Here is a 72089-nt window from a genome sequence, read left to right as displayed (position 1 = left end):
CAGCGTGAACTTTGGACAATAATTCTCTTCTAGAAACTTGCAGGCGTGTGCGGAAAACCGAGAAAGATACTGAATAGTTACTGTTGTAGATGAGGAAGAAGATCGAAAATAGTACAAACTGTAAAACACCTCTTTAAACTTATCAAGTTCCTTGTTCAAGACTTGACTGAATTGTGATTCACTGACACCATCCCTGAATAGACCAGACACAAAAAGAGGCATCAACCAACGAATTTGATGAATGTAGAGTATCGACAACAAAATTGAGCAAACATTCTCACTGCAAACGTCTAGTATTTCTATTAATCGAACAAACTAATTTACTGCTATTCCAATCAAACTAATTCAACATTACATCAATTTAATTCAACCCTAATTTACTGCTATTCCAATCAAACTAATTCAACATTACATCAATTTAGGTTAAAATCGAATCAATCAAAGAAATTTTACATAAAATCATTGTGCTATATATTGATATAACACGGAAATAATATCTTCTAATTACGAAATTAAATAAATTTAAACATGATCGAAACTTACCTTCGTCAATCGCAGTGAAAGAGGAGTATGACGATGCTCGATGAAACCGAAGAAGGAGAAGCGCAGTAGTCGATGACAGTGAAGAAGGAGAAACGCGGTGGTCGGCAATGGAGACGATGAAGAAGCGCGGTGATCGAATGGGGAGAAAGAGAGAGAGAGAAGAGAGACGATTGTGTGGTTTGTAAATTGTAACGATGAAGAGCGTCTAAAATATTATATGACCCCGACAAATCTCTGTCGTTGAAATTATGCCTGATCCAGCGGTCCTTGGATGCTTTAGAGGTTCTCATGGTTCTCATTATACTAGTGGTTCTCACCGGATCCTGACTATATATATATATATATATATATATATATATATATATATATATATATATATATATATATATATATATATATAGAGAGAGAGAGAGAGAGAGAGAGAGAGAGAGAGATCCTCAGGTGAGTCCAACATTTTAGGTGAGTCTCGTCCCGTGAATAAGGACCATTAGATCAACAAGATCCAACAAATCCTCATTAATCCACGTCACCCCGAAAAGTCTCAAAGATTATAAAAACTAAACGCTGCCTATAATATGTTTCATTATTGTGTTAAATTTTCTCTCTCTAAAAACTTTTTTTTTCTCTCTCTAAAATAACTCCATTCAATAATTATTCATCAAGAAAAACAAGAAAAACAAGCGCGTCAAATCCATCGTACTGAATGAAACCCTTCCTCAAGTTTCAAAATCAACCAAAGTTTTCACTAAATTCAAGCGAATATCTTCAAAAAAATGTAATCAAGATTTTATTACATCTGATTCTCAAATAATGAAGCGGTATGAATCGATCTCCCTTTTCGCTATTTTTTTTTTTATTTTTGTTGTGATAGATGTTATCACATGTTGTTGTTGTTGTTGTTGTTGTTGTTGTTGTTGTTGTTGTTGTTGTTGTTGTTGTTGTTGTTGTTATATCTTGATTGATATGAAGAAATTGTTAATTGATTTCTGATTAGTTTAGGTTTTCGTTTGTCAGTAAAACAATTAGGGTTAATGTTTTGATTAAACTGAACAATTGAATTTTTCGCCAAAAAATTATGTCTAATTTGTATGTGTTAATATTGTTAGTGTTTTTATTGATTGTTCATACTATTAATGTTGATTTTATGTGATCTAACTGTTTGTGCGAGAAAAATTTAGGATTAGATCTAAGTGAAATTTAGTAATAATGTTCGTCTTATTTTGTGCTTTATGAAATTGCATCGATTTTTGTAATAATTTGCGATTTTATGTCGATTATATGTGTTCATAGTGTTCATAACAAAGCCAGGGTTATGACATTGTGAAATGTATAATTGGAGTTGATTTCAAGAAAATTGGGGTAAATTTGGGGATTAAATTAACTTTCGTAAGATATATGTCGCATATATGTTACTGTAATGTTGTTACTATAATATTGTCACTGTAACATTATTACTGTAACATTATTACTACACAAGATAATGTAGTTATTATTGAGCAAAGGTCATTTTTTTAATCGAACTTACAATATGATTATAACATTGTATATTGGATGTTGTAACATCACAAAAACTAGGGTTAATGTTGTGCTTAAACTGAGTAATTAATTTTTCTCCAAAATATTATGTTAATTTGGATGTGTTCATATTGTTGTTGTCCATTATTCATTCTATTAATGTCGATTGTAGTATTCATAGTGTTTGTGCGAAAAGTTAGGGTTATGACATGGTGAAATTGAGCAATAGTTTTAATTTGTGCTTTGTTAATTTGCGATTGAATTATGTAATAAAGTCCGATTTTATGAATTGTTAAATCATGTTATAATATCATTTTTATATTGTTTGCTGTCGATTCTAATTATTCATAGTGTTTGTCAAAAGATTAGTCGTGACATTGTGAAATTCATAACTGGATTTGTTTTCATGAAAATTGGGGGAAAACTGCAACGGTTAAATTAACTTTTGCCAAATACTCGACACATGTTACTGTAACATTATTACTGTAATATTATTACTGTAATATTGTTATTGTGACATTATTGCTGCATGGCATAATGTATCTATTATTGGGGAATGATCAGTTATTGTTGAACTGATCATTCCTAATGATGGAGCACCGACTTTCATATATGTTTTAGTTATTAAAGGACCAATGTTTTGTTTTGAATGTCAGGAAAGTTTAAGAAGAAGCTAAGGTTTGGGAAATGAGCCCAAATAAAACAAGTCGCGCACAGATACAATGTATATAAAGAAGATCAGAGTAAGACATTGACAAATCAGTCTTGAATATAGGGGTGAAGACGGAAACACTATTGAAGTTGAAATCTAGTAGAGACTTTTAACATTATGGGTGATTATGATGTATATTTGTTGTAAACTTTTCACATTACTCTAATGTGGTCTTACAAATCATTTTTGCATATCAGGATCCGATGGACTGGTCTGCATTCACTTGCCTTTTATTGTTGAAATAATTAAAGTTGGAACTTTTAACATTGTTTTTGTGTTACTTTGATGAATCAATGATGTTACAGTAACATAATTACTGTATCATTGTTACTTTTTGATTAAGTGATGTTACAGTAATATCATAACTTTAAAATGAAAAACGAAATAATCTTTACCTTTACATTTTAGAACTACTTTATACACCGTCTTAAATTTTAGACGAACTAAATTAGTACAGTTACATTATTGACATGTTACTTCAATGAATCAATGTTGTTATAGTAATATTGTTACATTAAATATTGATCCACCTTTGATGAATTAAATAATGAAACGAAGGTGTTACAGTAACATTATATTACAGTAACATTATATTACAGTAACACTGTATTACTCTGATGAATGACTGATACAGTGACATTATTACTATAACGAGGCATAATAAGGATTGGTTGTATCATATATTGGAGAAACGCATAAAGTTATCTAATAAACTACAACAACATAGTGATATTCACCATACAATAAACAACATTAATTAGACTATATGGTCTGTTTAAAAAGTTGACAATACAATCTTAAAATAAATAAATAGGCTATATGGGATTCTAACCCATACCTTTGTACAAGCTTTGCACATTGCTCTCCCATTTGAGCTAATAGCCTTTAAACTAACTACTCAAACTTTCAAATGAAATGAATAAAAAATAAATGGATCCTCCTCCTCCAAGCTTAAACTCTACAATGATATGATAATACCCATTATTCATACGGGGCTACTCTTTTTTATATGGCATAGATGCAAGCACTGAAACAACAAATCACTTTTCTAATGTTTGTCGATAATAAATGATAACATTATAATGAAACAACTTCATCAAAAGAAGGTGCTAAATATAACATTATACAATTATAAAGATATTAGAACACAGTTTCACTGTTACTGTAACACACTCACACAATAACACTGTATTACAATTATTTCAAGTTCAGCTTTGTTATGCAATTTTAATGTTATAGTAACGCTGTTACAGTAACATGCGTCGATTATTTTACGAAACCTAATATAATTCCTACAGTTATCACGATTTTCATGAAAACAAATCCAGTTATAAATTTTACTATGTCATAATCCTAATTTTTTGACAAACATTAAAAACACATATAGTAGACCGTAAACAATGTGAAGATGGTGTTATAACACGAAACATCAATTAAAAGTCAACAAAAATGGAATTAGAATCATGCTCTAGTTAACCACGAGATCTAGAAAATTAAATATTCAATTTAATCAACCACAAAAATTCTATTATCAATCTTAAATTTCTTTTTTAGTTTGCATTCTAATTAAAGATCCAACACACATCAATTAAAAGTCAACAAATCTGGAATTAAAATCGAATCATAATAGTGGCGTAAAATACTATGTTCATGAACTCTAAAACACACGAAAACTAGGGTTTAACATCCAGGTGTTTACTTGAGATGAAAAATCGTTGAGAAAATAAAAAATACATAGGAAAATCAAGAGGAAACTAAACATGAAGAAATAGTGAAAATGATTCACCTGAAGGATAAGCTAAATGTTTGAGATCCGAAAATCAATTGATGAATGAAATCGAAAATTAATGTCGTTGCTTGAATTAAATTAGTGATAACGAAAATTTAAATAGGAGGAAAAAATCATCGTTAAAAAACGTAAATCGACATCAATTTAATCGAAAGACAAAGGATCAATGAAATTACTGCGCGCATGTTGGTGTCTCGTAGAATCTGCATCTATAGTAGCAACGATAAATCGAAAAACACATGGAAAAAAGGAATCGAATAAGCGGAGGAAATTGGAAATCAAATTGAAAATCAAAATTAAGTTGAATAAATTGAATCGTATGACAGGAGTTGATTGAATTGTTGAATTAATTGATTCCAGAATTGAAAATTAAAATTAGGTTTGTATATTTGGGATATTTGTTTTACGGGAGAACGAAGATAGGGAAAAGAGGGGAATTCGTAGAGAGAGAATAAATAAAGAGAGAAAAGTGATATTGAATTATGAGGATAGAAGCGTGAAACGAGGTTTATGTAGGTTAGTTTTAATTTCGAGATTTAATCTCACTAGTTGATTAGGAGTAGATCTAATGGATGAGATTAAAATGCTAGACTCACCTAAGATACCTAGACTCACTTGATGCAATTTATATATATATATATATATATATATATATATATATATATATATATATATATATATATATATATATATATATATATATATATATATATATATATATATATATATAGTTAGGTTCAAGTGAGTCCACAAATTTGGTTGAGTCTCTAAGTCCTTATCTAAGTCACTAGATTTTACAAGATTAATGGTTGAGATTAAAAGCAAAAACACACTTACCCACCAAGTAATTAATGCTTTCTCTTTCATAATTTCAATTTCCAATTCCCCTAATCATTTAGTTTATCTTTCTCATCAACTAACTAGTTTTGTGACCCGTGAAATTCACGGGTTGTTCTGTTTCTAATGTAATACTTTAGTGATTTAATACAATAACATACTACGATCAATTCAATTTACGGTTTTCATGTTTTAAGGGTTGTATAAATTCAATTAGTCTTTTATACAACAGTTTATCAGAAATTAAAATGTCATACATTAGATATACTAAGATACCCCTATCAAAACTAAAGTGTAATACCCCGAGTAAAATTAATTTTAAGATATATATTAATAGGACCATTAGAGACTTTATAGACTAAACTCGTATATTTTTTGTATATACGAAGACGGCTTCATTTTAGTATTTTTTGTCTAGGAGTATTTTGTCGGACCTCGTTACGACATTCGGTTTTACTACGTTATTAGATAATTATGAAAAAGAAAAAGAAAAAAAATAGCAAAAAATCTACACAAATACACGTTGCTTAGCTAGTGGGTATGACTCATCAAGTCATCAATTATGTGTTTGGTATGAGTTGCAAAAGCTCAACGGAAACCAAAATCAAGAATTGTAGAGCAGAGAACCGCATAAAGCCTTAGGATTATTTCTTTAGCAAAGACGATTGGGAAATAATAATAGGTAATATTAAGGGATGAAACAAGGTCTTTGTGTATCAAATAAGGTATGATTTCGGAACCCTTTATCGATATAAGTAATTATTTATCTTTATTTACCTTGAAATAAGAGATTAGAAATAATCCGTTATGTTAGTTTTATTGTTAGTTTCATCTTATGATTGTTATACTGCTCACATGTTATATTAGTTACCGTCTTATAGATATATGATTGTGATAGGGTGGTTGTTGTCATATTGCATAATTGGCCAATTGTAGCATTCGGGATACGATTATTGGTTTGAGATGACATTACAGGGAATAAAAACTGTGTACACAGTAGGAGCGTTGGCTCCATACAAGGGAGCAACATTGGTATTATAGACGTTGGCTCCAGGGCGTTGGCCCATAGTAAAAAGGGAGCATTAGCTCCAGGGCGTTGGCCCATTTTAAAAAGGGAGCGTTGGCTCCATACAAGGGAGCAACGTTGGTACTATAGACGTTGGCTCCAGGGCGTTGGCCCATGAGAAAAAAAGTAATGTCTATATCTCTTCAGTAATGGTATACCGGTAATAGTGTCATATGAATATATATCCTGTTGGTATGATAGTCATATAATGTTTTTGGGATACCGGGTTGGTTCTGGCATGGAATGCCGTATTTTGGTAAGTTAATTGGATAATACTCGTATATGGTAATAAGGAGAATTCTATTGAATAATGGATATGACATAAGGCCGGGGGAGGGAACTGGAGTCATACTCAGCCTGTGGTTGGCTGATTCCGTTACTTTCACTCTTTTTCAGGTACAAGTATCGGGGAAGGTCAAGTGTGAGGAATTGACATTATAGAGGATAATAAGTATAAGTTGTAAATAGTTTTAAGCTTTAATAGTTTATTTATTATTATTGTTTAGCCTTGTATTCTCCGAAGGGGGAATACGGCGGTGACGCCCTTGTAATTCCGCTGCTGTTTATTATTTATAAAAAGAACTACTTTGAGCTACCTGCTTGTTTTTCGGAGCGTTACATAAAGTAATTCAATGCAAGCTAAAATGAATTAATAATATAAGTATTCATATAATCAAATTAAACAAAACTATATTATCAAACAAAGATCCCCAAAGATAGAGCACCCTCACAAATTAGATATCAAAATTTCATCAACAATTCTGAAAATAACATAAAACACACAATTAGAAATGTTATGACAAAACTAACATTTCATACCCCTATAAAATTGAAGCTAATACAATAATAAATTGCGGAACTAAAAATTTTAAAGCAGCAACAACTTGAACAACAATTGGATCATTATTGCCGAATACTTCACCTATTAAATAATATTATACAAAAAATGTTATGTCATCCCCTCAAATTTTCCACCTTTTTGCCCTATATTTCAACAGTAGGTCTCATGAGAGACCGTCTCCCACTAATTTAGTGGGAGACATAATGGGGAAAAAAGAAATTCAGTGGGTCCCTCACCCCATCATGTGAGAAGTCTCTCAATAACGCTATTGAGATACCGTCTCTCCGGAGTTTTTGTACGTGATATTTCAAAATATATATAATAAATGCTCAAAAAATTATTAATCATCCACGATTCCACGTTGATGTCACCAATCTTTAGTCAGTATGTAAAATATTGTTGTTTAAGCAATCTTAGTATTTCACTTCTCCTTATAATCTTCTTTCTTCAATAAATCATACCTATTAAAAAAAAGTAACACAATAATAGTAGAATTTGTTTTATGCAATATTATCGTTATTAACTCTGTTTCACCTTAAGTAATGAAAAAAAGAGGGAATGATAATCAAATCGTAGAGATGTAAGTATATTTACCTTGGAAGAGCTTAACACAATAAATAATCTTGATAGCACCTAAATGAGAACAAAACAAACACGTACGCGAAATTGAAAATGTGATGAACACTTCATAACCCAATGAAACTTCCATAAAAAAAATAAAAAAAATTAGTTGATAATATCGGTGACACATACCATTCTACTAACGATAGAGATAAAAATTTTTTTGCTTACAAATTTGCCTTCCATAAAAAATATATAAACAATTGAGGATGCGTTTTATGGCTATTAAATATTATTTTTTCATTATTATCAAATTTAATATAGGTATAAATAAATATCAAGTTCATGACTTTTGAGCATCCATTTTTCATTATTATGAAGTTTAATATAAACATAAATATGGGAAAATGAGAAATGTGTTATAAAATATGTATAGTGGATGACCATTATATCCTTACATCCCCAACCATTGTATCTATTCCCAACCATTGTAACATTTCATCTCCTTATCCTTTAGGAACCATCGTTACCTTTCATCAAAAGGTCTCTTTGTATTCTCTATATATATGCACATGTACATGGAATAATATAATATAACAATGCTCATTTTCTCTTATATTGTTCTCTCTCTTTATATTATCTTCTCTTATCAAATTAGAATTATAACACGTTATCAGTACGATTCTCTAATCAAGATTGATAACAAATTTGGGAGAACCATCAAATTTAGGTTTGTTGCAAACTTATATTTATTCAACTTTGATTTCGATTCATACTTAACAATTCTACCAAATTAATTTGTAAGTATTTCTATCTATACTAAATTTATATTATTATGATTATGATACATTTTTTTGGTATGCATTCACTTGTATATTTGAATTCATTTGTTCACATAATCATTTCATGCACATATCATAATGTTTAAACGTAGTTAAACATTTTATATTCCATAGTAAATGTGGGAGGTATATATATTTTTCTTATGCATGGGTCAATATTTTATTGCCCCAAGATTGTTGATGATTGAATGCTTAGGAGCACTATGTGATTGTTTATTTGTTTGGAGAATATTAGAACCTCTATATATACTTGGCATGTGTGAATTATAACGTATACGATTATTTAAGATCATGTCTCAGTGATATTATTCATTTGCATCTTTGAATCTATATTCAAAAATGTTAGTAATTAGGCAATATTTGATTTTTTTTTTTTTGGATTTCGGTATAATTATTAATGATATTTATAAATTTGCAAGTTAATTCATATACGGGATCGTGTTAGCATGTTTTTCGCATTAACATTGTTAATTCATTGAGGGGTTTTTATTTGTCCAACGACAATTTGGGTTTTGATAATAAATATTGGTCATTATTTCCCAATCTTTAATTATTTTATAAATTCCTCCGATTTTTATTGGTACATTATTATTATATATCTTTATTAATGACTTGTTATATTGACCAAATCATTTTGTCCATTTGGTTCATACGTTAAATTATAATCAGTTTGTGTAAGTAAATTAGCATCTGCTTTCACATGATTCCATCGCTGCGACATATTTATCCTCTTCTTTGCTCATTGTGTTCATGGAACATATTGCATTTGTTTGATAAAGGGCTTTAATCATTAATCATGAGAATTAATTATGTGACTTGCAGTATGTTATATTAGTAACAACATGATTTCATTCGTAAAATTTTATTTGAGGCGCCTCCTTGGTATCCGTGATATATTGTGCATTAAAGTTTATATCTAGTTGATTTCTATGCAACTTACTTTGGAAATTATGACTACACATTTTGATTATGTTATATGAATTTTGTTTAAATTGTAAGTGGCCAGAAGTTCACATGTAAATGATAGTGGCCATAAGTTCACAACTGTGATTGTATGAACTATATTTGAGTTTAAAATGGCTAAAGCGGTCTTTATTAAAGAAAATTTATTTCGAAATTGATTTCATGTTCGCATTTAGTTGAACAAATTAATGAAATCTGATTGAAAAGTCATAAATCCTGTCCAACTAAATCTGATCCATTCCCAATAGTAAATGTGATATCTCATAAATACTCTACCTGAAGTAGAGATAGAAGGTGTGGTTTAAGAATGAGCCTAATTAAAGATGCGGCCTTAATTGAGCCGAATATTGTGGCATTTGATGAGCAATATAAGAAATCCTTAATGAGCCTAATGATGCGACATTTATTGAGCTAATTTCGTCCATCGTTGAAAGAAAATATCTCATGAAAGTAAATATCTCATGAAAAGTCATGTGAGACTCATATACGCTAAACGTTTGGTATGAGGAATACTATATACGAGTTAAAATTTGAAATTCATACGATGACCTGAAATTCATGGTATTTAGAAATATTCAAACTATGACCAGAAGTTCATTGTGTTTATAGATATATATTGAAATTGCGACCGGAAGTTCATAGTGTGTACAAATTTTTCACTTTTCATTAATATTTTTTGAGCAATATTAACTCGGGATTATACATGGATATTTGCAAAATATGAGATACTCTTAAATCTTGAAAATCATATCAAACGGATTCAAAATCTTTCCTTGTAACGAATGAGATATCATGTTATGAGGATGGAATTATTTTATCTTTCATGAAAATAATGTAGTCTTATCGACGCATTATATATGGTGTAAGTGGCTTAAAACAGTTTATTGTGAAATCTTGTTTCACATGTGGCTCGTCAAACTAATGAGATAATATAGTCGTGGGTCTTGTCCTATTGGTTACCATTATTATTCCTTGAAGTGAATATGGAATTGCCCGCATAATAGATTTGATTGGACGAAATATACCAACGATAGTGGTTAAGTATGAGCATGTAGATATTTTCATGAGTTATGTGTTCATTTGAAAACACTGCTTTTTCGCACCAGAAGTGGATATTATTTCACTCTTGGAACAAAAGTGATAATTTGATCAACTTATGATATATTATGAAGTAATTGGCTGAATAATACAAATAATTTGAAAGTTGTTGAATATTGCATCACCCCTGAAGGGAATAATTGATCCGTAAGTTGGATTATAATTAATTTACATGAATGTGTATGTCATCATTATATGTTGATGATTATAATTGTTGATCTTATGATAAAATTATATATAAAAAAATACTCAAAGAGTAATATAGTCATGTTTCCTGAAGAAATATTGATGAGTCTTGCCTACATATATGAGACACTTGTTGTGTCCTATGTCACATCATTTATTTGGCCAGATATGAAATTTTTAATTTGAGTTTATATGATACGAATATTGCTAACTTGATGATTAGCATGAGAAATTATAGCAACTTAAAATGCGGCGTGTGATAAGTGAAGTTTTCGAAACACGACCAATGCTTATGAAAGATTGACACGGATTCTGGGCAAACTGATAAAGTCGACATGAAATGGTTAAATGTGACAATTGAGGCCATCCGGGTTCATATTATACCCATTTTCATAAACCTGGAGTTTATCATAAAGAAAAGATAAGTGCTGAAATTCTCTCGTGTAAAAATTTTATTAAAGACAAGCCACTGCACTAAGATTGAGTATATGTGATGTTGGAGATCTAAACACTACTCGGAGTTGAATAAAGAACTTAAATGTTCATGTATGGATTGATGTTATATTCAAGTGGCTTATAGCTACATATTGAATTTTCTGAGTAGTTTTCGTGATTAAAAATCACATTTTGATTATTATATGTAATCGGCGATCTCCTGAGTTGGGCATTGTGATTCAGCATATATAAAATCCAACCAACTGCATTATATGTTACTCCCCGAAATATTTTGTTATTGTACAAAAATTCTCATGTAAAATCTCATCGGTGATATGAGAAATTGATGTCTAAGGTGGTTATGATAAATTTTTGACTATATATTGGTTATAGTTTTTACCATCTTAGGGGGAGAAAAGTGAGTTAAAAGCTGGTAAAAACAAATATGGAATGATCCCTTACAAAAAAAATATTTTTTACCAGATTGATACATATACACCTGAAGTGTAATTCAATAAAAGTCAAGATGAATTGACGGTTCCACTATGAAAATGAAATAGATGATAAATAGCAAGATGAAGCAGTTGGTATGAAATAAGAATGCTATATTTGGAGTGTTCCCGAAGTGACACGAGATATCCGAATGATAATAGATGGCCTAGATAAATATAATGGTACCAAATATATATTGATTCGTATATCATTGAACAAAGATCTTGATATTATCAAAAGATGATAAATTATATCGATATATTTATGGAACCTATGTATATTTGCGCGCGATATCTTATGGACTCGTAATGGGGATCTTCTACTTAAGTTCATTTTAATTGTCGACATATAATCATTTATTAAATGAGCTCATGGACATGAAGTCCATACATTGACCTGAAGTCAATATATGTTATGAATCTTGGAAAATAAATCGTATGCTTGCATTATTGAGTCATCACCATGTGCATTTAGAGATAAGTACATTATTTGTATATTAGATTTTATATATATCCATCATTGCATTATTTTATAAATATTATTTAAAAAATAGGTTTCATGTCATATGAATGCATGTACATATTTCATAATATTGTTTTAACTTATTATATTATTAAAAGGAGAAATGTTATCTTATAAGACACTCAACGAGGATAACTCCCTGTAGGAACCTCTTATAAACGATCATCAAATGACGATGCTTGATCAATTGAGTTTTGAAAACTCTTGGTTATAAATATAAACCTCTACCATACGATTGAAAGATTATCGTGAGTAGTTCAAAAACGGAATATTCAAAATACTAAAGAGTTTATTTGAATAAATTGTGTTGTCTCAACCTGTAGTTGAGCATATGGAAATTCATATATGAATGAATTTCAGTAGTGAAAATCTATAATAAGGATGTCAATCCATACAGTAATAATATTTGGCAAGAGAGATCGATGATTTTTCAAAGATGAATTGTTAATCAGATTGATTCTCATGAAGAGAATGAATTCAGAAATGATAGCTGCACTCTTTTTCCCTTCGACTAGGTTTTTTTATCCCAATGGGTTTTTCCTAGCAAGCTTTTTAACGAGGTAGCACTATAAGCGCATTAATACGCTATAGTCATGATGATCATCATGACTGTTAAGATGACAATTCGTACGTTTAGACATGCATATAATGTTATGTCATCCATTGAGAAGAATTAAAATTATTTTCTCTCAAAATTGCGGTGGTATTTTTTGAAATGAAAATCAAAGAGTTATCATGAAATGATGACCATATCCAGATTATGAGTTTCGAAGAAATATGATACTGAAACTATCAAGGATTTCTATTGATTGAAGATAACAAGTTTATTATCAACCACGATGGGTTCTATTTCAACGATCGAGAAATTACGTCAAATCATGGATTATTTCAAGATATATCAAGTTGTTTAATCATCAGGGGGAGTTAATACGCGTTGCACTCTTTTTCCTTATCCATGGTTTTGTCCCACTGGGTTTTCCAAGGAAAGGTTTTAATGAGGCAGCTTGTTATGCGTGTTAGGAGAATATTGTCATCGTGAGACATTGTATTTTTTTAGGTAATGGTCATCCAAGGGGGAGTGTTATAAAATATGTATAGTGGATGACCATTATATCCTTACATCCCCAACCATTGTATCTATTCCTAACCATTGTAACATTTCATCTCCTTATTCTTTAGGAACCATCGTTACCTTTCATCAAAAGGTCTCTTTGTATTCTCTATATATATGCACATGTACATGGAATAATATAATATAACAATGCTCATTTTCTCTTATATTGTTCTCTCTCTTTATATTATCTTCTCTTATCAAATTAGAATTATAACAAAATGGTATGTAAAAGGTTTGCATTATTATTATTATTATTATTATTATTATTATTATTATTATTATTATTATTATTATTATTATTATTATTATTATTATTATTATTATTATTATTATTATTATTATTATTATTATTATTATTAATTTTTTTTTCTTACAAACTCCACTTTGCATGAAAGTCGTTTAAAAAGTTATCTTGTATATGTAATTAAAATATGACATATTGATGATGATAGATATTTTGGTTTTCCTTTTAATTATATTTATAAATTTGTAGATATTAGTAGCTTTATAATCCAAATTATTAGATTTTTTATTTACTACATATCAGACCTTTTAGCTACTATCCTTATGGTTAAGGAGGAGTTATATGAACAAATTGAATGATTTAAATGATGAGAGTAAATTCTTAATTTATTTTTATAATTTAAATAATGATCTTATGGTTTCCACACAAAAATAAATATTACTAAACCTTATAATGAGTTTTAATAAATTTATTAAAGTAGCCTTAATATTAACAATATAAATTAATACTCCCTCCTATTCTAAATAACTCTCCCTATTTCCTTTTTCGTCTATTCACAATACTCTCCCTATTTTCTTATTTGACAAACTTTTATACTTATTTTAATCACCCCACTCCACAACAATACCCGACTATTTTAATCAACTTACCCCACAAAAATACTTATTTTAATCACCTTACCCCACAACAATACTTATTTTAATCACACAATACCTTCCCTATCTCCAATCTCCTACCCCACTACAATACTTTAACATTTAATACTCCCCCTCCCTTAATGCCCGTGCTCTCCATGAAAGGGGAGAGTTATATAGAATAGGAGGGAGTAGAATTTAATTATGATAATCCTACATGGCAAAAAATTAAATGTATTAAGTTGCCTTTTAACTATATAGTTAAAATATGACATATTGATGATGATAGATATTTTGGTTTTCCTTTTAATTATATTTATAAATTTGTAGATATTAGTAGCTTTATAATCCAAATTATTAGATTTTTTTATTACTATATAAGACATTTTAGCTACTATATTTATGGTTAAGGAGGAGTTAGATGAACAAATTGAATGATTTAAATGATGAGACTAAATTCTTAATTTATTTTTATAATTTAAATCATGATCTTATGGTTTCCACACAAAAAAAAAAAATATTACTAAACCTTATAATGAGTTTTAATAAATTTATTAAAGTAGCCTTAATATTAACAGTCTAAATTAATAGAATTTAATTATGATAATCCTACATGGCAAAAAATTAAAAGTATTTAAAGCAAGTGGGTTGGCAAGTGGGAGGGAAAATGGAGCACCCATGCATATTTCCACTTGCATCTTGTGAGAGGGGCACTATCCGTCTTCAGCTTGTGACGGATAGTGCCCGTTTTCAATGAGATTTTGTGTTTAACTATATAGTATAGATTATATACATTTATAGATGTGGCATTCGTAATGCACGCGTGGCTTTTTCTTCGCCTATGTGGCTTTGTCTACGTGGCCTTTTAAGGTTACCCGTGAAAATCACGGGTTATCTCTAGGAAAATAAAAAATTTAGATAGTTGATTTTTTTGGTGAATATCAAATAAAATCGGAATTTATTTCATCATTGATCATATGCCTATTCTTTAATTTTGATCATCAAATAATAAAGATTCATAAATTTTAGAATTTGATTATGTACGAATTAGAAAACTTTAAAACCAAATTGAAATATTGAAATTGTTAGTTGTATGAAAAGTAAATTTACCTGTGGAGTATGCATGGCATCAAGAGTTAGCCGCTAACCATACGACTTCACCACAAGGTCTTCCTTTCGTATCGCCTACAAAACAAAAGTACAATAAAAAATAATACACAAATTAGTATTTCGTCATTCCAAATTCAAGTTAAAGAAAATACTGCAAATTATTACCACCCACAAATGATTGTTTTGGAGGAAAACAAATGCGACGTTCTTAAATAGGAGAGGCTAAATAATGCTAATTTGGAAGTTAAATAATGTACACTAAAATTAGTGTTCACAAACTTTAAATGACATAAATATTAATTAGGAAAAATACAAAAGCATTCAAAGGGTTGTATATAGTGGGTTGCTTTATACAATCTTTATGGTGGTAGGAATTATTGCAAAATTAGTATGAGAGTTAAATGGAGTAACGGTTAGGCTAGGGTAGGGAATTAGAAGAGACTTGTGAGAAAATTCGACGACGCCTTTAAGAAAATCATTGGACTTATGTGAAAATTATCGTGGGTTGCACTTAAATAATGGTTGAATATAAAATGCCATAATTTTTATTATTTGCCCTTATTATTTACAAATTCTTTATTATTTCATAAACGGCGTAAAATTAGAATCATGTGATATTTATTTGTTACTTAAAATATTCTAAGAATAAACGTAGAATTTAAAATTTAGTATGAATTTTAATTTTTAATTGTTTTTTAATTTATCTAGAAATTAAAAAGGGCAAAATTTAATGTTTGTTATGCTAAATTATTCCTCTTTGTATTGAAATCATAAGAGTAAGGTTGCGTATATCAAACTCCCTTATCTAGTATTTTACGGGAGTCATTAAGATATTAGGGTAATGTTTTTGTAATAAAAACGAGTTATAAGAACGGTATAATTTTATAGAAATGCGAAGAACATACAATTCTATCATAATTATAATCGATTTTCTAATATTAAGCCAAAACGTTGTCGATTGAAGCCTCATAATGTGATTGCTTAGTTAACTTTACAAAGATCATATCTTAATTTGTGCACAAAAAATTCTTCTCTTCTCTCTAATCAACATCTTATAAAAATCATGACAATGTATTATAAGATTGATCTGATACAACCAAAATTCCATCTTAATAATAAGGATTATGAGATTGTGTCATATGAAAATTCAAACCTCGTTTAACTATTATTACCGTTCGAGTCTACTAACCTTTAATTTGGTCCTATTTTGTGTTTTTATCTACTACACTAGGTGGTAATAAATCTAAATAGTATAAAAGATGGGTTTTTTTACAACTTTCCCATTGGTTGCTACTTTTTAGGGAATGGAAAATTGTTTTTTGGTGTACCATCCCCACCTTTTTTTGTGATTTAATTACTCTCTTTCCTGTGCATTTCATCTCATTGAGAAAATATTACAATATACGTTTCATAACAATATACATTAAAACTATACATTATACAATTCTTAACATTAGATATTACACATTTCTATATGATTGAAATTTGTATTCTGTTAAAAAAAAAGAGCATTTTATTAGATGTTTGTGAGAATGGTTTTGAAAGTGTTTGGTAAAAATGTTTGTGAGAATGGTTTTGAAAAACTATTGTTTATTTATATTTTTGGATAACTTTGGAATTTAATGGATATGTGAAATGATTTAAGTTTGGAAATCGAATTTTATTCTTTTGATGGATTTCATGAGGTAGAGGGGTAGGATGTTTCCATGGACAGGAACTCCTATACAGGTGTCCATTAGGGTTAGTTGATCGAGACCCCGCCTTGTGATCCTCCTCTTTGAGGTAAGCTCTTTGAGGGGCGTGCACGCTCGGGACTTTGGCCAGGTAATTACATAGTTGGGGAGGTCATCCTTGGTTCGAAACTTGGTTGACTAAACCTTCTATTTTCCTCTACCCGGATATCATGATAAAGGATTGGTGGAATATTTATTTTTAAAAGTGATTTAGAAATGGTAAAGTGGTTTAAAATTTTAAGTTGTTGGTATTAAACATTTTAGTTACATGTATACTAGTTTGCTATATATACAAAATATTTGTAACGAGACTTGGTTTTCCTTGCTCAACCACGGTTGGTTGATATTTTTCGGTTTTTGTGTGTCCACCCAACTATTTATAAATTTGGTGGGTCTGTTATGAACCATATGGTATTTTCCCGCCATACTGGGGAGCAGTGTTAAATTTTGGTGTACAGGTTGAATGATTTTGCTTGGATAATGGCTTGGCTGGACGGGGATGGAGAGTGACGTTTCTATGTCTATTAGCTTGCTACAAAATTTTTGGTTCACGTTACTAAACTTTTGTTATAGTTTACGCTTCCGCGAGTTTCAAATGAACTTTTGTTGTTTAAATAATGTAATTTCGAGTTTTTAAGTACGGAAATATGTAATTATCGTCTTAAATTATTTTTGTTAATTTTAGTTATAATTTTACCTTTAGTGTACAAATTTTGAGCTGTAATCACTAGCACGATTCATCTCGTGCTCGTAACACTCCCGATTTGCCCGTTAATGGTTAAATCATTAAATTGGAAATCAAAGAAAAAAAAGGACGGATAAATTGGGGGTGTTACAAAAGGTGACACTAACTGTAAAGATTTATGTCTGTGGCAAATTATGGAGTCTGGTCATATAATTAAAAGCCTCCCCTAAAATGAGTAATAAACTCCACATAGACAAAGCCACGTAGGCTTGCAAAAAGCCACGTAGGACAGTCTATGTAAACGTCAGCCTCTAACTGTTGACACGCAGACATGTTTTCCACTCACACCGTCCTCTATCATCTATAAATATTATTAAAAGGGTAACCATTAAAGGCCACGTAGACCTGGACTAAATGCGACCTTGGATTACGAAAATCCCACGTCACCACCTTAAAAGCCACGTAGACATGGACTAAATGTCACCTTGCATTACAAAAATCCCACGTCACCATTTTCACATACCGTGGACCTAGCTATAGTTGCCTACCCACAATCGACATATACCATGTTTGCCCGTCATTTCTTAACACCCCTTTCTTACCTTCTTAATCCCCTCTAATCTAGCTTCTTTTAGCCAACCCACATGAATTTACTACCTACACAACCTCCAAAATATCATCTTCCCCCAATTTGACCTTCACACAGTTGCCGAAGATTGCCAGTTCGGAGAGTCCCTTCGACGCAGCCGTTGGTTTAGGATTCTATTTAGCCACAATGTGACATGAAAATAATTTATTGTGACACAACATTAATTTAATTCACTCATCTATATATACAATAATATAAAAAAAAGGTATGTAGAGCATCTAAGTAAAGGACATGTGACATTATCTCATGCTAGCACTAAACTCTTTTTACTTATGTCTACAAAAACTTCCATCTTCCATCTTTACCTATTGTTTAATTATGTATTTACATTAGTAGAAGTTCAAGAGAATAAAAAACTAATTAAGAACTCATTAATCACATAGTTAAAGAATCTTTATATTAATTTTACAAATTTTAATCTCATAAATTCATATAGTTAATTTACTCATTTTTATGTTTTAATATTGGGGAAGGGGAAGAGGCGTATCAAAATCTTTAATGTCTTAAAAAATGTATAAATATACAAGTTTTCTCCCTCTTTCAATATCATATTCTCTTTGCCAATATTTTCGTTTATTAGTTTTTTTTAAATTAATATGTTTATATTTCCATATGCTAATTTAGGTTGACAAAGTTATATTTATCATTTAAAATATTTTAATATTCAATATAGTATTATTTTACAGTTCAATATATAATTTTTTTTGTATTAATTAGTTTTTTTTAATTGGTGTATTGTCGATATGAGATTTTAAGTTACTAATAAAAGTGTTTGGATTTGCAGGTTTACTTGCGTCAAGAGTTTCGACACTTGCAACTAAGCATTTGATCCATTTGGCCCTCATTTAGGTTAATATTTTTGGTTTGATTGCCACTAACAAATGCTAAATTTTATGAGTTTCGTTTAAGCAGAAACATGTGTATAAATTCATGTTGAGGTTCTACTTAAAATTCCATTGTAACAATGCGAAAGTGTAACAATTCTCAAACTATGATAACAAATGACTACATCAACTAAGGGTATTTTCTTATTATATATGTGAGTAATTAATTTAGGTGATGGTTTATGCTCTTGTAACTTTCATTCCCTTATTCATGACTTCCAATCTAACACATTTGGTTTATTATAGCTTTATGGTTTCCTATTCTTTTCACTTGGTTTTTAATTTTCTAATACATTTCATGTAAAATATTCAATTTTATAAACAATGTCTTGCCATTTAAGTCAAAGTATTTGTATTTTTAATGAAGTTTTGAAACATAAATTGGTGATTAAATTTTCATCAAGGTGAAAATTTGTTGTAAACTTGACTTTGTGATATTAATTGATATTTATATGTTTATCATTCATATATATATATATATATATATATATATATATATATATATATATATATATATATATATATATATATATATATATATATATATATATATATATATATATATATATATATAAGTGACTCTTACTCTACAAATATGGTGGATATTAGTGCTTATTGTTGTTTGTTTCTATTAGTTTTTCATATTCTATCAATGGACAAATATTTATAATGCATATATGAGCACTAAATTAGGCCAATTCCGTATCTTATGAATTTTGGAAATTTTAACCCTCTCACGATTAATTTTTCTCTATTATCCCAACTTAAATTTTCAAATCACAACTAGTTCGGTGACCCGTGAAACTCACGGGTTCTTGTATATGGTTTCTTTCGAATCATTTTTCTATTTATAGTGTGATTTTTTTTTGTCAGATTAATAATTATAACAATCATGAAAACAATATGACTGAATGATGATTCTCTTAGTCTATTAAAAAAATGAATTTTCCATTACTTCTCAATGATCTAGATTTGCTTAGTTATATCTAAGGGTTGAAATCATTGCCTTTAGATTATGTAAACTAAACTTTTCATTTTAGGCCTTTTAACTTCAGACATAATGAACCATCCATTTCTTTACATATACAGAGTAAATGAGAAGGACCAATGGCATTTCTTCTACTAAGTTTGTTGTCCGTGCATAAGGGAAACCAATTTACATAGCAAATGTTGCTCGTACAAAAGGGAAACCGTTGTCATTGAGAATGCTGTCAGCCACGTCCACAATAATAATTCAAAATCGACTCATGTGTTCACTGTATTGCATTCCCTTGTTTAGCCATCAATAGTTTTGAGCTCATAATCCCTACAATCGCAAGTAAAAGCAAAGTCATCTACTTAATATTTACAGGATGAGAATTTTCTAGGTAAGCAACATCAAGGAAATCGCTTTTTCATCTCCCATCTAATACCTTGTGGATATTTGAAAATGGTAAAAAAGGCTTTATTCCCTCTATTCCACTTTTATTGCCCTACTTATCATTTTAGTATAAATTAAAAAATATGGATAAATTTACAACTTTATCCCTTTAATCATGAAGAATGAGAGACAATGTTTTTGGACAAGGGGGGTGGTAGTTAACATATTAGGCGCAATATTGGTAGTTCAGAACTTTAGAAATAGGACAACTAATTTGGAATGAAATTGGGGGAAAAGTGGATGATAAAAGTGGAATGGAGCGAGTATTGTACTTCAAACGAACTACTCTGTAAGACATTAACTTGTGAGAACAAATAGCAAAGGGTCATAATGAGATTTATATAGAACTTCAACAGCTTAAGTCTCGTAAAACTATATCACTTGATAATTTTTATATACTCTTATCAACAACATAATGATTATGGGGTACTTTTCACTTCTTACGGATACCAAAAATATCCTACCACATGTATAAATTGATGCCTCCCTCAATTTTATGTATGGGTAGGTAGTGGTTTATAGGGTTTACCTTGTCCTCCAATTATTATATGTAAACACGAAAAAATGACATTGACTTCATATGACTTAGATAGGAATGACTAATGAGAAAGAATAGAACACGAGAAAAAATAAAATTGGCGGACACGAAACAAATAAAGATTGAGAATGTATTCTAAGACCAACCATTGTACTGTAGCATTTTTATCATCTATAATAAGTTAGAAGAGAAAGCCCACAGACAAATGAGGCTTTAAAAGACATGTTAACATATTGAAAACCTGACGGATCAGATTAACTAAATACTCGCAACTTTCTTTGTAATGGCAGGAATGACAAAGTAGTTTGTGTAGTTAGCTAGGTGGTTTTTGCCTATAGATAGTGTAAATGATAATGAGCATCATATAATCAATTTTGATCTATTTCACTTGTATGAAATTTTGAATCCAACAATTTATTGTTTTGTGTATCAACATTTCCCTTCTAGTGAAGTTTTCAGTGGGTTGTTAATTTGGAAGGCTATATAACACTTGTGGATGTACCGGTCCGGATTCTCTCCATTACCTAAAAAGAAATGGACCTCCATTACTTTTAAACGGTCCGGATTAAATCTTGGGACGATCTAATGGTTGTAATTATTTCATAAAAGTAATGTTTAAATGAGTGGAAAGAGAAAATGTATTAGAATAAGAGTATATTAGAGAGTTAATGGAGAGAAAGTAATGGAGAGGATCCAAATGTTGGATGTACATAAGAAGTATTTACTTTCGATTATCTTTCTAATTTCTCACAACCGAACAAATAGTCTCCTTTTTTTCCGCATACCAAGCCAAGTGAATAAATAGACAATTTAAACATGTACAGTCTAGAAAGGCTAATTGGGCCTCCAGGGCTAGATTGTCGACCAAAAATTGCTTCATTTAAACCAACACTGTTAAAGACTCTCATATGCCATTACCCATTGGAGTAGCATGGATATGGTACGCACACAAATTCAGGTACTCAGGGGCGATGCTCCGAGTATAAAGCTTGTTAGCATGGAAATTGTTTACCGCTTCAAGCTGACAAAAAGATCAAAAAATAAAAGGGAAAACAACACTAACCTTTGTCTCCAACTTCCTCAATTATCCAAGTCTTATGATATTCCAAGCCGCTCTACTTCTTTCCCACGAACAGTGTACCCATGTATGTGATCATGATCCTTTTCCAAATCTCTAAACATCATTAGCAGAATATAACAATATGATGAGGGAACCACTGTGCTACACAAGAATTGATTAGAACAAACTCATACGGGTGAGTGTCCAAGGTCGAAATTGGCTATCTTATGAAACATACTCGTGTTTTTTAGTTTAACATGAAGTGTTCGAGCACCATACCATGTTCGAGTATACAGTCTCGAACACGGGTGCACACGGTAATATGAAAGGCAGATTAACATTGACAAACTATGTTCGAGCTATTCATGTGATCAAGGCGATATAGATCCACACTTTAAACAAACTGCTATTGTAAAATTAGCAAAAAGCATATGACACTGAGTATTACCTAGATGAACCATTTTCATTCAAACTCTGCCAAGAAAAACAATACACTGTCATCATTGTTGTCCCATGAAACACTCAAATTCAACAAACAGCCTGAGCAGCGGTAACCCATCAATAGGCAACATAGACCTACTCAGTTGACATAACAACCTCACGACATAACTCCTAATCAAGCAGATCAAGCTTAAAACATATGCATTTTTATCCAACTTGAGTGTAAGCATAAGGCGGATTGTACCGTCTTAAGGGGAATTTACCGGTTTTTTAATTGGTAGAGAAAATGGAAGGTCTTTGTCCTGCAAAAGGGAGCACACAAGAGCATCAATTGGAGTGGTGGGGAAACCAAAAACCCAAAGAAAAATAGAACTATAACTAATCAAGTGCATCCAAAATACAAAAATATGTAAAGTGTAATTCAACAATATACTAACAGTCCTAACAAATTATGTGCATCCAGAATTCATTCATGTGTCGTTAGTATTTTGACAATGCAAATGAGTGAAAAAATGAGCAGTTACCACAATAATAAGCGTTGTGTAGAGCGATTAGAGGAAGGCGTCAATCATCAAGTATGTAAAATCAATCAAACAATAGCTATTGAATTATGCAAAAACATGAGATGAATCAAATCAAATGAAAAGAATCATACATGTTTGTTAATCTGGACCGTAGCACAATATCAGGGTCATAAGTCGGATTCCGTCAAAATATTGTAGATGATCAATAGGTGTAGATATTGAGGGGATAGATAAAGAGTAATAATATACAACTATAAAGAGTAATAATATACAAATGATGTGAGTCAACTGAATTGCCAATTAATGTTGGGAGCGTTTTTTTTTAGAGATGAAGATGATGAGTACTCCATTAATGGTAACAACGGTTTTGGGAAATGGAAATCAGAAGTTCTGCCGCTTGGAACTTGGAAGTCCCAAACCCAAAATCTATACGTGATGTCTAAGGAGTAGAATGTTGGGTTATTTTAGACGTTGACACGTAGCATTCAATTTTACCCTTTTTATATTATTTTATAGATTGGTGATGTGTTGGCCGTTTAGTGCAACCGTGTCATTCATAAAACAAATGTGGCAATCCATTAATCAGACGTGGCATTTTTCAATCACACGTGGCTTTGATGACGTGGACTTTATGAGCCATTTTAGTTTAGGCTTTTAATAGTATTTTATAGATTGTTGTAAATCATCGATATTAAGATTGTTGATTGTAAATAGAAAAAAATAAGAGAAAATAATTTCCATGAACATACAAAAAAAAAAGAATTAATTTTGTTGCCAAGTTAGATGAGTTACAAATGCGTATTTTACTACATTTCTCTTTGTTTATTACAATTTAAACTTTGGAGCAAATTAAATAACACTATTAAACCAATTTTATAATATAGAAGTCTCACGAATTATTGGTAGTTATAAATTGGTATTCATAAATTTTGACATAATTGCATACAAAATTATTAATGTATTCACCTTTTAATTAATTATTCATGCATCTCAACAAATACCATGATCTAAACTGGGGATGGCGGGGAAGAGCATAAAACGGTTGACCAAAGGATCCGAATGACGACAATTTAACCTTGGCGAGATCTACAGCTCAGGCAAAAAACGGGACTAGCAATAGAGAGAGCAAAAATGAAGAACGACTGTTGTTTTGTGTTGGTTTCACCGACAGAGATACAACCAAATTTTAAAATGAAAGCGGAAATTCAAAACCGGGTTAGTTCTCATAAGTCATAACCAACCAAAAAGCAGAAAAGGAGAAAATAACGACAAAAAAATAATACCAATTGGGCCTCCAAAATGGACAAAAAGGGGAAAAAATGAAAAATCGAAACAAAGGCTTACGGAAGGAAACCCAACAAAGAAACTTAAAACAAAAAAAACCCGTGATTCTCACGGGTCCCAAAACTAGTTACAACTTTATAGTGCATACCTGATATTCCATTAAAATCATGTCGATTGTGAATAATGCATATTTCTTTCTGTACTCATTTGCGGACTACTTTTGCTCGAGTTGACGTATTGGGAGTTGACATTGATGTCGTTTATTTTGGTGATGAGCATACATTAAGCCCTAATAATGAAAGTCAAAGTCAAAGTTTGGAGGAATGGCGATGGTGATAAAGACTTTAAGTTATTTATATGGAAATTTTGAATTTTAGGTTTAGAAAATTTGCAACAATTATCTCATCTTATTGCATTTTGTAATATATTTTATATTATACAGAGTATATTTGATTGCATTTTGTATTCATATATTTGATTTGATTTGATTGCTGTATTTATATATCGGTATTACTCTTTTACATACGGGTTTTACTCTTTCACATACATTTTTTTCATAATGTTTCCAAACACTACCCAACCTCAAATAAAAACCTTGATTTTATTTTTCTATTCCTCATAAAATCTAATTAAATTTCACTCAAATTCTTCAAATTATGGATCTTAATTCGTGTATCGAACAAGTATTACTTCGATTTGTTGAAAAATTACATTAATTTGTTATACACGAAATTGCATTGTGCATAAAAAACGAATTTGCCAAAGCTATAGTGCAGTGCAGCATTACACAAAGTTGTTTTTTACATATTCCTTGTCAATTTTATATTTCAATCAAGTTGTCTTTCAAGACTAAATTGTCTCGTCATTTTTTTCTAATTAATTAATGAATTATTTCATACATAGGAAAACATGAATTGACTGGGGCTCCGGGCTATAGTCGTTGGTTGGGGTAAGTAGCTGGTGTCTGTGGTCGGTCTTTGGTGGGTGGGTCGCCGGTGATAGGGATTGTTAGTTGGTGGTGATCGGGGGATGGAGATGGTGGTAGACTGGTAGTGGTGGCAGTGGTGGGAAAGGGACGATTGTTTTTTTTTATTACTCCTTATTATTGATAGTATGGCATGGGAGGTGAGGGATGAGAGAAAATTGAAAATGAAGGGGTACAAAGGTAATTTGTGTAGGTAAAAGAGTAAAATACGTATGTGAAAAGCAATACCCATTATATATTTGATTATCTCAAAACAGGAGACGGAATACATTTTATTGTCTTAGAAGAGGAAAGGAAATTTTCTGGAATATTTTTTTTATATTCGTAGTAACGTTTTTTCTGGAATTAATCAGTAATCATTAGTAAAAATCAGCAGTAGAATATAATAGGGAAATATCTTGGTATAAAAATCTTGGTATTAAAAAGATGAGGTAAGATTGTTTCTTAATTCATATACTCTAATACTCTAATTAATTTAGGCAAAGATATTGAAGAATAATCTCGCTCAAAAATGAATGAGGTGCGTAAATGTAGGCAAGATTGTTTACTGACCTTAATTAGACCATGTCAACCGTGGATTCTTGACTTAATTAATTTGATTTCTTTGCCTTTTTAAAATCAATCAAAGAGTGTTAAGATCACATTATCTTTCCAAGTCAAACTTGGTTCCGATGAGAATTTTACATTTTACAACGAATCATATATCATATATTATGTGGGCATTTAAGTATGTGGATGACACGTGTCAAGAAATTGGGGTGTGACATATGGCGATTAAAGGGATAGCCGGTTGTTGCTTTAATATAATATATATGATGATATGATATGATATGGTGGGTGTAGATTTTCGTAGTACATATTTTACTCAATGCACTACACATTTGACCAAAATACCCCTCCCATTTTTTCCCACTCAAAAAACCACAAGTGTATGTTAGAAAAAAGTGTACGAGTTTGCACAACATTTCCCTCTCTCCCCCTCCCCTTCCCAACATAAATTATCACAAAAAAAATCAACTAAAATTAGGCCCTGTTCTTTTGGACTGAAATTGTCTGAATCGAATCAATTTAATGGAGTGAATCGAATCGAATCAACTTAATAGAGTTAATCGAACCGAATTTATCTCGAATCGAATCAAATAATAATAAAAAGATTATACTACTACTACTACTACTACTACTACTACTACTACTACTACTACTAATAATAATAATAATAATATGTTAATATAATATAATAATAATCTAATAATAATAATCTAATAAGCTATATAAAAAATAAAATGGTAATATAATAATAAATACAGTAATAATAATAATATATTAGTAATATAAATGATAACATTATCAATAATAATATAATATATTAATAATAAAAGCTAAAAAATAAATAATATAATAATAATATAATAATAAATGAATAACAATATGAATAATAATAATAATGGATATATTAATAAAATAATGAATATAATATAATAACTCATTAATATGATAATATTAAATATAATAATAATAATAAATATGTTATGAATAATATTAGTAATAATGAATATATTAATAAAATAATAAATATATAATAATAATAATAATAATAATAATAATAATAATAAATATAATTCTAATAATAATAAGAAGAATAAGAATAAGAATAACAATAACAATAAGAATAATAAATATCAATACTACTAATATTCTCATTAATCATAATAATATAATAATAAATAAATAAATAAATTAAATATAAATATAATAATATAAACAATACGAATTAATTAGTAATAAATATAATAGTAATATAATAAATATTATAATAATAAAAATAATAAAAATAGTAAATAAATTAACATAATAATAATAATAATAATAATAATAATAATAATAATAATAATAATAATAATAATAATAATAATGAAATCTATATCTATATAATAATATAAAAAAGCATGTTGAGCACATAACTTTGCGACACGTGTTACTTTCTAGAGCTCTTAACATTATTAAACCGCAATCCTACGAGTATTGAATACAATATAAGAGTTGAGGAGTTTCATCGTCAATTGTTATGCAATCTGTTCATTTGCTCTTATTCATATATGGTTGTTTTAATTAATTACTATAGTACTAACACTTAAACCTCTTAAATTTTATTAAGTAGGGATAATTGAAGAGTCACATACCTATTACACTTTATCCATTCAGTTTCCAACGTCGTTACTATATATATATATATATATATATATATATATATATATATATATATATATATATATGTTTCTACAAGATTTTCAATTCGTTTACAATTATTCCGCTCATCTAGCCAAGCAGAGGTGAGTATTTTTTAACCCCCGGTTGCTTATTTTCCGCCATTATTTATTAGGGTTATGATAAGTGGGTTGTATTTATCATTTCCCTATTTATTATCGATTGTATTATTTACAAAATACCCACATAATTATATTGAAAATATGAGTGTATTAATCCTGTTTATTTGTTCATGTAACTCTGATTTTGGTTTAGGACTTCGATTATTGTTTGCTTTCAAACTCTAAGTTTTAATCTCTTAAGGATAACTTTGTGTATAATTGAATTTTTATAATTAGTCATGTATTCGAATTCAATGTGTATTTATTGATATTTTGCCTTCTTTCTTAAAGGTAGTATGAAGCAAATTTGGTCGGAGCTCTGCCCCAATTTTCATCCATGTCTGTAATGTCAATTTTGTTGCTGTTGGTTGTTGATCACTTGAAGAAACAAAGTATGCAATAGTGTTGAAGATACAAATGACAATGAAGCACTCATCTGAAATGAATGCATAATATTGGGAATACGTTGGTTTGTATGTACAAGCATAAGTGCATGAACATGAACAACCCTTTAATTGGAAGTCGACAGAGATTAGTTGTGTTAGTAGTTTTAGTTGTATTTCTTAGTTAGTTTTTATTTGTTTTGGTTTTAATTTGACCTTATAATGAGTTTATACGGATCATTGGTCACTTAGTTCGACTTATCGCGTTGTTTAACGCCAATACTTTATATTACTTTGTTCGTTTTTTACTTTAATGTTTTATCAAAAAAAAAAAATATGAGATCATTGTATGAATTCGTGATAATTTATTTATGTAGCTTATGCCTTGGATTTTACTTCAAGTGTTACAGTCCGCATTAGAAATGTATTATGGTAACTCTTTTTAATAATGGGCTCATCCTTGTGTAGGCAAAACAAAAGCCATAACTTAATACTCCCTCCTATTCACCATTTTCTTCCCATTTCCTTTTTGCACAATAAATAAGAAAGTGAATTTGGACCACACAAAACACACTACCCCACATGCAAATGAATTTCGACCACACAAATCAACCCAAAAAAGGAAATATGGAAGAAAACCCGAATAATCCGAATAAGGAAATAGGGAAGAAAATAGTGAAAAGGAGGGAGTAGTATTTATACCACAATAAACAACCATGGATTTTGGAGCGGCCAGCTTAATGTTATGTTTCCTGGACAATCCCGTGATTTTCACGGGAATAAAAACTAGTTAATAAGAATATAAAATAAGAATAATAATATTAATGTTGAAATAAACTAATCTGAACTTTAATGGAGCTGAACTGAACTAAAATGAACTTATGAGAACTGAAATTAAGTCCAAAAGAACATGACCTTACTCATCAAAATAGCTAAAATATTCCCATAAATTTTACTTTAATAAAACTTAGCAATTTTTTTTGGATAAAAAAAAGTTTAACAAGGTCAAGCCTCAAAGCCCAAAGGCAGACCTTACTCAATCACCGGTCTCTTAAGAAATTGACGGGTATTTACCATTTGCAAATTGCTAAAGATGTCTAAAGTGGCTAAGTTAAATGCATGGGAGTGAAACTCATGAGTGATGACCTCATTATTTACTCCAATTATACCGAAAATATCTTAATCTAGGGATTAAACGGAGCCACGAAAGTATTGTGGACAATAAGTTTCAGGTTTGATTCCCCGTAATGCGCTTCCTTGAATTTATTTACTCCAATTATTCAAAAGTAAAAAAAAAAAAAAAAAAAAAAAAAAAAATTAATAATCCAAGGTTAAACTTGGGAGAAACATAGGCAACGAGCCAACGATGATGATCTAAATTTCTCAAGACCGTTAGAGATGACAACCTCTACACCAAGGCACAGAAAACGCCCAAAATCACACTCTCAAAACCCTAATTTTTCCAATTCAAATTACAATTCCCCAAAATCTTCTTCAACTCTCACTTCATTACTCTCACAAATTGAACCTTCCCCAAATTTTCTCCCTTCTAAATCCGACGTTTTCAAGCTCGTAATTGTCATCGTCATCGCCACCGCTGTCGCCGCTTTCTGCCACTTCCTCGACGCCGCTCTCAGCCGCCCAGTATTACCTTTTTGTGATTCCGACGTTGCTGACTTTGATCCTTTTGTTTCCGGTGAGTTTATTGTACTGCCCGTCCCATTTATTTGTTTTCCTTTAATTAAAATAACCGGAATAAAAAAACATAAACAAATGATTGTAGTTGTTACTGTCTCATTTTACTAATTGCCCCCTTTGTCCGATCACTTGTTTAGCTTTGATTAAAATACCGCTCACAAAAATAAATAAAAAAGTAAACAAATGATTGAGACGGAGGGAGTACTTCAAGATTATCTCACCTATGTTGAGATGAACCTATAGATAACATTTCCGTCTCATACGAGGATTCCTGTTTTTTCAATGTTTTGGTTGTTATGTTGGTGGTAGTATTGTTTCGGAGTAATATACTACCTCCATCCAATCTTATTGCGTCCCCTTCTCCCTAACAATGACCATCCAATATTGCCCCTAGGGGTAATAACGAGCCAAGCTGAGTGCGAGCCTAGGGCTGCCCAGCTCGAGCTCGACAAGCTCGTATGCATGCTTGGCTCGAGCTCGAGAATCATAGGCTCAAGCTTGGCTTGCTGCGAGTTGAGCTCTACTCCATCAAATTAAATATTCAAGTAGGGCCAAAAATGCTTATAGTAGGGTTTGAACTATGGTCATTTGCTTGGAATAAGAAGTTGAAACCAATTCTCCGACTTTACCATGTTGATAATTCTATTGTAAAATGTTACTCCCTCTCTTTTTTTTATATATGTCGTTCTCCCTTTTCGAGACACTCTTTTCTCTTCAATATTTCTTAAAATATAGGGACAAATATCGTGAAATGTATACCCATATGAAAGCTCTTTTCGTAAGGAATTTAATGGTATAATTTTTATAATTTTTAAACTACTATATTTTTGTAAAAATTAAAGTCAAGTGGTCACCTCGAAAACAAAAACGTCATATATACAAAAACGGAGGGAGTATTTAGCACATTAATTGGGTCATAAGATCCCATTATAAAATGTGGTTATGCCACTAGACCCGAGACTCAAGTTTTTTTGTTATTGTTTTTACGTGAACTAAATGTAAAGTAAACTCATTTTAAAAAAAATTGTGGAAAAGCTAATTAAATTATAGTATTAAAAAAATATCAAGCTTCTCGTAAGCTTTTCGAGCCGGACTTGGCCGTGCTCAGCTTGAATTGCAATGTGCAATGTGCAAAGGACCCGAGTTCGAGTCGAGCTCACTTTGACCAAGCTTTGACTGAACCGGTCTCGAGCAACTCGTGAGCTGTCTCATCTCATCATCAGCCCTAAATATGCCCCTACTTAGGCAACCACTATTCCCTCGAAGATAATTACATTGTTTTCAATTTTCGGTAATTTAAGCGGGTAAAGCAGGTATTTTATCATTTTTTTTTCTCGCACCTACAAAAATAGAAAGCAGGACTATACAAATACGATAAAGGTTTTTAGCGAGTTATACATAATTTTGAAAATTGTGTACGAAGGAGTACTTAATGACTCATATGATGAGACTGAGGCGGAATTGTGCTCACCTACTTTTTCAGTGCAATGTATTTGGTGGGAATGATTAGTAGGTGGTTGGAACGGTAATGTAAGCTTAGGTTGTATGCTATTCCGTTTCGTTCTTTGTATTTGCTCCATTTTTCGCAATGTTCCTGATAGGCTATCACACACCTATGGAAAAATAAATACCCTAGACACAAATGAATGTAGTACGTAGGGGTCGAATCCACAGAGAGACGGTGGTTGTTAATTAGTTGTTATGGAGTGAATTTTATCTTGAGTCAGTGCGGTTGATTAATTGATTTGATTTATGTTGATGTAAAAACAATAATAAAGAAAGAGTCTAGGGAAGCCGGGTCACACATGCAAGTATATGTAAATGCTTTATGTCAAACTCGGATTAGATAGTAATGATAATTGTTTAGGCTTAAAGACACACACCTCTCGATATTAGTGTCAACCATAGACCGGGTCCTAGAGAAACTCTCGTTTATGCCTAGGTCGTCCTACTACACATGCTTAGTCTAATCCGATTCCGTGCCTCTCGACTTATAGAACGAATTAACAAATTTAATCTAAGACAATGACCAATAATCAAAGATTAACAATAAGGTACAAGCATGCTATAGAAACTATTATGTGATCACTAAGCATCCTAATTTATCATGTTACAAATACTTTTTATGCATGGCTCCCTTTATCCCCTAGACAAGATATACTACTCTTGCATTATGTAAATTAAGCTAATGATGAACAAAATGATAAACATAATGATAAAGAAATAATACTAGAAATAAATTACCTCAACAATGGAAATGAAATTGGAATTGGAATTGAAGAACAATGCAAAAGGAAATAACTTGGAAATGAAATTGTAATTTGTAATACTTAAAGGAAGTTATAACAAACTAATGAAAACTAAACTACACTAAGCTAATCTAACTACTGAAGTTTAGAGAGAATTCTATGTGGAAAATGTGTAAGAGGGATGCCAATTAGGTCGGACCTAGCTCTCTATTTATAGGGAGGTAGGACTTGAAACGTATGCGCGTAAAACAAGGTAGCCCCGATCGGGGTCGCGGGATTCTAGCTCCGTCTTCTTAATTCCTCTAGTTAATGCTCAAGGAATCCTAAGTTGATGTTTAATGCCTTGTTTAATCACCCGGTTAAACTCTTGAACTAGCATCCTAAGTTTCACTTAGCATCCAATGTTTCCACCTTAGTTGGACTTCAAATCTTGGGCTTGACTTTGCATTTGACTTCATTTTGCATTTCTCATTTTAATCCATATCTTTATGCATGCAAATCCATGTAATACTTCAAGGTTAGTTCAACTCATGCTCCACACTTAGCCTTGTATACTAGCTCTTGCAAATTTGTTAGAAATAAGCTCCTAAAAGCTCAAGTTCCTACAAAATGTGACAAACCATGCAAAGACAACTAGAATACAATATTAGCTCACAAACACTAACATTATTGCAAATGACATGAAAAATAGAGCTAAAATAGGGGGTTAAAATGTATATAAAATGGACTTATCAGTTCCTCACATATTTTGGAAGTAAAAAAAATGTGAGGGAGTATTATTATAAAACATTAGTCTACATCTCATGGTATGGGACGACCCAAAAGTGACTGCTCTTATCTTAACTTTTCCATGCAATTGTATGTTTTGAAACTTAAGGGTTAACTTACAAAGCTGCTTTTGAAGCTTTAAATCTTAAATGCACGCATTGTGTTCGTCTTTATGATGAGCCTCCCTATAGCAATGGCAATATATTGATTTCCATACGAGGGTAATATGACCTCGTACTTTCCTTTGTATTCTTTCTCTATGTAACAATGTGGACATAGACCGTAATTCAAGAGCTCTCTGATTGACGTCTGTCACTTATTGATTGGGTTATGAACTATATTATTTAGATAAAGTTAAATGTATTATCTGAATATATTAATGTTGGTGCAATTTGGTGATATGAAATATTATCTTCTGATCACAGTATAAGGACAAATTCGGAGGATAAAGCCATAAAGGGGTAACTATTACCCCCTTAATGAAACAGTTATTAAGTATTAACCCATGTTCATCTCCTTCATCTATCTACCACCACCACCACCACTATCTCCTACTTTTCATTGTCATTTTCCTCCGCCATCCTTATAATAATTTTCCCAAATCCAAGCGTCCCTTTAGTAGTGAAAGAGCGATGAATTTGATCCGAAATGAGTATACCATTAGTGTGAGAAGCTCAGTCTAATGTGAATGCATATGTCGCAAAGCTCCCCTTTCTTTTACCTTGTGCATTGTACTATTTTCAATTCACATGAATCTTGCAAAGCTCAGTCAGTGTGAATGCATGTCACAAAAGTGTTGACTGTTGAGTAATATTATATATTATCACATTTATATTCTTGCAGATTCATGTGAACCTTGTCCGAGTAATGCAAGGTGTTACAATGGCCAATTTGATTGTATTCAAGGATATAGGAAGTATGGAAAGCTATGCATCGAAGATGGAGTTATCTATGAAACAGCTAAGAAACTTGTACGTTAATACATACCGTTGTTTATTTATCACAATGTCCTATGTTTCTGACTGGCTGACTGAAGTACTGCGTTTATGCAGCTGGTAGTTGATTGATTTTCTATACTGATAGTTAATCTTCAATACTTGCAGTCAGAATGGACAAAAGATCGTATGTGTAAGGAGCATGCAAATTATATATGCGATGGAACTGGAGCAATTTGGGTTTGTCATCTAACTGATGTCACGCCTTCAGATGTTTTCTTTTCACACGGCGCCTTTATGTATATCTTCTCAAATTGGTAGACCTGTAACTGTTTTTATGTCACATCTCACATTTTTTTACTCTGTACATTTTACTGTGATTTAGGTCTCTATAGATGATCTGAAGAATTTGCTTGACGATTACGGACTGGCTCAGGGTTTTGCTGTGGATGATGCGAAATACATGTACACGAAGGAAAGAGCAATGGAAGACATTAATGGATTAATGGATACAAGAACAACTGATGATGGGTATGTTGTCTTTTGCTAATCTGCTGTATGTAGAACTATTAATATGAAGAAATCCGCCGCATATCTTTGTTTCATGTGTTGCTGTAGACTTTGTGCCTGTCATAACTTTTCGGAATGTGCTTTCTTTGCAGGTTCGAAGAGTTTAAATGTCCTGATGCTTTAGCTGAAAGTTACAAATCAGTGGCCTGCCTAGCTCGAACATGGATAGCTGATAATTTTCTAGCTCTTACTTCTTTTTGTGCAGTGGTATTCAACTATTTATAGTCAAGACTCTCAATCATTACATCAGAAAAAATGTTACAGTGATTCTGACATATTGAGATTTACAGCTTGCTGTATGCAGTTTGGTCCTCGTGAGATTCCGTAGAAGATGGTATTTGACAAAAAGAGCAGAGCATCTCTATCACCAGGTGATTACATGATTTAAACACAAAAGCAAATTATATTATGTTTCTCAAGCAAAATTCATATTGCCAGGCATCAACCAGTAAAATCCTGCATATTATCAACATTACTTTCTAATTATTAGTGTGATTTAGGAGTTACAGGAAAGAATGTGGCAATGTCCCAGATCCTGTTCAAGTAATCATAAATTTACTTAGGTTAAGATGTCATTTGAGTGACTTTGTGGTTTAGTTCCTCACTTCCACTTCATACATGATTTGATTGATCCTAGCACAATTTTCCCCTTTGACATAGGGCTAGTTTCGGTGGTGGAAAAATTGACATGTAAAGTGACACTGTTAAGGTTGGTCATTAATGACGGCTTGTCTTAATCTTCTAAATGAATTGTGGTAGTCTGGTATATGTGCTGCGTCTCGCATGGACTTCTCAATACCTTTGATGCTATATACCAGGTAAAAGAGTATGAAGTTTAAGAGATTAGGATAGCAGAGAAGAAAGCACATTGACATATGTGAAGTGTTAAGATATAAGTCAGTTTTATCGAGGATTCATGATTTCCAGTACAGTAACTGTCAATTCATGATAATCTATTGCACATATTCATAGCTTCATCCAGTTGGATGACAGCACATATCAGTGTGTTCATTTCGAAGAAGATACTATAATAGCTCTTTCCCCATTAGTATTTTAGATCTAAGTTGTAGAATGATCATATATTAGCCCATTATTCATTTGGGTGCACTTTAAAAATGTCAGGTCTGTGACATACTTGAGGACAACGCTTTGACATGTAAAAGAGAGAATGGCAAAGAACCCTGGTTAGTTGCTTCCAGGCTTCGAGATCATCTTCTCTCTACCGGGGAGAGAAGGGATCCTCTTCTGTGGAAGATGGTATGCTCTTTTCTTTGAATCTATTGGTTACTTGACTAGTGTAAATCCCGTGCATAAATGCACTTTTTTTTTTAGGTCGGGATGTTAGAAATCTTAGCAAATAAAGATGATAAAATTTAAAGCGAATTTAAATATTTACACACTATGGATGAGTAATACTAAGTTAAAGTATAAGAATATACTTCGTATATATTTATTCGTAAGTTTATAGTATTAGAAGGTAAAGCTCTTTGTGAATATCTCCCATAAACAATGTCAATTAAAATTACGTAAAGCATGCATTTAGCGGACAATATATGAATTTACATATTTATAAAATTTAGATTAAATGAAAATTTCCATTTTTTAGCATGATCAGAAGTGTCAAAATTATAAAAAATTGAATTTAAGCAAAAGATTATAGTTTAATTATAAGATTATATTTTAATGAAAAGAAAATAGTTTAATAAAATGAAGTTTTACTTGTTTCCTTAATTAGATAGATGCATTTTAGAGGGAAAACTAAGGCATTGTTTGGATAGAAAAAATGGAGGGAAAGGAAGGGGAGGGAGAAGGAGGGAAGAGAAAGGAAGGGAAGGGGAGGGGAGGGAGAATGGAGGAGATGATTTTCCCTCCAAATCTTGCCTATGTTGGTGGGGAAATAATTTGCCTTGTAGGAAGGAAATGGAGGGATCCATTTTCTCTCCCTTCCAAATCCCTCTACCTTCATTTTGCTAACCAAACAATGGATTTCTCATCCTTCCAATTCCCTCCCCTCCCTTTCTTCTCAAATCCCTCAATCCAAACACACCCTAAGGGTCTGTTTGGATAGGAGGATTTGGAGGGAAAGAGAAGGGAGGGAAAGGAAGGGATGATAAATCCTTTGTTTGGTTAGCAAAAAATGGAGGTGGAGGGATTTTGAGGAAGGAAAATGAATCCCTCCACTTCCCCCCTCCAAGCCAAATTATTTCCTCTCCAACAAAGGCAAGATTTGGAGGGAAAATGACCTCCTCCATTCTCCCTTCCCTTCCCTTCCATCCCTTTCTCTTCCCTCCTTCTCCCTCCCCTCCATTTCCCTCCACTTTTGCTATCCAAACACACCCTAAGAGAATTTTTATTCTCTTAGTAGTGAGGAGGATTCTCTGTGAAACTGGGGTTTGAAGGAAAAGAGAGGCAAGGCAAACAATTTTTCTTCTTCTTCATTTTTTTTTTTTTTTTTTTTTTGAAATGAGGGGATTTATTTTCTATCGTACAAGCCTCTAATTAATACGCTCAAACGTAGGAAATGGCCAAGGCTTCATTCCTTCGCCCTTCCCCCTCCCCCTCCCCCTCCCTCCCATCCTCCTTCATGTTTTTTTATCCAAAGAATGCATGATGGTTGGTCTTGAAATTTTGTAGTGAATTTATTTTCGAGTAATCTAGTTCCTTAGGTGTGAGAAGTCTCCTAGAATGTTAGACATGTACATACTCATCCCAACCCGCAGACTCGTCCTGGCCTTTCGCTTCTCCCTTTTTCTTACTTTATAGTTTTGATGTCCATTGTCTTTTACTGCTGTTTAAATAGGTGGAAGAATTAGTAGAATCAGATTCTCGTCTGGACTGTTACCCAAAGCTTGTGAAAGGTGAATCAAAGGTGGTGTGGGAATGGCAAGGTATAGAAAGTTTATTTGTTGTCACCTGTCTTAGAATATGGTTTTCAGGTATCAATGTTTAAGGCTCACATAATTTGAAATTGGAAGCTGGTCTTTCACTTAGACACATTATTTGGTGAACTGAGGCCTTAGGATACTCTTGCTTTTTAGTAATTAGTTGGTGAACAGTGTATATGTATGAGATGGATGAACATTTTCTTGCTTTTGTGTCTGGTTCATGTCGAGTTAAAAATTTCCTTCCTCGTAACACATTTTTTTTCTGCAGATTATTCTAATTTAGCGCAAATTTATTCTTTTAGCTTTCAAATTGTGGTGTTCAAATTGCTTTTGTATTTAGTTAATGTAGACCAAGGCCATATTCCCTTGGCCCAAAACATATTTTAAGACATTGATTATTACCTTATCTTGGCCACCTCTAGCTGAGACTCAAGGTAGTAAATTTTTTGGATATAAATAATACGAGCTTATATAGTTGGGTATTATCCCTATGGCTCTTGTTGTGCTATCCTTTTAGGCATTTGTTTGCCATCTGTGTATATGTATGTCTATAGGTTTAAGATTACTTGAAGATATCATACTCTTCCAAATCCATCGAAGACGCATGTGCTGGATCTCTCTAAAAAGAATACAAAGTTTAGTGCCGAGTTGGAGTCCCATGTATCTAGAATTTAATTTTGTTTACAAAGACCCTGTTCAGACAAAAAAATTGCTTAGCTTTCAAAAAATATTTTTTCTTTCAAATCTTTATATACTTGTGTGTGTTCTGTGATCTTGTGTAGTTTATCATGTTGTGTCTTTTCCTGATTGAAAACTTATCTTATTTTTATCGTCTTTCTTGCTTCTCATTAGTGGAAGGTTCATTGAGTTCTTCAAGGAGGAAAAAGGTGGTGCCCAGTTATCCCGTCTCCGGTACATCAGCGATGAATTTTTCTGATAAGAAACAGCACTCAGTGGAAATAGGTGAGGTGTATAGCGCTTTCCTCGTGAGTCGTGATAATGATTTTGCATTGATCAAACTCTTAACACGTATTTTCTTTCGTTTCAGCTCTGGATTATAACGAAGTAAGGCAAATGTAATTATCCATTGTAAAGTCGCAGGAGTTGACGGGTTCCAAACTTCCAACCTATTTGCAATGTGCATGGTAAGATGCCTAGACTCCCCTACTAATGTTGTCTTGTAATTCGGCTATTCCATCACTAATTTTTTGTGTGGGTGAAGCAAGTCACAATGGCAATTTGATGCAAAGTGATGACGGGTTCTAACCCAGATCACGAGTACCTCCTATTTAGGACTTTTCCAGCTAAGATAACCAACATCACAAATTCAGTGTAAATTATGAAAGCAACTTTGAACTAGAAAGAACAAGGAGTGTGTCCATCTGCGCCTCTTTCACGATCATGTAATGTATGTCTTGTACGACTGTCGAAGTAAAGCATGTTTTCTGCTAGGGCCAGGATCCGAAGTCTTGACAGTATATAAGTAAGTATACATTGTCCAGGACAATTATTTATTTATGTGTACCACTGAATTTCCTAGATCGTACTCTTGTTAATACCGAATTACTTTAAAACAGATTTCTGCAGAAAAATGTGTCAATTAACATTAATGAATCTTCATCCTATTCAAAGCAATGTACATTGGAAGTATTTTTTTGAAAGGAAATGCTTATGTATCATTAGCTTGGTAAATCAAGAGCATCCAGCTCTACAAACGGCTCAATTCGCTCTGGAATCGTTCCCACCCAATACCGAGTAGAATAGTCAATCGGTACTAGATGAGCCAACTCGTGAGCTACAGAATTTCCATCTCTACGAATGAAATTGAAACGAACGCAAGCAAATTCACTAGCTAAGACAGATACTACTTTCCCCAATCTTCCGAAGTAATTTGTCGGGAAAAAATTCGCCTTAAGCATAGTTATCAGCTCCAAACAGTCGGACTCCAGCACGACATTGTCAAGGCCCATTTGTTTTGCCGTCATCAACCCAAACTCCGCCGCCTTAGCTTCAGCTATTTCCGGGTTCCACCTATCTCGTGACTGTTGAACCCCCATTCTTTCCACTCTCCCATTATGGTCACGTATCACCATCCCCAAACCACACCCCGCTTCCCCCATAACCGCCGCATCTACATTAATCTTCCATTGCCCAGCCGCTGGAGGTGACCATACCACCCTTTCCCTCCTTCGTACGGATGTAAAAGAAGCATTTATGGGCTGAGCCTTCAACCATTCATCCCAGAAACTCAAGGCCTTCATCACCACACAGCGCGAGTCAGTATTCAAAACCCCAAAATAGCTCTCATTCCGACAATTCCAGCTAGCCCATAGTAATACCAGGTACTTACTCGCTTCCTCTCCCTGAAACCGGCTCAGAATCCCATCGACCCAATCCACAATACTTCCACCAAAGGAGGTAGCAACTGGTTCATCCTCCAAACCCCCCGCATCCCAAACAGCCTGTGCATATGGGCAGCTAAACAGAGCATGAATCTCACCTTCAATTTCCCCACCACACCGCTGGCATGTCGGGTCGACCTCATGGACACGCTTTTGGATGTTCATCCCACACGGCAGCGCACCCTTACATGCCCTCCACACAAAATTCTTAATTTTTGGTGGTAATTTAACCCTCCATAGTCTCGACCAAAACTTTGAACAACTACTCGAACCCCCTTCTCCATTCGCAGCTCGCCTTTGTTCGAAAATAAAGTGATATCCCGATTTAACAGTATAAATTCCATTCTTAGTGTGAGCCCATGCTAACTTGTCCTCCTCATCGTCATAACACAAAGGAATCCTACATATCTCGCGGACCTCAAATTCAAACAAGTGTTGGCGAAGGAGCTCAACATTCCACCCTCTCGGCTGACCCACAAACCAGTCCGCCACCTTGCTTTCCTGCAATCCACTCACAGGGGAAATTAAACGAGGCATAGCCTCCGAAAAGCACCAGCGGTCAATCCAGAATCGAGCCCGCTGACCATTCCCGATAATCCACCTGCTACCTTTCTTAAACACGGGAAGAGCCTCCATAAGGCTGCGCCACACAAAAGAAGGATGGTGGCCAAGCGAAGCATCAAAAACATTACCGGACGGGTAGTATCTAGCAGATAAAACCCGAGACACCAGAGAATCCGGTCTCTCGTGCAGCCTCCAAATCTGTTTTGTCAGCATGGCCAAATTAAACGATTCAAAATGACGGTAACCCAAACCACCCTCCTGCTTTGACCGACACAATTTCTCCCATGCGACCCAATAAATTTGTCGTTTTTCACCACTATGGCCCCACCAAAATCTGGCAAGATCACCCTCAATCTTTGAACATAAAGTAGTCGGAAATTTAAACAGTCCCATATGATAGGTGGGAATCGATTGGGCTATAGCCTTTATAAGGATTTCCCTACCCGAATACGAGAGAAGTTTTTCTTTCCACCCCTTAAGCTTCTTCCAGATTCGCTCTTTTAAAGGGTTGAAGGCAACCGTCTTATTCTTCCCCACAACAGCCGGTATTCCAAGATATTTCCCCGGTGATGAAACTACATTCGCAGCCAAGAGTTGAACGACCTCATGCCTATCAACGTCACCAGTGCTCGGGCTAAAGAAGAGTTCGGATTTTTGTAAATTCAAACGTTGTCCCGAGGCCGCCTGATAAAGGTCAAGAACATCCTTTATTGATTCAGCATTTTTCCTGTCTGCACGACACAAAATCAACGAGTCATCTGCAAAAAAAAGGTGCGATAAACTAGGCGCCCCCCGGCACACCCGAACACCATCAAGACTCCTGCGGTTGACCTCCCTTGTAAGCAGCTTAGAGAAAACGTTGGCACATAGGATAAAAAGATAGGGCGAGAGCGGATCCCCTTGACGCAATCCCCGTCTAGGGCGAAAAAAATCAGACGGGTACCCGTTGATCAACACAGCTGACCTCACAGTCCTCACACAGCTCATCATTATCTCCACCCATCTCGGAGCGAATCCCATCTTAACCAAAACCCGTTCAAGAAAGCTCCACTCGACTCTGTCATATGCCTTGCTCATATCTAGCTTCAAAGACATATACCCCTTTTTTCCGGCATTATGTGACTTGAGAAAGTGGAAACTCTCGAAGGCCAATATGGCATTGTCCGCAATGAGACGCCCCGGAATGAAAGCACTCTGTTCCACCGCAACCAAATCATCAAGGAATATTTTTAGCCTGCCCACAATCACCTTTGATATCAGCTTATAAATGACGTTACACAGGGAGATGGGTCGAAAGTTATTTAATTCCGTGGCATGCTTTATCTTCGGGATGAGAACAATATGTGTATGATTTACTTGAGTCATGTCTGCTCTCCCCTCAAGGCAACTAATGACGTAGTCCGCTACATCATTACCAATAATATGCCAAAATTTCTGATAAAAATTAGCATTTAAACCGTCTGGCCCCGGAGACTTACTCGGCTTCATCTGGAATAAAGCCGTCTTCACCTCCTCCCTCGTGAACGGTTTTGTTAGTTCATCGTTCATTTCCCCCGTAACACAAGCATCCACGCACTCCAAAGCCTCCTCAATTCTGCTTGGTCCATCAGACGAAAATAAAGAGTCGAAAAACCCCATAGCAAGCTCTCGCAATTTCACCTCGTCAGTCACCCAGTTTCCCGCATCATCCTTTAGCCGAGAGATCCTATTCCTACGTTTTCTATTCGAAGCCCGAAGGTGAAAGAACCGCGTATTTCTATCCCCCTCCTCAAGATAACTTACCCGAGAACGTTGCCGCCAAAAGGTCTCCTCCGCCATAAGCAATCCATCAAGCTTCGAACACACGGCCCTTCTCTCCGTTACCACAGTATCTTCATGAGTGCAATTATCAAGGAAATTCATACGAGATCTAGCCTCTTCAATTTGTCGCCGAAGATCCCCAAAATGTACCCTACTCCACTCTCCCAACTCCTTCGTGCAGCAATTTAATTTGCTCAAAATGTACATTGGAAGTATTATGGGCATAATTGCGTAAAGAATACTTTTCCTTTCAGTTATTGCAATAGTGAATTATTTTCTTGAAAATATGTCCATTTCCCAGTTTGCCCTTCCCCACAGGGTCGCTCCATTATACAGTATGAGATGAGATGTCTGATAATTGCTCTCTACGTCTCAATTATTTATTATAATATGTAATTAACATTTATTTCGTAGGAGTTTCTCTCTTCCAGGACGGAAATGGTAGTTTCGACTTGATCGCTTTCACATTCTAATTATCTGGTGGTTGGTACTTGCCAACTACACATATTTGTGAAGTTTAATTTACATACGTCATAACTTAGAAAATAAATTGCAAAGGTCTATGTAATGTCATTTTCGAACTTAGGTCCGACCTAATCACCTTATTATGTTCCCGGGTCGTCACATTGAATTATATTGTTTGTCCAAATAACAAAATCTCAGAGATTTTCAAGATTGTTTTATATATGTCTACCTTGAAAATGACTTGATGAGTCCGTGGACCATAACATATAAATCTGATTTCACATTCACATCATTTAAATGCATAAAACGAAAAATGAATTGATAATTACTCCGTTAGTGATACCAAAGATTATGTTTGCACTTTGCACTGCCGATTTTGGAATTAAGCTGTGAGGTCCATTTATCAACTTCAATCGTGGTTGCGCGAGTACAATCATAGTCTTCTTATCTTTGCGTCCAACCATTTATACTTTATTTAATCAGTAAAAGGGTTTTTTACATAGTATCCCTGTGTTTTTGCGAATTAGCCATTATTGTAACCCTAAACTTTTATTCTGTCAATATTTGTGCTAGTGCGCCGTTAAATAATGTCTTAACCTATTAATCCCTCTTTCCGAACAATAATAACCAATCATCAACCTCCTAACCTCTTCTTCATCGAACCACCATTCACCTCGTTGCACCCTCATTCCACCACCACTCATGATGTCGCACCACCATCTCACTTGTCTTAGGAAATGTTGGACCGAAGGTAGGATCAGAATTTTTTTAATTCTGATTCCGCTTTGATAGATTTCGATCCGAACCGGTCCATTTTTCCGGTCTGAACCGGATTTTGCCAACCAAATGAGTAGGCATGTCATCAATTAGCTGAAAAAATTGAAGGAATAGAAGTTTTAAGATTATGACGATGGTTAAAGATAAAAGTTAGCGGTACCGTATCATGTATATTTCGAAAAGTAAAGGGGTACGATGTAAAAATCACAAAAATACGAGGATACTATGTAAAAAATCCCATTAATAAATTTATTGGGAGGTTCAACTACGAATTGATTGAAAAATAGTAAAAAAGTAATAAAATACACGTATATTATAAAATACAGTACTAAATTTATTGGGAGATTTATCCCTAGCTTGGCCTTGCTTGGCTTGTGCTCAAGAAGCAAAACTCGAGCTCGAGCAGATCTCGAGCTTACCCGAGCTTGAAAAAAATGTGCTCGCTATCAAGCTTGCGAGCTTTAACGCGAGCTCGAGCCAAAATTGAGCTTATATATAATTGTTTTTTTAGCCGATATTTTCAATAACAAGGCTTGAAGGTTATATGTAAAAGTATTTGGCAAATCAATGAGCATTTGATGTGTGATAAAAATAGGTAATCATAATAAAATATTTTTATAAAATATGAGCAATTTCTTATCCAATTACACAAATTTGAGCCAAACGCGAGCTTTTCGAGTCGAGCCAGCGTTTGCTCGGCTTGACTCGTTAAGCTCTCGAGCTGAACCCAAGCCCGGCTGACCGAGCCGATCTCGAGTTACTCGCGAGCTGTTTCGTCTCATTATCTCACGAAAAATAAAAAAAATAGATAAATAATTCGAACGAACTGAGGTAGATGATTATTTTACCGCCCAAATACACCCAATTGGTATTGGGTTTCGTATCACCATAATCATATAAAATTTTAATATTTTAATAATATAATTATATAATAATAATACGATCTAGCTTTGATGATACTGATTCTCAATACAACTTGATGACGCTAAGCCTTATCTCATTTTTTTGTTGTGTTTGTACTTTGATTCAAATTTCAAACAAATTTTCCATTTAAAATGTTTTCACTCCTTAAATTCTCTTATGAGTTTTTTTTTCTTCCCAAGCTATTTTGACCACATTTATCGTCTTAATAACCTCTCCAAAATTATCTAAAGTGGGCCAAAATGATTTGGACTTGCTAGTAAGAAAGCACATTTAAATAGGAATATTTTACATGGTACTCTTCAATTTTTCGACTTTCTACATAATACCTCTACACTTTTTAGAACATACATGGTACCCCTAATTGTTGTCATTATCACTAAGTGTACCCCTAAACTTTATTTTCCGATCCTTCAATTAAACTCAGTTTTAGGCGTTAAGTGATTACTTGGACGCGTAACCAAGCTTATCATTTATCATCCCATGACATAAGGACTCTATTAGGCTCAATATCCATCTTTGGACGTGATAATTTGGCAAGGAATCAATAAATTTTTCGTCAAATTTTTTTAGCCCATATATATCAATAAATATTAGGATCGAGATAGATCTTGAGCCTAATAGAGTCCTTATGTCATGGGATAATAAATGACAAGTTTGTTACGCGTCCAAGTCATTACCGATCCTAATATTTATTGATATATATGGGCTAAAAATATTTGACGGAAAATTTATTGATTCTTTGCCAAATTATGACGTCCAAAGATGGATATTGAGCCTAATAGAGTCCTTATGTAATGGGATGATAAATGACAAGCTTAATTGGTTACGCGTCCAAGTCATTACCTAACGCCTAAAACTGAGTTTAATTGATGGAAAATAAAGTTTAGGGGTACATTTAGTGATAATGACAACAATTAGACCATCCCCAAGCAAGGTCAATTGGTAGGTCATGACCTTGCTTGGGTCAAGTTAATTACAAATTAAGAGGAGGATTAGGATGACCCAAGGTAGAGAAGGTCAATTTGTGACCTAAGGTAGAGTAAATTGACCCACCAATTGACCCTCTATGTGTCACAATTTTATTGGTTACAACATTTAAAAAAAAAAAACTAAATAAAGTGGAAGTAAGAGAAAGGTTTTGGTTGGGTATTGAATATGGTAAATGATTGGAAATGTTGGAAATGTTGGAAAGTGGAAAAATGATTGGGTTGGTGACCTAGGTCGTGACCTTCTGCTTGCGAGGGTGAAAGTGGGTCAAGATTAATAAGATGTGATTAAGAGAAAAAAATCCGATTGACCCGATTAAGTCGACCTTTTGCTTGGAGATGGTCTTAGGGGTACCATGTATGTTTTAAAAAGTATAGGGGTACCATGTAGAAAATAGAAAAATTGAGGGGTACCATGTAGAATATCCCTTAATATTATATACATTTGATGGGGCATATTCTGCACCCGCTGACCAGTCAACATATTGAGCAAGGTCAAAGATATCCACAGCAAGTCAACGGCTTAGGCAGCCTAACCGACGAGGCCTATCGGCCTGTCAGATGGGTCCCGGCCGGGGCAATCGATCGGCCGGGCACACATCCGCGAACTCATATCCAAGACCCCTCGGCGGTGAGTCAACAGGGCCCGCCGGCCTGCCATAGGTCCCTCGGCCGAGGGGTAGATCAGTCTTTCCACCTGCTAGCCACTTGGCCACTTGGCCACTACGTGACAAAAGGTGAAAGTCTATAAATACTCCTCTACTCTCATTGAGTAAAGGATCCACAATTTAACCTAAGAATCACTATTCATCTGGTAATTTCTTCCTTATCTCTCTACAATATATATACTTCACCAAGTAACCACAACTTATCTTTCTAAGTTTACTGACTTGAGCGTCGGAGTGAGTTCGCTCGGCCGAAAGCCGAGCCCTCAGTTTGCTCATTGTTTCAGGAGACCGCAAGGAGGAGTTAACAAAAGACGTCATTCTACAAGCACGGGTGGTACAAATAACTGCTCTGGAATTACACCCGGAACAACATTAATATTAATGATCACTTATACAAACTATATGCTTAGTTAGTGGTTTTCAGGTATTTGTTGAGGTTGATAGGTAAACTGTTCGGAATGGTCTATAAAGTATGAATTCAGGGATGAGAAAATTAGAGAGGTGATGAAGATGATTGAGTGAGTGTGGAAGGGTAGGCTCTACGTTGGCGCTAGGGTTGGCTTGGAAGGTGATCGAGGGTAGGAGAAGAATAATCTTGTTCATTTTTCCGTTTGAAACTTTGAACTAAATAACCCCTTACTTTTCATGCTATATGTACTTCCTCCATTCAACTCCACTCTACCACTTTCCTTTTTCACGTTTGCCAACGCGTGTTTTACGCGCTAAATATCGTTAGCTACGTATTTGCAAAAATTATAAAAGTTAGATATTTTTAATGTACTCGTAAAGACGAATCAAACAAGATCCCACATGAATATATTTCCACTTACGTATCGAGAGAAAATCGAAATTAAATACACAATTGTGAATAGTGTACAAAAGTGAAATAGGTAGAGTAGAGTTGAATGGAGGAAGTATAATCTAATGTATAATCTAGTCTTTTCACTTCATTTTTTTTTTGGCAAATTCACTTCATCTTATCTAAAATAAAAATGAACTACGACATTACGTATCATAAAATTCTAAGGCTTTACAATTCAGATCTAAGTTACGACGAGTCGACGATAGTTGTCCGCGTACTCGCACGTCGCAAACAATAAAGTATCCAACGCTGAGGGTGGATATATAGATGCACAAAATCTCGTTGAAGACGGCGATATCCGTCACAAGCTTGTGACGGATACCATTTCCTCAAACAAAATACTCATGAGAGGTGAGTGAGGAAGTATATGGGGGTGCCCCACCTTATCCCCTCTCCCTTTTTATGAGAGGTTTTCAGCTAAGCCCGTCACAAGCAAGACGCTTTCATAGTCAAACCCCTAAATCTATGCATTCAATTAGTTTGTGTAGTCAGTCTATAAGGGCATCTAGGTAGCTAGTCTGTGGCTGTCTGTTTATTCATTGAGAGAAGATACGACATTCACGTAAGACTTTTCAGATAAAGTAATACACATGTGATCCTATCCTTTCTATATTTATCTCATTCGGATAATCCTTTGAGGTTTGAGATTTTGTCCGAAATACCCAAATTTTTGGTCCGGAAAACTTTAAGAGACCATAACTTGTATTTTTGAGTTCAGAAAGTTTGTTCGATCAAAAAAACTTTGACATACAAAAACTCATAGCCAGAGGATCCAAATACGACAATTTTTTTTTTCAAATCGTAGCTCTCGGAAAGATGATCAATTTGAAAAAAAAAATTATCACTTTCTGAACTCAAAAATACAAGTTATGGCCTCTTAAAGTTTTCCGGATAAAAAAATTGGGTATATCGGGCAAAATTTCAAACCTCAAGGGCACCGCGTGCATTTTCCCTATCTCATTTTTCCCTAAGTTGATTGCGAAAATAAATTAAATGGGTCTCCCCTTAAACGAGCATATTCGTCTTAAGTTTAAGCTCTGTTTCTTTTTGGTGGAATGGTGTTGAACTGAACTAAATCGAGTTAAACTATACTGTAATGAACTAAATCGAGCTAAATAGAGCACAAGTGAATGAAACTGAGCGAAACTAAAGTAAGTTGAAATTAAGCTAGAAATTAAACTAAACTGGGCTTAAAAGATGCCACCGGTGGAGGGTCTCTTTGAGGATTCGTTAATTCCCACACCGGTGCGCTCTCATGGTTTCGCCCTGGGCTTCGATGGGACATCACCTGTGAGGAGGCGTGTTGGAATATATAAACCCACATGTGAGGTTGTCCCACATTGTTGGAGAAAGAGAGATTGGGCTAGTTTATTACCAAGAGGGCTACTCCTCCTATAGCCAATTGATTTTAGATTGGAACCTCTCTTGTGTTGTCAAGTGGTACGCCTCTCCTCCATTTGGGTGCGGCCCGACCCGTTTGCATGTTCTAACATGGTATCAGAGCCCAAGGTTTAGTCTTGGGTTGTAAGGCAAAGACAGGTTCGAAAAGCGACGACATTCTCATCCGACGAAAAACTGGGCCACTATTTAGCGGGTCCGAAAAGCGACGATGTTCCACTACAAAGAAAAGGTTCCATAGCGACGGATAAATCCGTCGCAAATAACGAAATATCATCGCAAATATAGTATTTGCGACGGATATGCGACGGAATTAGCCCGTCACGTATAATCTTCGCAAAATAAAACTTTGCGACGGAAATTCCGTAGCAAATGAATTTCTGCGACGGATAAAGGCGTCGCAGGATTCCGTCATAAAAGTTGGTCCTGCGACGGAAATTCCGTCACAAGACACTGTTCATGCAAGCCACGTAGCCTCTTGTGGACATGGGTCACGTCTCGGTCTGCGGATTTAGGCCGCCTACCGGTCTGCGGTCACGGGCCACCTGCACGCCAAGCCAATCTGTGGACATGCAGAGGTCTCTTTGAAAGCCACGCTCGGCGGCGTTGAAATGCTTTCGACCGGATCGCTTTAGATCGGTCGGTATCGTCTCGGCAAGGGCCGCGAAACGATGTAGAGATGTTCGGAGTCGCCACCAAGCATTTGTGGGATGCCTGGAACCTGTTCAAAATCCACATTATACCTAGGTCAATCAAGGCAAAAAGCGGTGCTTGACATAGGTACTAAAGATAAGGACTCGTCCCCCTTTTAGCATTCTATGCCTAAAATGACTCTCGTACGCCCTGGATAAGGCCATCCACTATCCAAAGGTTCTGAGTAAGGGGTGAGGGTACGTATTGGGAAGCCCTTTAATCGGACACCCAATCTCGCCCGCGTTAGCAACCTCTACTGATCGATCGTGGTTGTTTAAGTGTAAAAGTTGATAGAACGGTTAAAATGCATGAATGCGCATCCAAAAGTTTAACCTAACATGTGAGATTTATAAGTCGGTTTGTTAATCCAAATATCAAGTATAAGATGTCAAGTTGGATTTAGATTGATTTGCATGTGAAAACGGAAATTAAACATCCATTTACCAAATTCGGGTTATGATGCTTAACACGATCCATTTATTTGAAAAAGGATGTCAAATGACAAAGTGTAAAAACGTAAGCTTGTCAATCTGATCCGTCATGTATTCGGATTAACCGTAATCGGGATCGTCCTAGACAAATGCTAAAAACGAGACAGAATAGTGCCAGGCAGCTCCATTGGGGCGTGAGCCTATTGGCGAGGGATAGGGATGTCAATGGATCGGGTTCGGGTCGGGGGAAGCCTCATCCGTCATCCATCCGTCTTTTTAAAATCTCATCCAACCCGTCCGTCATCCGTGAAACATGTCATCCGTCATCCATCCATCCATCATCCATGGATGAAACGGGTGGATCGGGTGATAAACGGGTGTTGTGCATTTATAATTTCAAGTTTAAAAAAATGATGATTTTTTTTTCTCTACAAAAATAAAGTTAGATAATTAATTTAGTTTAACTTTCTAGTGGGTAGGCTTACAAAATATTTATATTGAGAGTAGAAAAATATGAAAATTTAAATATTTTATATCTTAATAATGTGTTATATGTAAAAAAAAATTAAATAAAAAATAATAAAATCGGGTGATGGATGGATGGCGGGTGGAATTTCTTCATCCAACCCATCCGTCATCCACATCCGTTTCATCCGTCATCCATCCACCATCCATTTAAATCGGGTTTTCATCCATCTTTTAGGATCGGGTGGATCGGGTTTTGATGGATGCGGGTGAAATTGACATCCCTAGCGAGGGAAGGGGCTCTGCCCTGGTTTTGAAAGATGGAAACAGACGGCCTCTTGGGGTGCGAGCCATGAGGCGAACCAAGAGGTGCCTCCTGGTTGTTAAAATGGTTGTTTAAAACCGTATTTGTGAATAAATGATTTGCAAGTATGATTTGCATGACTCGGAATAATTACTATAATATTAGTAATATTCGTTGTCGGATTTGCATATTTGAAAAGTATAGTTTACAAATAAAAACGTAAAATGTTTGATTTGAACTAATCATGTTAAGTTCATTTCTTTGTAATTAGTCAAGTTTGTCATCGTACTCGGATTAAACCGACATGGTATAAAGAACCAAGGATGATTATGAATTATGACTAATATGTTTACAAATGTAAACAAATGAGAAAAATGCTAAATAAAAGAAAAGGGTGTTAAAATACCCATTAATTTGTAATTAACCAATAATATCATCGAGTCACGGAATAAACCGTCATGGTATAAAGAACCAAGGATGATTTTTGTAATGGTCAAAATATGTTTATCATAAAAATGAATTAAAATGGTAAATAAAAGAAAAGGATTTCCTTTAAAATGTAATTATCCAATTAATATCACCGAGTCACGGATTAAACCATCATGGTATATGGAACCAAGGGTGATTATAATTTATGGCTAAAAAGTTTGTCATAAAAATGATTTGAAACATTTGAAATGGTAAAAACCGATTGCAAATAAGAAATGAAATAAAGAGGAAAGACGAGAACAAACACGGATGAGTTTGATCCGATAACCCATAAGAGGCGCGAGCCTCTTTGCATAGCAAAGGGCTTCTGTCTCGGGCTAAAACTCGGTTTTGGCTCGTCAAACCTATGTTTGAACCGTGTTATGCATTGTTCATGTTTATAAAGTTATGAAAACAGTAAAGACATGAAATAAATGAGATATTTACACCCTCAAACTTACATGTATTAATGTTTGCGAAGTAGACAACTTTAGAGACGGTTTTCTCGTTGTGACTAATCGCGATCAAAGAAGTTTAATAAAAAGGTGCCTTAAACAAGGATTTTGTTTTGAAAATATGTTAATTAAAATATGTTGATTGATGAGTTGAGTTGGTCGAATGGGTCGGTCGAATGCACGGCGACGGTACCAAACAATATGTGTAAGGCTTGTGTTTACGATCGGTAGGTCGTAAACAGGTGTCGATTTTGTGACTTAGGAAGTCGAGTATAGATGTAATACTACGGATTTTATTAAGCTAAGTACTCGACCGAGTAGAGCCTACTCGGCCGAGTAGTGCTAAGTGCATGTTATGTTTGGCTTCTGCCGAGGAATACTCGGCCGAGTATGATGAATACTCGACCGAGTAGAGGATACTCGGCCGAGTATGCTCTATACTCGACCGAGTATCCGGTTCGTCGAGTGTTATTTCAAATGGTTTGATGCGGGAGTAGTTAGGGGTTATTTATTCGATAAACAGTTTCTAAAACATCATTTTACAAAATCTAATCAAACGTACGACGCTCTAATCACTCCCAATCTCTCCTTTGTGTATGTATGGACAATCTTAGCAATCGCATTCAATCATTCATCCTTTCGTTGGTAAGTCTTTATTCCCATGATTGTTGGTGTTTAATTCTAGGGTTTGCCTTTAATCATGAATTGGGGGAAATGGGGTTTTGCAGTTAGTGATTGGAACTATGTGATTGTTGTTGTAGGTGACGATGTGGTATTTGTTATGCATTTGTATGGTTGATTGCAGCGCAAGCGGATTGCGAAAAGGTAGGGTTTCCCTACTCAGTTTACTGTTCTTTGTAAGACATGTTTGTTGTGATTATTGTTATCTGTTGATCATCGGAGTATGGAGATTGTTGTGACGATGTTGGTGTGAGGGGATTGAGATGGCTGTGATGTCATGTGATTGTGATTGTGGTGGAGTCACTTGCGGGAGTGGCTTCACACCCTAGTTCGCCCTCCGTGGAACCCGCCACGGGAGGGGATGTGCACATTAAGGGACAGGGATTGTTAGTCGCTCGTTGATGAGCTGGACTAGGTGGGGATGGGCTGCGGTCACCCACTGGCGGCGAGGATTACCTGTTGCGATGGGTAATGCAGCGGGGCTACACACTTCGGTGTGTAGTCGATTACTGTGTGAGATCGATGGTCAGCTGGTTGTCTTGTTGTTGTCTTATATTGATTGAGTAGAACTGACCCCGTGTTGTTGTTTTGTAAAACCTGCGGTGATCCATTCGGGGATGGTGAGCAGATTGTGACAGGTAATGCAGATGTTTAGCTATGGGACAGTCATGGGGAGTCATCACGTCAAGTCTAGCTTCCGTTGTTATGAGTTTAGATGTCTTGGATTTCATTTGTATTGAGACATTGTACGTTTATTTTGAGTTGGTCTGAGATAATGTAATCTTTAACTTTTATACTTTAATAAATGTTGTTTGGAATTTGTAACTTTGATATACTAACCTCGGGAAACCGAGATGGTAACAGCCTTTCATGCTAGGGTAGTCCTTGGCAAGGTACCTTGGTATGAGGGGGTGTTACAATAGAAGTTTAAGGGAGATGTGAGGGGGCGGACGCTCGCGTGAATATTATGGTGTGTGAAGGTTGGTATTTATAGAGAAATGGGGGTGGTAGCAAGTCGGTTAAGTTTGCTTGCTGGCCAAGGGCATACCTAAAGAGGCGCGAGCTACCTTGAGATACAAATGGGTGTATTGTCCCTTTCGCAAACTTGAATTTTGCATTTGTTCTAACCAATGTTTTGTTGGTTGTGATTTGAGGTCTTTGAGGTTTTCTTAGCCGTGTAAGCTTCCTCTTGGGTGATATTTGTGGTAAGTATTTTGTATCTTTGACTCGGGTCTGACCCGTGTGAGTCGGGATTTGAATTTCGAGTCGGTTTTTGGCCCGGTGTCGGTTTTGACTCTAATTAGGGTCATTTTAATGGAAATGACATGATGAAAATATTCATGGCATTATTTTTTACATTCGAGATTTGGGTTGACTTGAGTTGCGGGTTTCTGAGTCGGTTTTGGGTCCGAAGACGGTTTTAACTCTAAATAGTGTTATTTTAATGCAAATGAAGTTAGAAAACTTTTGAAATCATTTTTCATATCCGAGTAGTGCATCAAACCGTCTCATGTATAGCCAATCCACGCACGCATATCAAAAACACGTTATAGTCCGATCATCATCGGGTGGTTTTTGGAAGGTGCAGATACTGGGTATCTACAGAGCCCCCACTTTGACTGAAGCTTGGACAGGGCGAAAGTCAAAGTATGATCTCCAGGTCAATCGAATATTACAACCTGAAAACCATTGCGACATCGAGGCGACTCAAAAAGGTTTGAGCCAAGGACCCGCCGTCGGGAAGGGCGACGCCAAGGCGACTCGGGGATTCGAGTCAAGGACCTGCCGTCGGGAACATTTTAGAGTCTGTCGACTTCCGACGCGGGTCGTTTAAAGTCCATTACACTACGTATAAAGGCTCGCCAGCCATAAGAAGGAGTCATACCTGAGGCATCTTCGGGATACGTCCTTGAATCTTTTGCGCGCAAAGGCTCGCCAGCCGGTGTTGAAGGCGGTGCATTTTGAGGCTCGCCAGCCATAGGAAGGAGTCATACATGAGTCATCTTTTTTATATGTCCTTGAGTCGTATCTTGTGTGCGTGCAAAGGCTCGCCAGCTGTGATAAGGAGTCATACCCGAGGCATCTTCGGGATACGTCCTTGAGTTGTACCTTGTTTGCGGACAAAGGCTCGCCAGCTTGTGAAAAGGAGTCGTACCCGAGGCATCTTCGGGATATGTCCTTGAATTGTACCTTGTTTGCATACAAAGGCTCGCCAACTTATGAATAAGAGTCGTACCCAAGGCATCTTCGGGATATGTCCTTGAATTGCTTCTTATGTGCGTGCAAAGGCTCGCCAGCTATGTTGACGGTGCGTTTTGAGGCTCGCCAGCCATCGATGGTCGGAAGATCAACTGCGGGAAATAGTCCGGAACATCGGGCTTATTTTGAGATATTGTTTGGTAATGACTTCCAACCAGGTTGACGTTGATAGGTTCGGCTAGGGAGCGACGAACTCTAACATGCTGGGCCCTCAATGAACTCCGTGGGGATAAATCATCTCAGCAAGGCTCTCTGGAAAACCATTTAGGGAGAGCGCTGCGTCGGGATCATGAATGATGTTGTGAGGATCTTTGAAAGACCTATGTGAGATCCATTTGAAAATCGGCACTCGCTGGGGAGTTAGAAACTTCTTAGGACTCGCCGAGGATATGAGTTGTTGCTCGTTGGAAGGTATCGTATGCTTGCAAAAAAAAAAAAAAAAAACGTACAGCAGCAACTTCAGTTGTCTACTCCTGCTTTCACTCTTGCAGTAATTCAACTCCCTTCATTCACTCCAATTTCAACAACCACCTACCAACAATAAAATTAAACACAAATTATAACTTATTATTTTTTTAAATAAAAAAAAAATCTTATAAAAAGAGGACAACATTCAGTCAAATTTTATTATCTTCTACCCACAAAAAAATTACTTTTACAGTAAAAAAAAAAAAAACAAAAAAAACATTTACATATATCTAATTTTCCAAAAAGTAATGGATTTAAACGAATATGATATTTCAAATTATGGCACCTATGATCATTTATCTCCAAATAATTCAACTTTCGATTTAAATCAAAGTACTCCAACTTTTACCGAATTATTATCGGGTACCCAATCAAGTCAAAAACTTGATATTTTTGGAAATCCAATGTTGTTGTCTCGACTCCCGACAAACGACTTTGTAGCGGAAACCCCTCTTTATTGTGCTACTAAATCCCAAAAACCACCATCCAAAAAAAATCACATCAATTTAAAAAATGACGGAAAAAATTGGACCGATAAAGAGGATGAAGCTCTTATGTCCGCTTGGATTTTAAGTAGCACCGACTCGGTATTGGGCAAAAACCAAAAATATATCACAATGTGGAATTCGGTTTACGAATTATATGAACAAACTCGTAAGGAAAATCAAAATGATGCTGAAATTGGCATTAGGAGCCTTGAGGGAAAGAGAAATCGTTATAAACGACTCAATTTCCTAGTAAACAAATGGGTTGGGTGCTATTCTAAAGTTGTTAATCGTCTACCGGCAAGCGGTACTAACATAGAAGACGACATACAATTAGCTCAAAAATTGTTTCGTAATGAGAACAATAATAAAGAATTTGTTGAGTTTCATGTTTACGATAAAATCACGAGTAAGCATGCAAAATAGAGTTTACAAAAAAATCTAACTGATGCAAGTGAGAACATTAGTTGGTCGGGTTCAAAACGGTCAAGGGCGGAAATGGATTCTAGCCCATCAAGCGTCAATATCCCTACGCCGTCTAGTTTTAATGTTCGAACCCCATCTAGTTTAAATGTCGAGGGTTACGAACGACCCAAAAGAAGGGAGGCAGCGAAGAAGAAAAGGCAGGGTAAAGCTCCTATGGCCGAGTCCGACTCAGTGTTTACTCCGGGTGATATATCAGTTATGGAAGGAAATAGACTATCAACGAAAGAGCAAGTTGGGTTTCGACAAAAAAGAATGGCTGCAGATTTTAAAATCGAAAGACTCCTAATTCAAGGCCGGAAAACTGAAAACGAGATGATTTGGCTAAACACAATGCTCTCGCAACAAAATTTAAGCACAAAAGATCAAGAAATGAAGGATAAGCTAATCGACAAATATATGTCCCAACTTTAAGTAATTATTTCTGTTTTAATTTAAGTTTTTAATGCTATGTTTAATCATGAATCTTCGGTGTTATGTGAGCTACGGATGTAATCGCAAACAAGAACAAAATCTTCGGATTTAATCTACGGATGAACAAACAAACGAGATGAACAAATTAATCTTAACAATGCACAAAGAAATGATATGAACAAACAATGAAACAATAAAATTTTAAACGAGATGAACAATTAATCTACGGATGAACAAACAATGAAACAAATTAATCTTATTAGTCTTAACAACACAAAAGCAGCAGTTTATTAAATTTTAAACGAGTTCTAGCAGATGGTGTTCATACCAGCTTTTCCGGCTTTGAAAACCTCAATCGTGTATAGATCGTGTCCATACCAGCACAAATTAATCTTATTAATCTGGAGTACGCGACATATTGGGCAAAAGAATGTTTATATCGTGTCCATCATCTCTGTTTGGAGACGATTGAAGATGATTAATCGTGTATAGAAGATGATGGTTTATTAGATGATTGAAGATAATCGTGTATAGATCGTCTGTGGAGATTAATCGTGTATAGATGGAGATCGTGTTTGGAGATGATTGAAGATGAAGACGATTGAGCGATGAGCGATATGAAGATGGTTTATTAGATGATTGAAGATGAAGACGATGAGCGATATGAAGACGATTGAAGATATTGAAGATAGAGATTGAAGATAGAAATAGGCTTTCCGATGAAGAATGGGAAGCCGAAGCCGATGAGCGATCTGAGTCTATACAAAACCTTATAACCCAACGTATTTATGAATACGTCAATAGAAGAGTACGTCAAACAACTCCTTCCGCAAGACGTCCTCGGAGAAACATCGAGAGGAATCGCGAAGAAGGTCACAACCAGTTGTACAACGACTACTTTATGAACCCAGTCTATCCACCTGAGCTATTTCGCCGCAGATTTCGCATGCGCAAGCATGTATTCATGCGATTAGTTGATGCTCTATCATCCAGTGATCGTGTTTTCCAACAAAGACAAGGTGGTAATGGGAGGCCTAGTTTCTCACCATTATAGAGATGCACAGCTGCTATAAGAGTTTTAGCATATGGTACGTCAACTGATTCATTAGATGAATATTTGCGTATGAGCGATACAGCTATGAGGGATTCTCTCAAATCGTTCGTAGAAGGTGTGATACTCAACTTTGGGAACGAGTATCTACGTAGACCAAATCCTGACGACTTAGCTAGATTACTCCATATGGGTCAGGTACGTGGATTTCCTGGTATGTTGGGTAGCATTGATTGCATGCATTGGGAGTGGAAAAACTGTCCAACAGCATTGGCGGGATAATATGGTGGGAGAAGTGGGAAGCCAACAATTGTTTTGGAAGTTGTCGCATCGTATGATTTATGGATATGGCATGCTTTCTTCAGTACACCAGGTTCGCTCAATGATATTAACGTTCTTCAACGTTCTCCATGATTTAATGAATTGTTAGAAAAATCTGCGCCAGCTGTTAATTTCACGGTTAATGGTACAGAGTATAATATGGGATATTATCTTGCTGATGATATATGTTCCGGGTGTAATTTCGGAGCAGTGTTTTGTGACCACGTAAGCTTGTGGAATGATGTTGTTGCTTGTCTCTTCCTTTCGCTCTTTCCTGTTTAAGATGAACAAACTGAGGGCTCGGCTTGGTACCGAGCGTACTCACTCCGACGCTCAAGTCAGTAAACTTAAAAGGGATAAGTTGTATGTTACTTGGCAAAGTATATTGTAGAGAGATAAGGGAGTTTATACCAATTTGTGAGATGTTTAGGTTATTTTTCGGGTCCTTTTCTCAATGAGAGAAGTGGAGTATTTATAGACTTTCACCTTTTGTCACGTAGTGGCCAAGTGGCAGAGCAGGTGGAAAGACTGTTCTACCCTCGGCCGAGGGACCCATGGCAGGCCGGCTGGCCTGGTTGACTCCATGCCGAGGGGACTGGATGTGAGTACGCGGATATGCCTCCCGGCTGGCTAGTTGCCTAGCCGAGACCCAAGTGACAGGCCGACAGACTGCGTCGGTTAGGCTGTCTAATACGTTGATTTGCTGTGGATATCTTTGACCTTGCTCAATATTTTGACTCGGTCAGCGGGTGCAGAATATGCCCCATCAATTCTTCCCCGGCTTCTTCTTCCTCGGCTTGGTTCTGTTCAGGCCGTACCATATCCCCCCCCCCCCACATGGATGTGTAATGGACATCCTATGTGGAAAAGAAAGTGGCGCTGGCCGAGACCAAGGTTGAGAGTGCCGTGTGCTTTTGATTGCCCCCGGCCGGTGCTGCCAAGCTTGGTTGATCAGCTGGCCGTTGGCAAGTAGATACCAGGAAGCGTGTCAAAGAAGAGTGGTTACTGTGTGTCGATTGACATTCCGTGGCTGCATGCTCGACACGTGGCTTGGCATTGATTGGTGGACGTTTCATGGGCTTTGCCCTGATTGGTCCGCTTCATGGGCTTTGCTCTATAAATAGAGCAGTGTGCCCCTCAATTTTCCGCACAAATTTCATTTTCTCAAAAAAATTTCTTCTCTCTAGTTATTTTCTCGAAGAAACTTCTCTCTAGTCTTCAAAGCGTTACTCGGCGTAACACTTTCTTCCAAGGTAAACAAACAAATTTTTTCCCAACTCTTTTATTTGTTAAGTAATTGTTGTCACTATGTCTTATGCGGATGCTCAACCCAGTACCTCTGCGCCGGGGGGCGAACCGTCGCATCCTTATGAAGAGGAGCCACTGGTTGTCACGCCGATAGGGTTTGGGGGTCCTAAGTCGCCTTCTCCTGAGATTGATCCAAAATTTTTGGAGGGTTTTGATGATGATGATGATGATGATGAGGCGACTCAATCTGATTCGGAGAGTCCGCATCTCTTGGATCACGGCGACGCCTGTTCGATCAGTCCTGATCGTGCTTGGACGAATAAGTTCGCTAGTTGTTCCGGTCCTGATCTTTTTAAAGACCATTACTCCTTCGGCAGGGGGTATAAAATTGTCATCCCTGAGGATGGTCAGGCGGTCTGTTGTCCTCCTGACGGCTGTATCGGCGTGTACATCAGACACCTGGAGTATGGGCTCCGGTTTCCTCTTAATGTACACGTTGCTGCCATAATTAAGGCTATGAACGTCGCCGTGGCACAACTGCATCCGTTGGCCATCAGGACGATTATCGGCTTCGTGTGGCTTTGTCTTTTTAAGGGGGAGGTCCCAACGGTTAACCTGTTCCGCCGGCTTCATCATCTTCGGCAGTTTACCCTCGGTGGCACGGGGTGGTACAAAGATCTGAGGCGAGGCGGGTTATGTTACCGTTTCGAAGTTGACATCTTGCAAGGACTGGAAGGGGCGGTGGGTATACGTCGAGGTTCCGGAGGACTATCCGCTGCCCCGGTCCTTTCAGAGCCGCGTCAATTTGCGGTGTGAAAATCAGGGGGAGCATGACAAATATGTCCCCCGGAATAAGCTTAAGATGGACGCCAGCAGGGTCTATCTTAATGAGGACGAAAAGCGGGCAATGAGGCTGTTTGAGGCTGAGAAGGATGGTACGCCGAAGGGATGGATGCCCCCGACGCAGATCGTTCTTCAGGATGAGCTGCTCTGCCACGTCGGCCTCATACCGGCCCTCAGCCAGGGTGAGTGGGGTCGGTGTGAGGCCCATCTTTGCTTTTTATGTTTTTGTATTTTGAATCTTGGTTTATTTCTTTTGCTTAACTCCTGCTTTGCTTCTTTTGCACCGATTTGGCCGGAATCGCCCGCCTCCGTCCTCCGAGGGTTGGGACTTGACGAGAACGGGAGAGTTGTTGTGCTGCATCCTAAGGCCTTGCCACGTGATCGCAGACCGGCTCCTCACGAACTTATGGAGCAGCAGTTGAAGGCACTGGATGTGACGGCGGCTCAGGCGCAGATTGCCGGTAACGTGCCGCGCCGGAAACCAAAGACAACGTTTACGGTGGCAACGGCGTCAACCACAGCTCCATCTGCAATCCCCGTAGTCCAAAAGGAGCAGGTGGTCATCGATGTTGAAGAGGAGGTCACTGTTGCGGAGGGTCCTCCTCCTTCAAATAAGAGAAAAGAGGCCGAGTCTGCCGCCGCTGCTGTTACCGAGGCTCGGAAAGAAATGGGGCCAGTCGACCCTCTGTCTAAGAAGGCCAGGACCGGTACGGATCTAACCCAGGGCTCGGATTTAGCGGGCTCTTTAGGCATTCCTGATGACAGGCTCTCTGATATGTCAATGAATGTTGACATGGATGCCTTGTCTGAATTTTTTGTAGATCAACCGCCGCCGGCTGCCGGTCCCACTGAACGGCAATTGGAGAAGCGGCCAGTGCAGACGGGCAATCAAAATGTCACCGTCGACTCCTCATCCCTGAAGGTTTCCTCCGCTCAGATTGCGGCGGAGGGTGCAAGGTTGTCCAAGAGGTTGGCGAAGTGGACTGACATAGCCGGCGCTCACATTATGGAGCAAGAAAAGCTCATGGCTGAGGCAGCTCCTGCGCTCGAACGGCTTAGACTTGAGCTTGCTGATTCCAAGCAAGAGGCCGAGAAGGCGAAGAAGGACTTCGACGCCACCATGGAGAACTTCCTCACTCAGCGAAAGCTTAAGGAGGAAGCTGAGAAGCGGGTCCTAGCCGAGAGAGCCAAGGTTGAGGCTGCGTTGGCTGATGCCGCTAAGCTGCGGGAGGAGAGAGAGAGAAGCTTCAGGGCGGTTACGATGCTATGGTTGAGCAGAGGGAAAAATGGAAGTCCCTACATCTGACCGAGGCGAAGGAGCACAGGAACACAAAGGCCATCCATGCTCAGAGGGAGAAGGACATTGAGACGCTCCAAACTGTCATCATCCCTGACATGTGTGCCCAGTACCGGGACCAGGCTGAAGAGGCCACCAGGGATGCAATTAAAAAGCTCGTTCCTGAAGGCTCCTTCCCATGGCAAGATTTTGACCGGCTTCTGGATGAGAAGGCCGATGCTGCGGAGAAGGCGGTTGCGGAGAAGGCGGAGGCGGCGAAGGCTGCTCAGGAAGCTGAGGCCAAGGTGGCCCATGCTGCAAAGGTGAAGGAGGCTAGGGAGGAGGCTGAGAGAGCAAAGGCAGGTGAAGCTTCTGGGCCGCCCACTGTTGGTGATGCTTGCTTCATCAAGGCTTGGTGGCGAGCAAAAACAGGCATAGGGAGACGGGCGGTCGTCACCAGATTCACCCGGCCCTTCTGACAGCTTCAGCTATTCGGGGGCCAACTATTGAGCCTTTCCTCCCTGCCATCCTTTTGGCGCTTCAAGTCTTATGTCTGTAACCTTTTGTTGTACCTTTTGTTTTTGTTAAACTTTGGTAGGTTGTGTTTAGGCTATCTCTATGGGGACGGCCGTCGACTTTGTTTTGTCTCATCCTGTAAACATTTTAATAAAGTTTGTTTATTTTGCCTCCATTAAGTTGTCTTCTTACGTTTCAACATATTGAGTGCTTTTTCATTTTTACTTCCGGCTTGGCCGAGGCAGTTAGAAGGCGCATCTCAATTGTACTTAAACGTTTAAACATGTTGGCATGTCGGTCGCTTCCTCCACCACCCCCGGTCTTAACCGAGGTGGTCAGATTTGCGCTTCCCAACCGCCGTTGTGAACATGTTAGCGTATCGGTCGTTGTGTCCCCGTCGCCCCCGGCTTGGGCCGAGGTAAAACGAGGTTACGGCTCGACAGCGTTCGTATCTGTAGACAAATTGATCGCTTCCTCTGCCGGGCCTTCGGTTGGCCGAGGCGGCTAGATTTGCGTCTCAACTGTACTTATACGTTCCTAAGCATGTTGGTCGCTTTCGCGAGTATCAACTGCATTTGGCGTGACTGCCCGGCTTTGGCCGTGGCGTCTACTTTGGCATGACTATGGAGGGGACAAGTATTTTGATGGAAAACTTGGATTATTCTTCATAAGGTATAATCATGCGTTGGGATGCCCACAACGGTCTCGGACACCTCCGCCGCTATACAAAATATTTCCTTAAGTTGTCCGTGTTCCAGTGGCTCATTAAAGGAACACCCTCCATGTCTGTCAGCCGGTATGTCCCCGGCCTCATTTCTTCAACCACTTTGTAGGGTCCTTCCCAGTTGGCCGTCATTTTACCATGGATGTTTCCTTTGTTGGTTGCGGCTGACTTTCTTAGGACTAGATCTCCTATTCTTAAGTCTCTTTTGTGGACCCTACGGTTGTATGCTCTTCTCATCCGGTTTTGATATATTGCCAAGTTTAGTCGTGCCGTGTCTCGACTTTCTTCGACCAGATCTAGGGAGGCTTTCAGGCCTTCCTCATTTTCGACTGGGTCAAAGGTTTGCGTTCTGAATGTCGGCACCGCTGCTTCAATTGGCAGGACGGCCTCAGACCCATAGACAAGGTGGAATGGACTGTACCCCGTTGCTTCTTTTTCCGTGGTTCTAAGGGACCACAGGACGCCGGGTAGTTCATCAGCCCACCTTCCCTTTAGATCTTCAACCTTCTTTTTTATCCCGTTCAGGATTGTTTTATTAGCTGCTTCCGCCTGCCCGTAGCTCTGAGGGTGGCAGACGGAGGAGTATGCAAATTTGATTCCGAGCTCCTCCAACCAATTCATCACCATGTCGCTCCAAAACTCTCGGCCGTGGGCAAATACCATGAATTGGGGTAGCCCAAAACGATTATGACGTTCTCCCAAATCACTTTTCTTAAGGCCGCCGGGGTCTTGGCAGGTACCGCGACAGCCTCGACCCATTTGGTGAAGTAATCAACGGCGACAATTAGGTACTTTCTTCCTCCGGAGGCCGTCGAAAATGGCCCTAGTAAATCCATCCCTCACTGTGCAAATGGAAGGGGACTAAGCACTGGTTGCAGGTCTCGGAAAGGAGCATGTATCACCGGAGCATGCATCTGACAATTCTTGCACTTCTTGGTCTTTGCTCTAGAATCCTCAAGCATGGTGAGCCAGAAGTAGCCGGCTCGGAGAGCTTTGTGGGCTAGCGTTCTTGCCCCCATGTGATGTCCACAGATGCCTTCGTGAATCTCTGTCAGTATTAGCTCCGCGTCGGCTGGGCCGACACATTTCAAGAGTGGCCTTATTACAGACCTTCTGTATAACTCTCCTTTGAACACTGATTACCTTGCGGCGATCCTTCTTATCTTCTGCGAGAGACTGCGGTCCTCCGGCAACTCATTTATCAGTTTGTATTTCATTATCGGAGTCATCCACGTCGTCTCGGCTTCGATGTCGCCCACCATGCCGACGGTCTCAGTGATGCTTTTAGCATTCCCGATATCCACCAAAGACGGTTCGATGACATTCTTGATGCTTGAACTGGCAAGTTTTGAGAGAGCGTCGGCTCGGTTGTTCTCAGACCTGGGAATGCACTGTATCTGGAAAGATTTCAATTTTGAGGTGTCATCTTTTACCCTCTCCAGATACCTTATCATCCCATCGTCTCGAGTCTCATACTCTCCTCTGATTTGATTAGCCACTAAGAGTGAATCTGTCTTCAACACAACATGCTCCGCCCCGGCAGCTGTAGCTAACTCGACTCCAGTTATCACCGCCTCATATTCGGATTCGTTATTTGAGGCCGAGAAGGTAAACTTCAAGGCGTACTCAAACTCGTCCCCGTTAGGGCTGATGATAAGGATGCCGGCTCCTGAGCTGTTTGCCGTGGAGGACCCGTCGGTGTATACTTCCCACACACCGGGATGTGATTCTTCTTCGTATGTGCACTCGGCTAGGAAGTCTGCGAGTGCTTTCCCCTTTATCGAAGGCCTCGGCTTGTACTGAATGCCGAAGCCGGATAGCTCCACTGCCCATTTGATAAGTCTGCCTGATTTTTCGAATTTTTCTAAGGCTTTCTCCAATGGCTGGTCGGTTAAGACCGTCACGGGATGTGCGTCGAAGTAGGGTTTTAACTTCCTTGCGGCAACGACGACGGCGAAGGCCGCTTTTTCAATCAGTGGGTAATTTCTTTCGGCGGGCAGCAGTGTATGGCTGATAAAGTAGATTGAGCGTTGCTGCTTATTTTCTTCTCTGACAATTACGGCACTGACCGTGGCCGAGGTAACCGCTTGATATAGGTATAGCGTCTCCCCCAGCGTCGGCCTGGACAGGGTCGGGAGTTTTAGAAGGTGGGCTTTCAGTTGCTTGAAAGCCGCACTCTGTTCCTCCCCCCAGCAAAAGTCTTTATTCCCCTTCACCACTTTAAAGAATGGGGTGCTCTTGTCGTCCGACCGAGAGATGAAGCGGGCGAGAGCCGCCATCCTCCCGGTCAGCATCATAACCTCTTTTCGATTCCCCGGCTCCGGCAGGTCTAGTATTGCTTTGATCTTCTCTGGATTGGCATCAATTCCCCTGGCGCTGATAAGCACGCCGAGGAACTTGTCGGCCCGGACACCGAAGTTGCATTTCATTGGGTTAAGCTTCATCTTATATTTCCTTAGTGAACAAAATGTTTCGCTCAAGTCGGCCAAGTGCTCGCTGTCAGACTTGCTTTTTACAATAGCATCATCGACGTAAGCCTCGATGTTTCGTCCTTTTTTATCTTGAAACACTTTGTCCACCAGCCTAGTGTAAGTTGCGCCAGCGTTTTCCAAACCGAACGGCATCATTTTATACATGTATGTGCCGTGTATGGTGATGAATGCGCACTTAGGCATGTCTTCCTCGGCCATGAATACCTGATGGTATCCTGAGAAGGCGTCTAGCAGGCTCAGCATAGTGTAGCCTGCCGTTGCGTCAATTAAACTATCTATTCGAGGCAAGGGATAGCAATCTTTAGGGCATGCTTTATTAAGATTTGTAAAATCAACACACATCCTCCACCCCCCTGATGACTTCTTCACCATTACAACATTTGCTAGCCACTCAGGGTAAGTACAAGGCATGATAAAGCCCGCCTCTAATAGTTTATCTACCTCGGCCTTGATGGCCTCATCCTTTTCGGCCGAGGAGTTCCTCATATTCTGCCTGACAGGGCGAGCGGTGGAAAGTACGTTCAGCTTGTGAACGATCACCTCCCGGCTCACGCCTGGCATCTCGGCGGCTGAGTACGCAAAGACGTCTTTGTTCTTCTTCAGCAGGTCTAGGAGATCGGCTCTGAATTTTGGCTCCAGGCCGACACCGACGATTACGGTGCGCCCGGGTCAATTTCCACTTCCTCGGTGCCGGCTCCTTCGACCATGCTGACGTTGTTGGTGCTCATCGGATCACCCTCCCGTTGTAAGGATGGGCCCTTCCCTTTCTCGATTTTTCGCCACTTTGAGGGATTGCATGTTGCACCCTCCGGCGGATACTTGACATTGACAATTTCGTCTCTCTCGTCCTTTGAGACGAGCTTTTGCGCTTCCCCCGTCCGAGACATACATCAATGTCGGGGCCGGATGGACATCACAAAGATCGGCCTCGCTCAAAGTGACCCGGCCTATTAGGACATTGTAGGCGGACGAACCATCAATAACCACGAACTCGGACCAAACATTTTTGGCCGCATCTCGCTTGCCAAACATCACCGGCAGTCGATTGACCCTAGGGGTACTAGGCCGGCCTCGGAGAAGCTGTATAGCGGGTTGGTGCAGGGGCTCAGGTTTTCAATCTTCAGACCGAGATTGAGAAAGCACTCCTTGAACATGATGTTTGTGTAGGCGCCTGTGTCAATCAGGCACCTCTAGACCAAGTGGTTGGCTATGTCTAGGTGGACTACGAGAGGGTCGCTGTGCGGGGCGATGACTCCTTCGTAGTCCTTCTTTCCGATGGTTATATCAGGGACGGTGGAAGCGGGGGTCGCTGTTTTGGGCACAAAGTTGATGACTTGGTATAGCTCATTCAGGTGCCGTTTGTGCCCATTAGCTGACCCACCGTTCTCGTTTCTTCAGGTTACAACCTGGATCACTCCCATCCTCTGGAATACTGATTTTCTATTCGCCCCGTCGGAGCTTGTTTCTGGGCCTCCAGCTACATACTTGCTGAGGGCCCCCTTTCGGATCAGCTCCTCGATGGCGTTCCTCAGATGCCGACAGTTGTCGGTCTTATGGTCGGGTTGGCCGTGGTAGTCGCAGAACTGGCTAAGGTCGCCATCCCCCCTCGCCTTGGGGGGCCTTGCCCATTTCTGCCCTTCGTTCTTGCTTAGGGCAAAGACTTCGGCCGATGATTTAACCAGGGGGGTGAGACCGCTTTACCGCTTCGAGGTGTATGGTCCCGAACGCCCCCCGGCGCCCGCCGAGTTCTGTTTCCTATTAAATCTCTCAGGCCGTGACCTATTCATGTCACGGCGTCCTTCGTCTACGTTGTCCCGACGGCTCCTCCTTTCTGGGTGCCCATCTTCACTGTGGCCTGCCCAGGTCTTGTGATAGTCCTTCACCTTTATGGCTCGGTCGGCCATCTTTCTGGCGGAGTCTAGGTTGAGGTCCTCGCACTTGATGAGCTCATTTTTGAACTCGCCTTTCGGCATGCCTTTCATCAGTGCGAAGGCCGCCAGTTCGGTGTTCAGCTCACGAATCTGCTGAACCTTAGCGTCGAATCTCTTGACGGCTCCGGAGGGACTCGTCCTCCCCCTGTCGGATAGTCAGGAGATCCGATGTCTCCACGGCCCTTCGCTTGTTGCAAGCGTATTGGGCTATGAAATTGTCCCTTAGATCGGCATAACAGTACACCGAGCCATTAGGTAGCCCCTTCTACCAACTCTGAGACATGCCATGGAGGGTCGTTGGGAAGACTCGACACCACACCTCATCAGGTTGCTCCCATACCGACATCTACGACTCGAAAGCCTCGGCGTGGTCGGTTGGGTCGCTATCCTCTTTGTATGATAGGGGCGGCAGCTTCAGTTTGGTCGGCACCGGGACTTCGAGGACAAAGGCATTGAGGGGCTGTCTGACCACGTGCCGAATGACACGTGGCGATCGGCTCCTCGCATTCCTAGTCCGGCTTCTCTCCCCGTGGCGGGAAGGGCTTCTTGTTATCCGACTTTGGAGAGTCGGACTTCTTTCTTCATTTCTTCGGGGGTGGCCTCGTTGTTGCCGCGGCGACGCTGTCCTCCCACGAGTGGGGGAAGGACTTTGGTCTGCCACTGGCAACACGGGCTCCGCCGGTGTCCTTGCATGCCCAGCCCCTTGTATTACTCCGGTCAAGTTGTTCGGAGTTACTTTGTGGGCCCTGGTCACGAGTGGAGGCGCTGCCGTCACCGTCGTCATGACAGGGGTGACCGGCGTACCGCCCATCAGGTCCAGGAATAGCTTCAGTTTGGCTGCATCGACCACATGTCCCATGACAGTGACCTGGCCGGTGGGCAGCGGTGTTTCTGGCTCTCTTGGCATCTCGTACTTCACCGGCTCAATGACTCGGCCGGTGGGGGACTGCCCGATCTCAGAATTAGGGAATGTGTCATCCTGGTAGAATTCGGTTTCTACACTCACAAGTTCTGGCTGTTTTGACATCTTCTTAGCTCTATGAATGGTTTTTTTTTTTTTAAGGGAGGGGACTAGCTTTTAGTACCGTCTCCCCACAGACGGCGCCAATTGTTCCGGGTGTTATTTCGGAGCAGTGTTTTGTGACCACGTAAGCTTGTGGAATGATGTCGTTGCTTGTCTCTTCCTTTCGCTCTTTCCTGTTTAAGATGAACAAACTGAGGGCTCGGCTTGATACCGAGCGTACTCACTCCGACGCTCAAGTCAGTAAACTTAAAAGGGATAAGTTGTATGTTACTTGGCAAAGTATATTGTAGAGAGATAAGGGAGTTTATACCAATTTGTGAGATGTTTAGGTTATTTTTCGGGTCCTTTTCTCAATGAGAGAAGTGGAGTATTTATAGACTTTCACCTTTTGTCACGTTGTGGCCAAGTGGCAGAGCAGGTGGAAAGACTGTTCTACCCTCGGCCGAGGGACCCATGGCAGGCCGGCTGGCCTGGTTGACTCCATGCCGAGGGGACTGGATGTGAGTACGCGGATATGCCTCCCGGCTGGCTAGTTGCCTAGCCGAGACCCAAGTGACAGGCCGACAGGCTGCGTCGGTTAGGCTGTCTAATACGTTGATTTGCTGTGGATATCTTTGACCTTGCTCAATATTTTGACTCGGTCAGCGGGTGCAGAATATGCCCCATCAATATATATCCGGGTTGGGCAACATTTGTTAAATCAATTAATGCTCCTCAAATTCAAAAGCATCGGTTATTTGCAGCTCGACAAGAGAGTTGTCGAAAAGATGTGGAGCGTGATTTCGGTGTTCTACAAGCTCGATTTGCGTTTATCAAACGCCCTTGTCTTTTTTGGGATCCGGTTATGATGGGGAAGGTTCTCATGGCTTGTATTATTATGCATAATATGATAGTTGAAGATGAACGAGAAACTTATCTTAACTATGAAAGCATCATCGAAAAATTTAAGGAAGATAATCCGAGTTCAGCTACTGATGACCAGTATGAATATCATCGTCGTAGAAAGTCGACGCAAGAACGATTCGTAGAAATTCATGGCGAGATTCGTGATCATGCCACTCATAACGCTTTGAAAAATGATCTTATTGAGCATATTTAGGAAAACTTTGGTAACTAGAATTTTCTTTTAATGCATTTTATAATTTCGTAGTATTTAATGTTTTTTAATTTAATGTTTTTTTTTTAATTATGTATGCGGTATTTTATATGTCGAATCATGTTTTTCAAAAAAAATTTTGTAATTGTTAATGAAATCGTCTACTCACTTTTCAAAATTATAACATTTAATATTTTTTTCCGTAAAGTATTAGGATAAATAATGTGGAAAATGATATTTACAATAATAGATAAATAATATATTTATAAATAATAGATAAATAATAGGATTATTTGACAAGAATACGCTGAACTATTAATGGTCTTCTCAAAATACTCCGAACTTCAATTTAACTCACACCGTACAATTACCTCATGTTCTCGTATTGCACTTGACTCATTTTTAACCTGTAAAATCAGGCCAAATAGTCATGTGGGTGACGGTGGATCTCACTACCATCACTACATACCACAACCAGTGCCTTTTTCTTCTCCATTCACACCGTAACAACCGCATAAACCACCACCTAGCTAGTGTAGCTACGCACCACGACCATCACTACACGTCTACACCCTTGCTTTAAAGCACCACCAACGCCACACTTAACCACCAAGGCACAACTACCCTATTCCCGCATGTTTCTCCACCAACTACACCATTCCCGCCATATATGTTTCTCCACCATCATGGCCACCCATAAACACTACTTCTTCCAATTAAACCTTACATACCCAGTCATCGCCTCCTTTTCTCCATTGTCTCACTCTTCTTTCTCGTCTATAAACCAAATGCAACAACCTGCCCTTTCTTTTGTCGGTGACTACCACAATTCCGGCCTCGTGCGTCATCGTCGTCCTTCTCTCCTCCTACAATCAGGTAAACCCTAGATCCCTAAATTAATTTGGGGTAATGTTAATTTGGGTTTTTGGAGGTTGTGGGATGCCGTTATGGTGGTCAACGGAGATATAGAGGCGTCGTAGGTCATTAATAAAATTAGGATGGGTGGTTATGGTGGAGGTCATAGTGTCGATGTTGGTTATGTAGTTATAGATAAAAGGTTAGGTGGGTTATGAGAAGAGGCAAGGGAAAGGTTACCTGCTAAAGAGGTAGACGGTCACTGAGTGTATTATGAGAAGAGGGAGGTAGCTGTATGGTATATTGTGAGTTAAACTGAAGTTCAGAGTATTTTGAGAAGACCACTAATAGTTCAGAGTATTCTTGTTAAATAATCCTAAATAATACTCCCTCCTATTTCATATGATGTTCCCCTTTCTCTTTGACACAAGAATTAAGGAAATCAATTTGGACCACACAATACACAAGACCCCACATTAAATTAATTTTAGACCACATAAAATTATCCAAAAAAGGAAAGAGATAACAACAATGAAATTGGATGGAATGGGAAAGAGAAACATCATATGAAATAGGAGGGGGTATATATTTATAAAATGTTATGATAAATAATCCCCCCTACTACTAAGAGAATAAAAATTCTCTTAGTTTCCCCTCCAAAAAGCATCTAGTTAAATAAGGTAAATAAAAAGTTCATGAAATGAATATATTCTTACTTTATTATCTTTCATTAAAGTTAATAAAAAGTTAATAAATAAAATTTTCTTTCATTACATTATTATCTTTTCAATGAATATATTCTTATAAATAAACTCTAATTTTTAAATAAATTCATAATTATGATTTTTTCATTAAAATAAAATAAAATTGATATTAAATTATAAAGTATAAGTTGCTAAAATTTTTAGTAATGTAATAATTATTACTGTAGAGAATAACTTGACACATACTTACTACAGCTAATCTTGCTTGTGACGGACTAATCCCGTCACAAGCTTGTGACCTCTCACAAAAAGAGAAAGGGGACAAGGTGGGGCACCCCCCATGTGCTTCCCACTTACCTTTCAATGGACATTTTGTGAGAGGAAACGGTATCCGTCACAAGCTTGTGACGGATATCCCCGTCACAAATGAGAATTTGTGTACTTACTATTAGTTTCGTGACAAAAAAACATTCACTAAAAAATATTGACAACTTAAATAAATTTTTTTATTAGTTTTCCATTTCAATTTTTTCGATTCATATCAAAATACAATGGATTGAACTGATAAATATTAATGAGGTGCAAATTTTAAAAGTATAAATCCTCCTATATACTAAGAGAATACAACTTCTCTAAAGTTTTCCCTCCAAAGTACTCAAACTTATATATGGAAACAAATTAGATTTTCATTTATTAAACTAATTTTCCATTTAAAATAATCTATACATAAAAATTGTATCTCCTATTATTAACTTCGTGACGAAAAAAAGATTTTTTTAAAAAATTTGATGTAGTTAAAATATTTTCATAAAAAATACAATTCATGGAATTATTCAATTCTTTTGATTAATTTTAATATTAGTTATTTTGTATAAAATTTCGCGAGATATAAATCTAAAATATATAACTAATACACTAAAAATTAAAAGGCCTATATTTACCGCGCATTTGCGCGGGATCTACACTAGTTGTAAAAGTAAGAGAGAAAAGTGGGGTAGAGAATGTGAAAAATGATTGGGAATGTTGTAAAGTGGATAATGATTGGGTTGATGACCTAGGTCGCGACCTTCTGCTTGGGAGGGTGAAAATGGATCAAGGTTAATATGATGGAATTAAGAATAAAATCGGATCGTGACCTAATTAGCATGACCTTTACTTGGGGATGATCTTATACTCTGTGAGTTAAAGAATGCCTGAAAAAAAATACCTTGATATGTTGTCAAACTATTCATGATTTCATCTGACGAGACGAGACAACTTCCATTGTAAAAGGATAACTACGCGACGGCAATTTTGATTTTAGCAATCACAACATTCACAAGCACCAAGTCACCACTCACCAACACCAACAAAATGTGGTTTAGAATCATTGTATTAACTTTGGATGGGTTTTGTCAAAAGCTGCATGCATGTCCTATAATTGAATTATATATTTCGTGTACAAGTTGTTAATAATTTTGAAATGCTCATCCTCATCATTTGAATGATCATCAACTATTTATCTTAAAAACATAACATTAAGCACAAAAATATACGAAAGTACTCCGTATAATTTATACTCGTACAGAGTATTGCGTAACAAAAAGTTTAATTTTTATTTCTCTCTAAAAAAAAGTAGAATTTATAGACTATCGACTTGTTAGTAATATTTTATTGTTTTAAATTAAATGGATAAGGACATGTTACCTTCAAAACCATGCATCGAATCTTATATCAAAGATCTACTATACATCATTTGACAAATTATTTTCAATGCAGTTGAGATAAGTATTACGTATAATGTAAATCGTTTTCTACCTAATTGTAATGATGTCTAGCGACAACAAAAGAAACTTGTTAATTATGATAGTGATTAGTATTGTGATGTTACTAATCACCATTACATTTCGATTTAGACGAGGTTCATTTCGATCTAGTCGTTAATCATTTTTTACACTTATGTGACACTCATACTATTTTACAACTCGTGTTTTGCTTATTATGTTTTGGTTTTC

At 36.9% G+C, this 72089-nt stretch overlaps 1 protein-coding gene and 1 pseudogene across 4 annotated transcripts; both read left to right on the top strand.

The window, feature by feature from the left end:
• Nucleotides 1-29803: 29803 nt before the first annotated feature.
• LOC141653845 (uncharacterized) lies at nucleotides 29804-43003 on the top strand. Of its 4 annotated transcripts, none has more exons than XR_012547523.1 (11): nucleotides 29804-30153; nucleotides 34016-34143; nucleotides 34276-34347; nucleotides 34493-34638; nucleotides 34770-34884; nucleotides 34968-35048; nucleotides 35800-35934; nucleotides 37478-37565; nucleotides 38415-38525; nucleotides 38611-38707; nucleotides 42743-43003. XR_012547523.1 is itself a non-coding variant. In XM_074461714.1 (10 exons), exons 1-10 carry the CDS (start codon nucleotides 29856-29858, stop codon nucleotides 38640-38642), a joined length of 1206 nt encoding a protein of 401 aa, XP_074317815.1. In that variant the 5' UTR covers nucleotides 29804-29855; the 3' UTR covers nucleotides 38643-39101. The 4 variants fall into 4 exon arrangements, 1 of the variants encoding a protein (XP_074317815.1); XR_012547524.1 differs by lacking the exon at nucleotides 42743-43003 and adding an exon at nucleotides 39015-39101; XR_012547522.1 differs by lacking the exon at nucleotides 42743-43003 and adding an exon at nucleotides 38785-39101.
• Nucleotides 43004-55615: 12612 nt separating this feature from the next.
• LOC141651952 (uncharacterized) lies at nucleotides 55616-68539 on the top strand (annotated as a pseudogene).
• The last annotated feature ends 3550 nt before the right edge of the window (nucleotides 68540-72089 follow it).

Source organism: Silene latifolia, chromosome 4 (assembly GCF_048544455.1).
Source record: "Silene latifolia isolate original U9 population chromosome 4, ASM4854445v1, whole genome shotgun sequence".
In the NCBI taxonomy this organism is placed as follows: domain Eukaryota; kingdom Viridiplantae; phylum Streptophyta; class Magnoliopsida; order Caryophyllales; family Caryophyllaceae; genus Silene; species Silene latifolia.
The sequence above is the reverse complement of the archived record's forward strand: the minus strand, read 5'-3'. Positions and strand labels throughout refer to the sequence as shown.

Excerpts from the sequence above, each read along its gene's own strand:
- LOC141653845 (XM_074461714.1), top strand. The coding sequence starts at position 29,856 with ATGACAACCTCTACACCAAGGCACAGAAAACGCCCAAAATCACACTCT. Across the intron at positions 34,144-34,275 it reads ATGAAACAGCTAAGAAACTT|TCAGAATGGACAAAAGATCG; the intron begins GTACGTTAATAC and ends CAATACTTGCAG. Across the intron at positions 35,049-35,799 it reads CAGAGCATCTCTATCACCAG|GTCTGTGACATACTTGAGGA; the intron begins GTGATTACATGA and ends TAAAAATGTCAG.